The 71,815-nt window shown below is 35.1% G+C and overlaps 7 protein-coding genes and 1 pseudogene across 7 annotated transcripts in view; 4 read left to right on the forward strand and 4 right to left on the reverse strand.

The window, feature by feature from the left end:
- LOC131648257 (beta-fructofuranosidase, cell wall isozyme-like) overlaps positions 1 to 2,601 on the forward strand; it is a 3,025-nt gene extending 424 nt beyond the window's left edge. Inside the window, exons 2-6 of the mRNA XM_058918030.1 lie at positions 218 to 1,101; positions 1,197 to 1,355; positions 1,451 to 1,686; positions 1,771 to 1,861; positions 2,201 to 2,601. Of these exons, the coding sequence (XP_058774013.1) occupies positions 223 to 1,101; positions 1,197 to 1,355; positions 1,451 to 1,686; positions 1,771 to 1,861; positions 2,201 to 2,380 (1,545 nt within the window). The 5' untranslated portion in view covers positions 218 to 222 and the 3' untranslated portion in view covers positions 2,381 to 2,601. The remainder of the gene's footprint in view (positions 1 to 217; positions 1,102 to 1,196; positions 1,356 to 1,450; positions 1,687 to 1,770; positions 1,862 to 2,200) is intronic.
- A 4,980-nt stretch (positions 2,602 to 7,581) lies between these two features.
- Positions 7,582 to 10,853, reverse strand: LOC131653911 (nucleosome assembly protein 1;4-like). The gene is made up of 11 exons (XM_058924254.1): positions 10,705 to 10,853; positions 10,502 to 10,545; positions 10,077 to 10,172; positions 9,734 to 9,826; positions 9,553 to 9,637; positions 9,399 to 9,460; positions 9,058 to 9,242; positions 8,798 to 8,975; positions 8,671 to 8,714; positions 8,212 to 8,413; positions 7,582 to 8,050 (listed from the first exon to the last, which is right to left on the reverse strand). Exons 1-11 carry the CDS (start codon positions 10,742 to 10,744, stop codon positions 8,003 to 8,005), a joined length of 1,077 nt encoding a protein of 358 aa, XP_058780237.1. The 5' UTR covers positions 10,745 to 10,853; the 3' UTR covers positions 7,582 to 8,002.
- A 2,417-nt stretch (positions 10,854 to 13,270) lies between these two features.
- Positions 13,271 to 14,137, forward strand: LOC131651338 (glutathione S-transferase T3-like). The gene has a single exon (XM_058921002.1). The coding sequence runs from the start codon at positions 13,271 to 13,273 to the stop codon at positions 14,135 to 14,137; it is 867 nt and encodes a 288-aa protein (XP_058776985.1).
- Positions 14,138 to 14,435: 298 nt separating this feature from the next.
- On the forward strand, positions 14,436 to 15,746 carry LOC131651339 (uncharacterized). Its single transcript, XM_058921004.1, is given in 1 exon segment — positions 14,436 to 15,746. A coding segment is annotated over 1 exon segment (1,311 nt).
- Positions 15,747 to 16,015: 269 nt separating this feature from the next.
- On the reverse strand, positions 16,016 to 20,389 carry LOC131653912 (disease resistance-like protein DSC1; annotated as a pseudogene).
- Positions 20,390 to 27,910: 7,521 nt separating this feature from the next.
- LOC131648258 (glyoxylate/succinic semialdehyde reductase 2, chloroplastic-like) lies at positions 27,911 to 30,829 on the reverse strand. Its single transcript, XM_058918031.1, has 12 exons — positions 30,505 to 30,829; positions 30,355 to 30,436; positions 30,088 to 30,153; positions 29,866 to 29,941; positions 29,727 to 29,782; positions 29,485 to 29,569; positions 29,288 to 29,348; positions 28,913 to 28,965; positions 28,743 to 28,813; positions 28,573 to 28,645; positions 28,330 to 28,434; positions 27,911 to 28,259 (listed from the first exon to the last, which is right to left on the reverse strand). The coding sequence occupies exons 1-12, from the start codon at positions 30,644 to 30,646 to the stop codon at positions 28,089 to 28,091; spliced, it is 1,041 nt and encodes a 346-aa protein (XP_058774014.1). The 5' UTR covers positions 30,647 to 30,829; the 3' UTR covers positions 27,911 to 28,088.
- A 3,291-nt stretch (positions 30,830 to 34,120) lies between these two features.
- On the forward strand, positions 34,121 to 35,927 carry LOC131648259 (uncharacterized). Its single transcript, XM_058918032.1, has 2 exons — positions 34,121 to 34,537; positions 34,812 to 35,927. Exons 1-2 carry the CDS (start codon positions 34,153 to 34,155, stop codon positions 34,955 to 34,957), a joined length of 531 nt encoding a protein of 176 aa, XP_058774015.1. The 5' UTR covers positions 34,121 to 34,152; the 3' UTR covers positions 34,958 to 35,927.
- Positions 35,928 to 66,187: 30,260 nt separating this feature from the next.
- Positions 66,188 to 67,348, reverse strand: LOC131648260 (EPIDERMAL PATTERNING FACTOR-like protein 3). Its single transcript, XM_058918034.1, has 3 exons — positions 66,807 to 67,348; positions 66,626 to 66,672; positions 66,188 to 66,532 (listed from the first exon to the last, which is right to left on the reverse strand). Exons 1-3 carry the CDS (start codon positions 66,907 to 66,909, stop codon positions 66,314 to 66,316), a joined length of 369 nt encoding a protein of 122 aa, XP_058774017.1. The 5' UTR covers positions 66,910 to 67,348; the 3' UTR covers positions 66,188 to 66,313.
- Between the last annotated feature and the right edge of the window lie 4,467 nt (positions 67,349 to 71,815).

Below are 71,815 nucleotides of genomic sequence, written 5' to 3' on the forward strand. Positions count from 1 at the left end.
ATATGTGACATGTATTTGTGTTAGACAAAACACTGATATATTTATTTTTAAAAATAATTATTTGTGTTAACGTGTAATATCGGTGTCGTGTCCGATGCAAGTGTATCCGTCCATTATCTTTTCTGACCTGTTTATATTTTTGAGTTTTTTTTCTCTATTTTTGGCTGAAAAAGTTAATAATGTCCTTTTATAATAAAATTTTTTTATTTTTTTTCAGGACCAATGAGATATGGAGGATTTTATCATCTATTTTACCAATATAACCCTAAAGGTGCTGTATGGGGAAATATAGTGTGGGCCCATTCAGTCTCAAAAGATCTTGTTAACTGGACACCATTGGATCATGCAATCCATCCTTCTCAACCGTCAGATATAAAAGGTTGTTGGTCAGGTTCAGCAACAATTCTCCCAGGTGGAAAACCAGCAATTTTATATACAGGAATTGATCCAAATAATCACCAAGTTCAAAACATAGCCATACCTAAAAACATGTCTGACCCATTACTTAGAGAATGGAAAAAATCACCAAAAAATCCATTAATGGAACCAACTTTAGCTAATAAAATTAATTCAAGTTCATTTAGAGACCCAACTACATCTTGGCTAGGAAAAGATGGATTTTGGAGGGTACTGATTGGTAGCAAAATTGATACAAAAGGAATGGCAATTTTGTACAAAAGTAAAAATTTTGTTGATTGGGTTGAAGCAAAACATCCTTTGCATTCAATTGAAGGAACAGGAATGTGGGAGTGTCCTGATTTTTATCCTGTTTTGGATAAGAATTTGGATGAGAATTTGTTAAGAATTGGTGTTGATACTTCTATGAATGGGGATGATGTTAGACATGTTCTTAAGGTTAGTTTGGATGATACAAAACATGATCATTATTTGATTGGGAGTTATGATGTTGTTAAGGATGTTTTTGTTCCGGAAAATGGATTTGATAAGGATAATGGATTTGTTTTGAGATATGATTATGGGAAATATTATGCGTCGAAAACGTTTTTCGATGATGGGAAGAATAGAAGGATTTTGTTGGGTTGGGTTAATGAATCTTCGAGTGTGGCTGATGATGTCAAGAAAGGTTGGTCGGGGATTCATGTAAGTTTTTGCGATAATTTTTTACTTTTTTTTCCTGTGAGTTTTAACGATCTAACGATTATAATTAGTTCATGCTGTAAAAAATGTTTTTGTAGACTATTCCAAGGGAAATTTGGCTTCATAAATCTGGGAAACAATTGGTACAATGGCCGGTGAAGGAACTTGAAAATCTTCGTATAAATCCGATTAATTGGCCTATCAAGGTGATTAAAGGAGGTGAAATCATTCCAATTTCTGGTGTTAACTCAGTACAGGTACGTTAATGAAACACAGACTCTGACGCAGACACGTAACATGACCCAGACACGAATATGTTGATCAATATTATTAATCAACTTTTTTTTCGCAGGCTGATGTTGAAATTTCATTTGAAATAAGTGATTTTGGAAAGGTAGAATCATTGAGCCAAATGATTGATCCTCAAATTCTGTGTAGTCAAAAGGGTGCAGGAGTAAAAGGTGGTGTTGGGCCATTTGGTTTGTTAGTATTTGCTTCTCAAGGTTTTAAAGAATACACAGCAGTGTTTTTTAGAATATTCAAATACCAACATAAGAATTTGGTTCTCATGTGCAGTGACCAAAGCAGGTTTATTCTCTACTAGTAGTTCCTAACTAAACTTAACATGTGCTAAATTTGATATGTTTATCTAATTCTAATACTTTTTGGCAGGTCATCTTTGAATAAGGATAATGATATGACTAGTTATGGCACTTTTGTGGATGTTGACCCTCTTCATGAAAAGTTGTCATTAAGAACTTTGGTAAGTTGAAAAATTTATGTTTAAAAAAAATTTGGGGTGGCTAACTGCCATATCAAAGTAGCTTAGATTCGTTCTTAGAAAAATTAGACGGAACAGACATAATTGATAGTGCAGACTTAAATTTTTTTTCGTCTTATGAAAATATATGGACTAGGCAGAATTGCAGGCATTGTACCCCATAAGATTAAAATTACAAAAATTCTTGTTATTGTCCTTACCGGTAAAAAAACACGGGCAAAATAAACATGTTCTGCGGGCGGTGCCCGTTTTGCCAACTCCTATATATATTTGTGTGTTCATTTTGTCAAACTAATAAATGTGAGTTTGTGATTTGGACAGATTGATCATTCAGTGGTGGAAAGTTTTGGGGGTGAAGGAAGGGCATGCATCACAGCAAGAGTTTATCCTACATTAGCAATTCATGATAAGGCTATGTTATATGCTTTCAACAATGGAACTTCTGCAGTCAAAATCACAAGTTTGAGTGCATGGACTATGAAGAAAGCAAAGATCAACTGAAATTAGGAAGTGAATACTAATTAAAGAGGAGAGTGATACAAAATGTTCATGATAGTGTTCTTTTATTAACACCAGATGTTTTATTAATTAGTGGATACAATAGTGTGTTTTGTTTTATATATACAAAATTTGATTTGATTAAGAGATGTAAGAAAAAGATATGTTTTGTGAACAATAATAACATAGTCAGGGAGGTTGTTGACTTATTTTATAGTTTTTTTTTTTCAATGCCGTATGTGATTTGAAGAAAGAGACAGATAACAAAAAAAAATTAGACTCAACTACATCATGAGCTTCTATAGATTCTAACAACAATATTTAAAAATTTAACTATAATAAGTAAGACAAAAACACAATAACTAATTAAATGAACTCAGGTTACAAAATAGCTATTTGCTTTTTAAACAAATCCATAACAAATAAAATTTGTTTATTAATTCAATTAAAGTGAACTATTCTAAGAAAGTAATTCTTTAATTTATTATACTAATAAAAATTATCATAAAAGATTACAAATGAGTTATAAAAAATAATTGTTTAAGTTGTCAAGAACAAATTTTATTTTCTATTTCAAGTGTTTCTCAATCTCTTCAACTCTCTATATATGAATCACATAAATTCAAATATTTTAAAAGTGTATTTAAATTCCATTAGACACTTTCAAAGATCATCCGAATTTCAAGAACTCGAGAGAATTTCTACTTTTGTCTCTTTAACTAAAATTACTACTTCTTCCTTTTGTCTTCTTCTCTTACTAACAAAAGAGATATATAATCATATTTATAATATTCTAAGACTTTAAAGAGTCACATATCCAAAATCAATCCACAAATCATCTCAAGTCACCCGTGGACCAACTGAACTATTGACCAGTCAACCTTAGAGAAAAAAGTTCTCCCACACATCGCTTGAGCTTTTGAGACATACTTCCGCAAATCTCCACATTGACTCAAAATTGACGGTAATATCAATTTAACCATCAACCACCTTGTTGCTCTTTCTAATATTAGAGTTATTATTCAACAACTTTGATCAAGTTCATACCACGTTTGAACCTTGATCTTGTCACTTGGTCCCAACCACCTTTTCATGCTTAAGTAGTCTAGCAAAAACACAAGCTTGGTTATTCAATCATCTTTGACTATCTTTTCTTTTGAATGCCTTCCTAAAGGTCTCTATTTCTAAGTCTTGCAACCCTTCAGCGATAATCAAAGCATAATAACCATGGTTGCCATAATTGTATCCTTAAGATGGTATTATCTCTTTGTTTATCTTATCACAGGTCAAATGATAATCAAAGGTCACTGCAAAATTTCTCTCGCTAGAACTAGTATCCCTAATAGGAACTCCCACCTCAAAATGGGTCTTTTGCGACATAGTTTCTAATGTCTTCATCTCCAAATCTTTATCTTGTAAGACTTGGTAAGGGTATTGGTTTTGGTGTTCGGAGGTCTGATGGAGTTGGTACTGAGTTTGGTATGAGCTATGTTGGCTTGGTTGACTTTGTTGACTTTGTTGGCGTTGTTGACTTTGTTGGCGTTGTTAACTTTGTTGGCTTTGTTGGTTGTATTGTTGTTGGCGGGGGTCGTGCAATTAGTACGGGTCAGACACATACATTTTAGGGGTTGTGACTGATCTATACCAATTTACATAATCTTCAGTTGGATACATTGGGAATGGGGCAACGGGGAACCGGAGAACATGGCGGAGACGTTCCTTCCACAGGTGGCAATATTCGGGTGAGAATGATTTCCAATCTTGGACATCCCATTGGTGATTCACTCTTTTCATATCCCAGTTTCCCAAATCAGTTGGGGGAGTCGGGATCTCTTGACGCATGCCAAATTGGAGTTTGGCACGGTCAGCTTGGTGCATCTCCATAATGTTGAACCTTATGATAGGTGTTGTCGCAGACCAAACTTCTTGGTCATTAGGGTTCGGCTCATGTTCGAGATCCATGTATGGTCTCCAATAAAACTGCATAGGAAAAAAGAATACAATATATTATTTGGAAGATGGTTGGTAATACATATATGATTCATAAAAAATTGATGGTAATACATCTTGAGGCTGGAGGTGATCCAAAAATTATCGATACAAAATTTCCCCCCTCGGGTTCTTGCTGTATTTCAACCCAGTACCACAAAACCTTAAACAAAAAAGAGGGAACATGTATTTCCATTTTTTTCTAGAAGAGAGTGAGAAATTTGAAACAAAGTTATAAACTTACCTTGTTGCATAAGGGAACGTGAAGTTGCCGTCGTTTGCAAGGGCTAGCAGGGGCGGATGCACATTATGTGGTAAGGGGGCTCAAGCCCCCACAAAGAAAAAAATGTTGGGTTAAAAATATCTAAAGTTTTGTAATTTGTCCCCATTAAAAAAATATTTGTTACAAATATAAACATGTTATTTAATAAAATAATATATATTAATACTAATTTTAAGTTTTTAACTATTATTGTTTGATTAAATGCACTTATTTAACATTAAATATATACTACAGTATAAAATAGAAATTAATTGTGATACCTTTTATGTAAAATTGTATATTCGAATTTGAGTTCTTACATTATTTTATTTTGATGAATACTATAACTAAAATTTGCCCCCACCACTAAATATTCCTGGATCCGCCACTGAGGGCTAGTGTGGTCATTCTCCACCAACCCCATACTTGCAAGGGCTAGTTTTATGCATTAACTCAACCAACATTCCAACATTACCAACGTGAAATCGTATTGTCAAATCTGAATGCAGGCAGATGGATAGATAATCTAGACAGAGAGAAATGGACTAGGGATTACGACAACGGGCAACGATGGGGGTACATGACTACAAATCTTGTGGAGTCAATGAACGGTATTTTTAAGAGCATCAGACACCTTCCAATTACTGCCTTGGTGAGATCAACCTACTTTAGGATGGCTTCCCTTTTCGCAAGAAGAGGTGAACGGTGAAGTGCAGTTTCAGAATCGGGACAACTGTTCAGCAAAAGTTGCATGAAATTTATGAAAGAACAATCTGCCAAAGCCAACACCCATCATGTTACAGCTTTTGACCGATTCAACCGCACCTTCGGTGTCAAAGAAACAATTGACCATAATGAGGGCCTACCGAGACAAGAGTACAGGGTTCTGCTGGAAGAAGGGTGGTTCGACTGCGAAAAGTTTCAAGTCTTTCGCATGTCTTGCTCCCGTGTCATAGCAGCATGTTCATATGCGCACCGAGATGTCTTCTCTTATCTCCCATTTACAAGACCGACACCTTGCTCGGAGTATACAATAATGCATTTCCAATGATGGCAAAGAAGGATTACTGGCATGCGTATGAGGGGAGGTAGTTTGGCATAATGACAACATGCGACGAAAGAAAAAAGATCGACCTAACAGCACGCATATCAGAACCGGAATGGATGATCATGAAAAAATGTTAAGAAAGTGTAGCATTTGTCGTCAAGTAGGGCACAATAAAAATAATTGTCCTAATCGTGGATCAACCTCCACCAACCAATAATTGTATGTCATGTATTTGTAATATCTTTTATGCAATCAACTAGACTTTCGATCTCTCCTTGAAAATAATAGATTGATTTTGTACTACAGATAAACAGTACATGAGCTCAAAATTTTCGAAAATATATTTCCAGAGTCTGAAAATATATTTTTAAACTATTTTATTTACAAAATGGAAGTGTTATTCATTTACGCATGTATTTGATATAATTTATAAAGCTTCCAGAGATGCATCTCCAAAATTTAGGGAAAATTTTCCAATTTTCATAAGGTCTTTTTCCACTATATAAGATGCATTAAAAAATTCCCTAAACTACCGTCTTGTAAAGTCTAACTCGACTCAATCTATTCGCACTTTATTTCACCCAACGTCTAATGAAGAATGCAAAATGAAGAGCTTAAAAATTCGTGTCTCTATCGAGTACTTTTAGCTTGGCCCCCAACACTCAAGTTAGAATGTTACGAATAAATCTAAGGTTCGATTTGGATAATCTAAGGGGGTGTTTAGAAGTTGGTTTTTGAAAAGTTTTGAAAGGGAAGACTTTAGAGGAATGCGCATATATTCAAAAATATGTTTGATATTTTTAAAAAAATTTAAACACAATATGATCTTATATGCTAATGTAGTATACTATTTCTTAAATTTTGTAAAAATATCAAACATATTTCTAGATATAGATGCAACTCTCCAAAGTCTTTCAATCCAAAAACCAACTCCCAATCAGCCCTAAAAGTTTAATTGCAAAGTAAATTGATATATACTAAAAGTCTAGCAAACATAACAAAATAGCTAAAGATAAAGAAATTTTGGAGAACACAAGATTTGGTTTATGAATTTTTTGTTATGGACTTTGAAGAGTTTATTGCTATATACTCCCTCCGGTCCTATTTATAATAAAAAATTCTCTTTTTAGATACATTGAATAAATAATATATCTGGACAATTTATTGTCCAAATACATTATTTATTCAATCTATCTAAAAAGATAATATTTTCTTATAAATGGGACCAGAGGTAGTATTAAAGATAGAGATAGGAACTTGAATACAATGAATAACTTTTGTTTGCATTATCTGTAATGTCTTATTATGTGGTGTTTCTACTTGCTCAATTTTCCAAGCTTATATTATATCTGCCCATTGAAGTGGGAAATACTTGTCAATGTTTCTACTAAGCAGATATGTATGTGTACTGCAGTTGTAGTCTACATTTTTACAAAGACAAACACTATACAATCTACCTAGACTCTACTCATAGCAAGCACAAATAAGTTGTTTCTACTAAGCAGATATGTATGTGTACTGCAGTTGTAGTCTACATATTTACAAATACAGACACTATACAATCTACCTAGACTCTACTCATAGCAAGCACAAATAAGAAGATTACTATCCACAGTTACACATCAGTGATATCCAATTGATATCCACAAAAAATATGCAGGGAAAATTCTTCTTGAAGCATTTGTTCAGCTATATGATTCGCTACATTAGTTTAGCTCTATAATATCTTTCATGACTAACCTCCCCTCCCTATAACTAAGTAACTAACTAACTGAAGTTAGTTGGTATCTTCAAAATGCTGGTAAATCTATAAATAGATTGCACCCAGTGAAAGGTTTGAATAGAAGAATATTTTCGGAAAACAGAACCTTACATTTCTCTCAAATTCTCTCTAGATAGTTAACATTTTCAATAAGTTCAATAGAATAATCATAGTAATGGAAGTAGATCTGTACAGATTCTTATAGTAATAGGTAAATATGGACAATGACACAGATCCTCATCACTTACTTTTAAAACCCAAGAAAAATGATATAAAATAAATATCAATGGGCAACACACAAAGAACCCCGAGAATCCTAAGCAGAAACCACAAGACTACCCCCAAAAAAATGGCAACAAAAGGACTGACAATAGTAATGTAAAATAAATATCGAAACCCAAGAATTCTAAGCAGAGACCAAAAGATTAACCCAAAAAAAAGGCAAGAAAAGGACGGACAATAGTAATGTAAAATCGCAGCTTTTGACTAAAATAACCCAAACTCTACAGTAATTGTACCAATGACACGAAATATATCCAGGACTCTGCTGCACACGATCAAACACTACTGCTGCTTGCAATCAGGAGGGTGCTCTGTGCTAGTGCTAAGATTCTGCAGTTAAGACAAACAAAACATTATATAGTAAGAATGCCAGTTACCCATAAGTTACCCATAGTTTAACAGATAGTTACGATAAAAGAACAGAATCAATAATCAGTAATCTGATATGAGAATGCAGCAGAATATGCCAAATTAAGAAATCTGTGCCATACCTTGCTCTTTCTTTTCCCCTTCCCTTCATCTTCTTCCTCCTCATCATCGTCATCGTCATCCTCCTCATCATCGTCGTCCTCATCATCATCCTCACCCTCTTCATCACCATCACCATCTTCATCTGTGTCAAAATCACTCTCAACAGCCTCTCCCGTGAACCAAGACACAGCATGAGGAATAATTTTGTCTCTTATTGTAGAACTGCAAATGCACACCAACATAAATTCATCTCAGAGTACAAGATAGTAGTAGAGGGGGGAGGGGGAATTTGTTTTCCAGAGACACCTACTCTTTCCAGTTTTATAGATGTCAATTTTTTCTTCTCCAAATAAAAAGAGTAAGTCTAAATTCACTAAACTCAAATGTCATCAAGACCAACAGATACACCAAGAGACTTCACGAGTCAGATCAGAGATGTAAAATATATATATATCACGAAGTATTCACTAGTGACTTACCCAATGTCATAATCATGTTCCATCAAATTCTGAAGCTCTTCAACCTATCAATGTAAGCAACAAAGGCAATGATTAATAACAATCATTTTAAAAACTTTTAGTGGATAGATATAAAGTAAAGACGTACAATATCATCATCAATTTCATCATCATCCTCAGGAATCTGAGGAGGGCTGAAAATGTTGAAAAAACTTTCACATTTTTCAGTTTTTATGATCGGTTTGTCATTTTTTGATCCTTTCTTTGGCTTCTTCTTCAGAACCTTTAGTACCAAACACTTTCCTGGATTCCACTCAATTACCGTTCTACAATGTTCAAAAAATAATTAACATAAAGCAAACAGAAATGTGAATATTAAACCTAAGAAATTAAAGAGATATTGCTTACCCAATTGATTTCTCTAATATAGGGTCATCATCTTCAATCATGTGATATGTCTTTGTCAGCACAGAATTTTGGAAATAAGGATTAGAATCAAAATAAAAGTCCAGCTTGAAACCCTTGGGATTGTTAATTTTACACCACTTGATATCTTTGAGATACTTGAGGGCCTCCTCATCACGTTCAGTAATCTATCACAGAAAAAGAAAAAGCAGACGTAACTAAATCTGCAATCATTAACAAATGGAAGCTATACAATATATATATATATATATATATATATATATATATATATATATATATATATATATATATATATATATATATATATACAGAAATTCCGTTACCTCTTCAGCCAGTATTTCATGAGTCTTCAATGCAGTTAACCAAAAGTTAGGCACTCCTTTCTCTGAATTTAAAGGAAGATGAAAAGTAGTATCAAAAGAGAACGTATACATATAGCTACAACCTACACAGGTGAACAAAACTAAAATAGCATACCTTCAGCTCCTTTGTTTTCTTCTCCCAGGACTGTTTCATCTGTTATTCCTTCAACCTCAATAACACCATTGACAATCTCATACCTCTATAACCATTATAAAAAAAACTTGTAACCATTGTGAAACAAGTAATTCTGGCAGAAAGTTAGATATTATAATCATAACCAATAAGTAACACACACCTTAGTATAAAGTGGTTCATAAAGCTTCTGGTATTTAGCTTCCAACTGAGCTCGCTCCTCTAAAAACTTAGTCTCCAGTTCATCATGTTCGCTCTGCAAGTTAAAAAAACCAAATCATACTGTCATTTCGCCTCACTAATATAAAATTGGAACTTCTAACACAAATTAAAAACAAATGCAACTCATTATCAAACTCAAGGAAATAAGTATTCTAGTAGCACAAGTAGATTGAATTCAAGATCAATTGTTAAAACTAAACAACCCTAGTATACCTATGACAGTATTAAAGAAAAGTAATTACAACTACTATGTAAAACACGAGAAAATAGCAAGATCATCAAACCTGCAAAACTTTAAGAACCTCAACGCGTTGCTTGACTTTTGGTGACAGCGTTTCCAGGATATCCACATGCTCCCCAGCCAAGAGCTGAAGCTTATCCTACATAAAAAGTAGACATTGCAGAAATAATTACACAATGAACAAGAAAATCTCACATTGCAAACTCATGAAATTAATACTTCCATTATAGCTATGAAGCTGTGACGCGGTGTCTGATTCCCGCCGACAGGTGTAAAAAAAATCAGATAAGTGTCGGAAAAGTCAGATAAGTGTGGTCGCCGTATCATGTCCTAATACTATAGTTTTGCAATGTCATGGTTGATTGAGAAACAATGGATTCCAATTCGATACGACGAAAAAATACTACTGTAATTAAAATTCTGATTACTGAGGATAATTCAACATGATATGCAGCGTTTAAAACTTACTTTGAGTGCATTGACGAGACCAGCACGATCTTCAGCGCTAAGAGCTATATGAAAAAACAAACACAAGATTTTAGAGCTAGGTTTTTCTCAAAGTTAGTTACTAGGATTTAAAAATTCGAAGTGATGAAAAGATAGTTAACAATAAGTTGTTGAGAAATGGATAATCGGCGTGATTATGATTAAGAGATTGTGATTGAAATTACCGGCGGCAGCGGCAGGAAGATCGGCGGAGTGATCGGACATGATGAAGAGAAGGCGAGAAAAATGAAGAAGGAAAATGGAGAAAGAAAAGAATGAATAGATATAGGGAGGAGGAGTTATTTCCGCTGAAAAACAGTGAATGTGTATCTTTTTCTGTTGAGTTTGTTTAGACGTGCGGGTTGAGAGCGTGAGAAACACTCTGGTGACAGCTCAGTTGGACCTAACAGAAACCCTGGGCCTGGCCTTTTTATGAGGCCACTATTTTTGAACACTTTCCCAATCTCTCATGTTTTTTAAAATGGGAAATGCTGTTTCCAACCTAAAAGTGTGTCTCAAACTTAAAAATACTTTATGCATCTTTAGAGGCATTTTAAGCATCTCTAGTATTTTTTTTTTAATTTTTTTTGGTCAAAATTTAATTCGGAGATTGAGAGTGTTTACCGAAATAAATATTTAAAATATTTTAAAATTATTTAAAGATTTGTCTAGGAAAACTTCGAAAACATATGTGAGCAAATCCTCTTTTAAAGCAACATCTTCTCAGCATTGACTATGTGTAATATTAACTAACATTATCATTATTATTATTATTATTATTATTATTATTATTATTATTATTATTATTATTATTATTATTATTATTATTATTATATATATATATATATATATATATATATATATATATATATGGTTTTATAAATGAAAATAGAAAAACTAATTTTTAATTTTAAATAGGACACAAGTTAAATATATTATAATTAAAAAATTAAAATTGAATAAAATTTTTAAAATGTTAAAATTGAATACATAGTTTTACAAAAATATTTCTACAAATAATTCACTAACATGTGTCTTTTGACTTTGAGGATATGTTAACCTTTAGTTATGAATATGTATTTGTTTTTTTTAATTATAGTGTGAAGACCCATTTTGGACAGTTGGATGTCATAGTTTTTGGATATGGCGCGATAGGGAGGAACATAAAGAGTAATACCAAATACCTCCAAGTTAGGGAATCTATGTTCAAAAAAGAGTATATGATTATGATGATATCAAGAAGAATAATGAAGTAGTGAGGTGTTGAGAGAAGACTGTTATAATGGTAGGCTGAAGACCCCTAGAGATGATTGGGTGAAACTTCATACGTATGGGGTGTTGTCGTAAACATGGCTTATGGATGCGAAGTTATCATTCGTAACATGTGTGGCGAGTGTAAGGGTGGGTTTTCAAAGAATATTGGGAAGTGTAGTGCTTTTCGGGTCGAGTTATGGGACATATTTGAAGGGTTAACCGTCACCAAAAATTTAGGTATGTTGAAATTGGGGCTGAATGTGGACTCCTTAGCCGTTGTCAAATTTTTATAGTTGGATAAAGTAACAGATATATATGGATACTCGTTGGTCAAGCAAATTTATAAGCTCATGGATATGCATGAGAAAGTGAGATTGTGCACTATGTTGAGAACGTAACAAGTGTGAGTAGTGTGGGGAAATAGTCTCATATTAGATAGGAATATAGTGACTTGAGCATTTATAAGTGGGAGAATTCACCCACTTATCACCTTAGGATTTTAGGTGGACAAGTGGTGTGTCTCCCATAAAAATGTGTTGCTTAAAAGAAAGTCCCACAAAATAAAAATGTTCATCGCTAGTCCCCCTGATTGTTGCACCAACACTCTTATAGAGAAGCAAACATTTGTGCGGATACAATAGCAAAAGCTAATATTGATATTGAAGAGGATGTAGTTTTCTTAAAAGACGCTCCAACTTTTATTAAGCATATATTAGATGTTGATGTAATGGATTTTTTTTTTTTTTTGAAATTTGCTTTTGTTGTAGCTTTCTTCTTGCTGGCATGAGGACTTTTTTATTTACCAAAAAAATAATTACAACAGTTAAATTTATTTAATAATAATATTTAATTTGAGGGTTTAGTTGGTAAAATTGAATGTGAATAACATATATTGCAGAAATAATTCAAGAAACCACTTAGGTCATCTCCAACGGCTAACAATTGCTGTTTCGTACGCCAGCTGGAAGCAAATGGTAAAATGAATGTTCCGCCACGCATGCCAACGTTCAAATGCATTGCAACGGTAAGTTTAAATAAAATATTAATATAAGTTGGAAGTTGTGCTATGCAACGGCTCTTTTGTTTTTTTATTTTATTTTAATAATTTATTTGGTTATAAATAGAAGTAAATGTTAGTCAAATTTTATCACACAAATTTATTCCTTACTCCTAGTATTTTAAATTTTTCTCTCACAATTTCATTTTATTAGCCTTCAATTGATCATATATTTTACCAAATTTTTCATCTTGTTAGTTCAAATTATTATTGTTAAGGGCAAATGGACCCTAATCAATATAATTTTCAACAATCCATGTTCCATCTCATGCAAAATCAGCAAAATTCTAATCCGCAAAATTCTCAATTTCCCCCCACCGCCAATAAACTCTACCGTATTTTTTCCGCCACCAAACAACCCAAATATTTATTTTAGACCACAGATAAATACTCATGGGGTGAATTTTTCTCATCATGAACCCGAAACACAATATGGGTTTATGTCTGAACGCCAAGTTCCACAATTTTCAACTCAAGTTGGTATTGAAAATACTACAATTGAAAAAGAACAAAGGCGTTCTGTTAAAAAAAAACCTAGAGAGGTATTCACAAGGGAAGAGGATACACTTCTTATGCAATCATGGCTCAATGTTTCAAAGGATCCAATTGTGGGAGTTGATCAAAAAGTTGATAGCTTTTGGTTAAGAATCACCGATAATTATAACCAATATCGTGGGCAGTCACGAGAAAAGCTACAAGGCCAATTAAAATCTCGATGGCATCGAATAAATGGTTGTGTTCAAAAATTTGCTGGGTGTTACAAACAAGCTGTTCATGGAAAAAAAAGTGGGGCATCAGAGAAAGATATCTTAATCAATGCGCATGCTTTTTATGAACAAGATGAAGGTGCACCATTCAATCTTGAGTATGCATGGCGGCTTTTAAAAGATGAACCTAAATGGATGGGAGCATCCACCGAAAATTCTTCAAAGAGAACAAAGAATTCTGTTAGCGGTTCATACACGGCATCGCTAAACTCAGAGACACCTTCAAGTTATGAGTTAAACTCATCATCTCCAATGGAGCGTCCAATGGGACAAAAGGCGACAAAACGAAAAGGTAAGGCAAAGGAAAATGCAAATGCAACTGAACCTCCTTCTAGTGTTATTTCCGATACAAGGAATAAAAGAATGGAAGTAATGGAAAATCTAGCACGACTTAAGGGGGAAGAAAACAAATTAGTCAAGGAAAATATGGAGTTTGAAGCAATGCAATTCATAATGTCAGATACTTCTAAGATGAATGATAGTCAACGTGAATTTCATGAAAAACGTTGTAATAACCTAAAAGAAAAATATGGATGGTAATAATATGCAATGTTCTAGTATTTATTATATTTAAATATTATGTAGTACTTGTTATGTATCAACGACTATTGTAATAAGACGCAATGTTCTAGTATTTTTTAAATTTAAATATTATTCAAACTAGCCGTTATTCAAACTAGCCGTTATTCAAACTAGCTGTTATTCAAACTAGCCGTTATTCAAACTAGCCGTATATATACTCTCATTCTTTTCACACTCTTCTATCATTTTTCTATCACACTTCTATCATCATTCTCTCACTCTTCTATCATTTTTCTATCACCATTCTCTCACTTCAATGGATTCAAACAATTCAAACAACCTCAACAAACTTTTTTGGGAGGTGATTGAAGAAGAACTTATGGACAACACAGATGAAGAACTATTGTTGTCAATGCTCGAGAAGGAACGTCAATCTAGAAGTTCATCAAGGCGAAAAAGAAGATCAGTGATAGATCGGAATCGTGAAGAAGGGCATATACGATTATTCAACGACTACTTCTCAGAAAATCCAGTATACACGGATGCCCAATTCCGTAGAAGGTTCAGAATGCATAGGCATTTGTTTCTTCGAATTGTAGAAACCCTTGGAAATCATGATGAATATTTTCAAATGAGGGTCGATGCAACTGGTAAAATGGGTCTTTCACCATTGCAGAAGTGTACTTCTGCTATTCGTATGTTGGCATATGGATCTTCCGCTGACATTGTAGACGAATATGTTCGAATTGGTGAAAGCACTGCAATTGAGTGCTTAGAGAGATTCGTAAGGGGCGTGAATGAGGTATTTGGGGCTGAGTATTTGAGAAGGCCTAATAACAATGATGTCGAGCATCTTTTACAAATGGGGGAGTCACGTGGATTTCCAGGCATGCTAGGTTCCATTGATTGTATGCATTAGGAATGGAAGAATTGTCCTGTTGCATGAAAAGGACAATTTTGTCGAGGTGATCATGGTAAACCCACGATCATGCTTGAAGCAGTGGCATCACAAGACTTATGGATTTGGCATGCATTTTTTGGTATTGCAGGTTCAAACAATGACATTAATGTGCTAAACCAATCTAATGTGTTTAACGATATTTTGGAAGGACGTGCTGCTACTGTGCAATATACAATCAATGGGAATCCATATAATATGGGGTATTATTTAGCGGATGGTATATATCCTGAGTGGGCTACATTTGTCAAGACCATTTCAATGCCGCAAGGAGAAAAGAGAAAACTATTTGCACAACACCAAGAATCAGCTAGAAAGGATGTGGAACGTGCATTTGGAGTGCTTCAATCTCGATTTGCAATAGTACATGGTCCAGCGCATGCTTGGCACATGGAAACCCTCAAGCATACCATATATGCTTGCATCATATTGCACAACATGATTGTCGAAGACGAACGACACACATATGGAGGTGATTTTGATTACTGTTACGATAATGCAGGTAACAACAACTCAACGACTGAAACATTTAGCGGTCCTCATCCGAATCTTGCAACAAGACTACAAAGAAGAACAACTCTTCGTGAAAAACAAGTTCATCGCCAACTTCAAGGAGATCTAGTCGAGCATATTTGGGAACGTTTTGGACATGAGGACGATGAAAATTAAATTTGAGTAATTATGTTATGTAATTTATTTTTATTGTTTTTAATTATATTTTTATTGTTTTTAATTATATGTCATGCATTTGAGATTAATTTAAATTATAATTTTAAATTTTATGTTTAATTTTATTTATTTTATATTAATTAAAATTTAAATAATTTAAATTATTATTTTAAATCAAATAAAATTTAGTATGAATAAAATATTATTATACAAAGTAAAATTGTGAGACCAATATGAGTTCTTTAGAATTATACCATTGGAGTGAAAATTGGAGTGAGTTGCTTCAAGATGATGTGGACTAATGGATCCCACAATTGAACCAAATAATAGGTTGTATCATTGAAGATGCTCTTATGTCCTTCAAATCGTTGGTGTCTACTTTATAGTGCTACCTATTCATTTGTGTTGTGTCACTGTGTGTATAAACACAAAGGAACACGGGAGAACATTTTCACCAACAAAAAGAATACTATCACACTATATCCATTAGTTGTCTATCCATAGTTGTCAAGACATCGCAAGCTTAACATCTTATCTATTTTTTCAGATATGTGGATGTATCAACTGTTGATGTGGACATGTCTTTAAAAAGGAACATGTTGTTGCATCATCTGAAGCATAATACATTTTTGCTGTAATGGGTGTTTACTGTTAAGCTTGATACACTATTGTAGGATTGATTTGTAAATATCAAAACATCATGTTATGTTAAGGCTTTTGAAGTACTATTACATTCTAAAATCACAAGAACAATATATCTTTCAACCCTTGTGGTGCACTCTTCCAAATTCCAGTTTGAAAAGGTGGAAACAATTTTTTGCATGATTGTTTTGGATCTACTGTTTCTTTATTATTAATGCATTGAACTAACCTTTCGTTTGATATAAACTGCAATGACAATTCCAACTTCGATTCCATTTGTTTAACGAAATCATAATATTCTGTATCGTATATTGGACACACTCCGCACCCTCTTATCATATTACTCTCCTTCTTTTTCCAAGTACCTCCACTTTGAGCAAAGAATTCAAACGAAACCTTTGGATTATAACCAGCCATGAGCTCTTCCATGTTTTCCTTTACGGATTCACTGTTTTGCAGACAACACATTTCATCATACCATATAAAAACATGGTCAGAAAAAACTCGGGGGAATGTATACTAGTCCATGCATCCGTGTTCCCGAGTGTGACCCTTTCGCCACTACCAGTTTCCAGGTTACAATCACATCCAATGAAGTTTTTATCGTCCGACGCAAGCTGACTAGCAACAGCGCAAAAGATAAAACCCATTGACTTGAATTTCGGAGCAGAAGAGAGATCAACAGTCACCGAAGCCTGCGTTGTTCTGTACATGAACCACTCTGGAACTTTACTTCCAGGGTAGATCACGTCAACCGGACCATCAAGAAATTTGCTTCCTAATGTCGAGAGATGATTATATGCCAGTTTCTTCATGTTTACTTGAGCATTTATTTCAATAGCTCTGAGTGAAAGTTCATCCAAGTTAACACAGTTTTGGAATTCTGTGTGTAACTTATATACTTGTAGCTGTATCGGATCAGCAACATTCCAATTGAACATTACAGTCTCTAAAGATGAACAGTTAGTTGCATATAACTCTTTCAGTGATGGCGGAAGCTCTGGAAGATAACGGAGCCTCCTGCAATCCTTTATATCCAGTTTTTCCAGCTTAGAGAGATGCTTGATGCTTGCAGGAAATCTCTCAATATCAGTTCCTTTTAGTAACAATTCACGCAATGACGATAGAGAGCTTACGTTGTCTGGAATTTCGTATAAGTTACGACATTCTTCCAGCTTAAGCGTTTCCAAAGAAGCTAAACCATTAATTAGGATATGAAGATTTGATGCATCAAGTTGTGTGCAACCGTGAATAAGAAGAGCACGAAGTGACCTCAGGTCAGTTACTTTTTCTGGAAGGATGTTTAGGCTTTTGCAAAAATCAAGACTCAACGATTCAAGTTTTACGAGACTACCAATTGACGATGGCAATTCGTTGATATCTGTTGAAGATAAATTTAACTCTTTCATATTATCTGATGTCACTGAAAACTCCTTGAGTCTATAGCAACCACCGAGGAAAAGATCGCGGAGGGATCTTAAATGAGTGTCACTTCGAAGACTGGTAAGCGCTTTGCAGTAAAATAGGTTCAGTCGCACTAGCTTGTTGAGACGTAAAATTGAAGGATGAACACTAAGCAAACTTTTGCAACCATAGAGTTCTACTTCTTCAAGATTCGAGGCCTTTGAAAAATCAGGGAGCTCTACCAGACATTTGGAATAACTGAGATCGATTTTCTTCAAATGTCGAACATTCTATGACAGATAAAAGAAAGACATCAAATGAGTAGAAGAGCCTCAATTCTAGAATTTTAATCACAACAAAAACTATACTAATACCTGGATTCCATCCCAAAGTTTTTCGACTCGGCTCCAAGTTAACTTTAGCTCAACAAGATTTTCTGCACAAAAAGACTGAGGCAAGGATTTCAAAGGATAACTAACCCATTGAAAAAGAAGTAGATCATTTGGCAAAGACTCAAGGCCCTGAGGAAGAAACAAGATTTTCTCATCGCCGTAATGTTGTGTAAATTTAAGAAATTTTAACTGTTGCATCCTGCCGAAGACTTGAGGACTTAAGTGCAGCTCATCAAATTTTGAGACATTCAGAGTTATGCTTTCAATGGCTTTAGTTCCCTGCATAGATAAAAAGACAAAGTAAGATACTATGTGAAATATTATTCAAATTATCGAATTGTAAGGTGTATTGAATACGATTATTAGTCTTTGTTTACCGTGTTATTTGTCAATACTTGATGAACATCGTTAGGATCCCATAACCTACTGCGTTTCCCAGGGTCTTCAATACATTCTTCTCGAACAATCTCCCAACCCATTTCTTTTATCAAGTCATGCATCAATACAACTGATTTTCCAGCGCCCTTGACTTCGATTATAAGTGCTTTATCTTTAAGGACTTTCAATCCAATAATTGTCGAGAAACCACAAGCATCAAGCAAAGCTATTATTTGTTGAACTTCATATCCTTTCAAAAGACACGCAATATATAAAAATATACTCTTTTCTTCTCGGTCGAGTCTATCATAACTCAGTCTTAATACATTTTGCATTTTTGCATGAGGCATTTTCTTAAGTTTCTGCAATTGACTTTCCCATTCTATTTTGCTTTTACCATAAAGAAAAGAACCTAACACTTTCAAAACTAAAGGGTTTCCATTAGCGTAACGAATCACGCTTTTTGATAGCTCAATCCACTCCATGTCAAGACAACCATGTTTGAAAGCATTCATGATGAAAAGCTTAATAGCATCATCAGACTCTAATGCCTTGGCCTCGTATATACGATTGACTCTTTTACCAAGCACTTGCTTATCTCTTGTTGTTACAATGATTCTACTGCCAGATCCAAACCAATCAAGTCCTCCAACTAAATTCTCGAGGTGCTCTAAGTCATTGATATCATCGAGAACGAGAAGAACCTTTTTACGTGCGAGCCTTCTCTTAACATAAGGCGGAACTCCATTAGGTGTACCGATATGTAGATCGTTTTCCTTAAGCAATATAGAGAGAATTTTATTCTTCACGTAAATCATTCCATGCTTCTCTGATTCTTCGGTTATGTTTGCCATAAAGCAACACCCTTCATATTCAAAACATAGACGGTTATACACTGCAGCTGCAAGAGTTGTCTTGCCAATACCGCCCATACCCCAAATGCCAATGACAAGAACATTTACAGTTGAAGCTAGGCACAAAAGTGACTCCAAATCTGCAATCCGTTCTTCAATTCCGACAAGATCGGTTAACTCACTTTGGTACATTACATTCAACTTGGAGGACAAACATTTGACAATTTCTTCTATAAGCTCTACTTCATCCCTACACAACAATAAAAAAGAAAATCTTCATCATCTTTAAGAGCTTGTTTGTTTCCATTACTATATAAAAGTTGAAATGTAAGTAAATAGTACTAGGGTTTACCCAAAATTTGATGAATGAAATCCAGAAAGATTAGCAGCTATAGTCAAAGCGGATCTCCAATTTTGCACCTTATTGCCTAACCTTGTTCCATTAACTTTTTCATGCATAGCTAATGAATCTCCATAACTCCCTTTATGGTGCCTTACATCAGTTGGATTTACATTGTAAAAAACAGGAATCACAACTTGTTTATTTCTGGCCATACATTCAATTATCTTGACAAGTTCTTCCAAGCACCATTTTGAAGAAGCATAGTCCTTTGAAAAAATGACCAAAGACATAAGTGATCCTTCAATGGCTTTAACAAGTGAGTTTGATATATTATCTCCTCCTTCTAGTCTGTCATCCACGTATGCATCAACTTGCTTCTGGCGAAGTTCTTTTCTTAAATGGCTTAGAAAACCATGTCGTATGTCTGTGCCTCTAAAGCTTATGAATACATCGTATTTGATTGGAAGAACATGGGAAGAAAATGATGATGATGATGATGATGATGATGATGATGATGATGATGATGATGATGATGATGATGATGATGATGATGCCATTCAATAGTTAATACAATAGCTAGCATAGCAACCAATGCAAAAGAAAAATGCTAGTAATAAAAGAGAATGCTTAGGTCTTAATTAGTTTGTGAGATTATCTAAAGCATGTTCTAGGAAATGTTAGATCTTTGTGTGTGGTCTGAATTTAGTATTAGTCCTGTCATGTCAAGTAGACTTATCTGTATTAAAGAGAATCAATTTTCACATAAGTCATCTTCATAAATTTAATCAAACACTAAAAAAATTGAATTTGAATAGTACACTAATGTGTTAAAATGGGATTTGGATCCTCTCCTTCATTTTTCTCTCCTTCCCTCTCCATCATCTCTATCTCTCTCTTAATCTCACTCTCACTCATCAATAAAAAAACAAAATTTAATCAAGAGAGAGAATGCAATTAAGAGAGAGATAGAGAGGATGGAGAGGGAAGGAGAGAAAAATGAAGGAGAGGATCCAAAGTGTACTATTTTACTAATATAGTTTTTTTTGACATATATCTTCATGAGAATAACATTCATTAATGTATAAATATTGATGGTATAATTTAATGATTTTTTAATAAATAATCCAATTTTTTTTTTAAAAATAACCAATAGCTCACATTTCACATTAATTTTTAACGGGAAATGCTCACGAGTGTCCTTAGGCCTTGGGGCACTCTTTAAGTGATTAAAGTAGTATGTTTTTTTAAAAATGCATGTATTTAATGCATTGAAATTAAAATATTAATTTATGTAAAAAATATTTTCTTTATTTAATATTTTTAAAGAGTATCCCAAGGGCACTCATTCATATTAATTTCGGTATGCATGCGTCACGAGTGAAGGCGTCTGCTCTTATATTTACAAAAGCATCAACAGAATTGGCATGACAACATTTCATAAATTAGAGGTCATAGCATTTTAGTGTAAGATTAATGTATGTGCTAACAACATTGACGCCTTTATTTTGAGTCAAATTTTTTTTATTTAAAACATGATTAGTTTAGAAATTAATGTGAAATGTAGATTATTAGATTTTTTTTAAAAGAAAACTTTATTATTTTTTAAAAAAATATAATTTAATAGTTTATCAAATACATATAAGAATGTTTTTTTAAATAGTAAATTGAAAAAAGAAAAAAAAAACTATGTAAAATAGTCTAAAGGAAAAACTTAGAAATAAGACCTCCAAATAATTAGAGTATGGACAAGAAAAATAAGACCTCCAAATTAGATAAGCAAAAACTTAGAAATAATATTTACAATATCATATTTATTTACTAAATATTCTAACATGCATATAAACCCATCTTTTTTATACTTATAATGGTTTTTAAACTGTGTAAAGTAATTGTTTATACTTACAATGTAATTATTTTAGAATACATGAATAAAGTAGGTTTATATGTTGATAATTTTTTATATTTTAAAATAGGGTTAATGAACTTTTTGGTCCCTCTAAATATTGCAGATTTTGTTTTTAGTCCCTTTAAAATTTTCCTTTAAGAAATCGTCCCTTCAAAATTTTTCATCTCAACTATTGGTCCCTAACGTCAAATTTGCTAGAGATTAGCTACGACTTTAGCCACTGATTAGCTACGAAATTTGACGTTAGGGACCAATAGTTCGGAAGAAAAATTTTGAAGGGACGATTTCTTAAAGGAAAATTTTGGAGGGACTAAAAACGAAATCTATAATATTTAAAGGGACGAAAAAGTTCATTAACCCTTTAAAATACATGAATAAAGTAGATACTATAGATTTATAAAATTAAATTAACGGTGAATTTCTATTAAATTATAAAATAAATGATTACTTTTACTACAAATATTGAAATATTATTTGCACCGACAGGTTTGTGAGCATTCTTCTCCAACAAAGCAAACTTTATGTACCTTTTGATTCTTGAGTATACATACATAAAGTTAAAAAATGCTATTCCTACACCAACTTCATACACTACACCGTATGTCCGTACCGTACGGACGTACTATTCACAGTACATGAATAGTAAAATATTAAATTAATATTTTCTTTTTTAAAAAAAATCATTTTTTAAAATTTTTTTTTTACGTTTTTAAAAAAATATTTAACAATACCTGCGGATTTACCTACGGATTTGACAATACCTGCGGATTTACCTACAGATTTGACAGTACCTGCAGATTTACTTGCGGATTTACCTACGAATTTGACAATACATGCGGATTTACTTACGAATTTAGGCAAATCCGCAGGTAATGTCAAATGCAGGTAAATCCGAAAGTAAATCTGAAGGTATTATCAATTTTTTTTTAAAAAACGTAAAAAAATATTTTAAAAAAAATATTTTACTATTCATGTACGGACGGTGAATAGTGTGGTCCGTACATACGGTTTAGGTGTAGTACGGCGGTGTAAGCATAGCACTCCTGTAAAGTTAAAGAGTAATGCTATTCTTACACCCAAAACTTACACCAATACTTACACCAAACATTGTTCACCGTATCTATACGGTGAACAGTGTTTTTTAAAATAAAATAATAATATTTATAAAAAATATTTTTTATTTTTAAAACTACAGACGATACTGTTCATGTATGAACGTGCATTAACCTACTGCATTAACCAAGTTTTTACACTGCATTAACCAAGTTTGATGACTGCTAAAAATTATTTTTAATACCTGAATGTTGCATTAACCAACTTCATTACTGCATTAACCAAGTTTGGTGACTGCTAAAAATCATTTTTAATACCTGGATGTTGCAGTAACCAACTTCACTACTGCATTAACCAAGTTTTTACACTGCATTAACCAAATTTGAGTAATGCTATTCTTACACCCATGAACAGTACTTTATAGTAGTCATTAAATTTGGTTAATGCAATGTAAAAACTTGGTTAATGCAGTAATGAAGTTGGTTAATGGAATATCCAGGTATTAAAAATAATTTTTAGCAGTCATCAAACTTGGTTAATGCAGTGTAAAAACTTGGTTAATGCAGTAATGAAGTTGGTTATTGCACGTCCGTACATGAAGAGTGTCGTCCTTAATTTTAAAATTAAAAATAAATAATATTATTTTATTTTAAAAAACACTGTTCACCGTATAAATACGGTGAATAGTGTTTAGTGTAAGTATTGGTGTAAGTGTTGGGTGTAAGAATAGCATTACTCAAAATTAAAAATGAAACTACAGTAAAGTGAATGAAGCGTGTGTGTGTGAATTGTGATGTTAAAGAGAAACAGAACAGAAGCGCGTATCTGATCGTATCAAAATGCAATAATTACTCCAGAAGTGGAAATCGGGGTTCCGTTGTTGGACTCCAATTTGACAGATGAAAAACATCGTTTCTTTTTGAACAGTTAATCTTTTTAGGGGTCTCTGATAGAAATTTTAAATTTATTTTATGGATTTCAAAATTTATATCTGAACGCATCATATTTTAACTTTTTTATGTGTATTTTCAAAAATACATCTCTAAAGTATTTTATTATTAAAGTTTAAATTTTTTGGAGATTTATCTCCAAATTATGATTTATATATTAAACTCATCACAACAACCCTTCATTCTCTTTTCTTTTCAAACTCAAACACTCAAAAACCAAAAACCCCTAAAATCTCTACTTTCAAAACTCACATCAATTGATTTCTATTCATTTCATCAAATTGCAACTCATTTTGACTCCTAATATCAACACATTTCAACAACTCTCAAAATTCCAAATTAAGTTTCTCAAAACTTCTTTTTCTACTTTGCATGTGTATAATAAGTTGTTTAGAATTACTTAAAGTTAATAGGTTGAAGTATAACTTGTAAAATGTGGTTGTTTGGTGTAAAATTTATGGAAAAATTACATTTTTGGGTGATTGAGGTTAAAGCTTTAAAAATGGCAGTTGCATGTGTTTTCGGAAGTGCATTTTTCGAAAACACCTATGAGGAGTTTCGGATATGCATTTTCGAAATTATGTCTGAGTTGTTTTTTTTTTAATTTTTTCAAACCTGTTTATGTTTATTCTCTTTGAGTACTGATTATTCTTTTTCCAGGAAAAATGGTTGAGATCCCGAACAGAATGAGACTCGGCAGGCCAAGCCAAACTGCTTTTGCTCAGCATGAGAGAGTTGAGCAGTCTATGAAGGTTCGAGGATGCGTCCGGGTACTGCGGGAGGAAGTTGAGGGGATATCCCCTTCTTTTCCGAGGAGTCACCTATCATGTGCGTCCTCATATATGATTAATGAGGAGGAACCCGAGAAGATTCAAGTTCCAGAACCCAAGGAGGTTCATGTTCCGGAATCCGTACGGGTTAACCTGACATATCTAGGAGGGCCCTCTGACACCTCCATCTTGATCTATTACTCTGATCATGTCGCTCGACATGTTTCCACTGTACAAGTATATTATTTATTACACTTTTTATTTAAATGTTTTACGGTCAAATATTTTAAAATTGATATTAATTTTTATGTTTGTAGGAACGGCTGCCACTAAAGTTCATGAACCACGTGCAGAAAATATTTGATTTGTATCATCCTGATGCGGATTGGTTCATGGAGGCCATTCTTGGCTTCAGACTTGTCAGACTTTATAGTTCCGGATACAACACTATCATCCACGGCATGCAAGGGGCATTTGTCGAGAAATGTCATAAGGAGACATCATATTTCTATTTTTCTATTGGGGAAATGACGACCACACTTGATTATATCGCTTGCCAGCTACACCTTCCTATCAGAGGGAGGTTAATTAATCACTCCCGGATCACCTGTATGTCACCACTGATTGGATGGTTGACTATTTGGGAGCTCAACCTGAAAAGACATCTGAGTAGTGTTCCTCGACTAACGGGGCCCATGCCAAGTTCTGATTCTTAAAGGACCTTTTATCACGACAACCTTGTTGCGGAAGCTAATTTCGAGACTGAGGGAAATGACTTATTTGTTCAGTATCATCGTCAGTGTGCTTTGAGGTGTTACTTCATGTGATTGGTCGACACGTCCATTTTTGTGGACAAAAGTGCAAACTACATGGATGTAACATACCTCTGGTACTTCATAGATTTGAATACATTGAGGGAGTGGAACTGGGGGGCGGATATTTGATATACCTATACCAAAAGTTAAATGAAGCCTCTAACTAGAGGACCAGGCAGCTGACAGACTCTGCTACACTACTGACGGTACCTTTCATTCTAATTATTGAATTTATTTTACTATTAATATTTTCTTCTTACATGACTCTTATTCGTTTTTCAGGAATGGATCATTTCTCATTTCCACTGCATTCATGGTTTTGATCTTGATCCGACGTATAGGGAGGAGATGTCGAGGACTGACGTGTATCTCCCTCATTGAAGGAATGATTTATGTGAAGAATAAAATTCTCTCTATTGCTTAAAAGAAGTCTGGCACGTAAAAAGGTTCTTCTTGTTCTCGATGATTTCAATGACTTAGAGCACCTTGAGAATTTACTTGGAGGACTTAATTGGTTTGGATCTGGCAGCAGAATCATTGTAACAACTAGGGGTGTTCAAAACCGAACCGGTCTAATAGAAAACCGCTAAACAAACCAATCTAAATCTCAAAAAACCGCATTTGGTTTGAATGTGTTCAGGTCACTTTTTGACAAAATCGCGCGGTTCGGTTCGATTTGTGGTTTGTATTTTACAAACCGAACAAAATAGAACCAAACCGCATTATGTTACAATCCAAACTTCACTTAACTCACTTCCAACCCAAACCCAAACCTATTATACCTTAGTATTGTGATTACGTTTTTAATGCACTTTTTTCTCTAATCTCTCATCTCTTTTACTCTTTTTTTTTTCATCTTCTCTAATATTTCATCTCATCTATTTTTTTCTATTTCATTATAGTTTTTTGATATTATTTTATATTATTATTTTATGTTTTTAATTTCACTTTACTCTAACCTTATTTTTGTTTATATCAAACTGAAATTGTTTTCCAATTATGATGAATTTTGCCGTAATTTGATAACACATAAATGACTAAATACAAAACAATATTGTCATCATATGTGTATGTATGACTTAATATATTTTTTTTATAAAAAAACAAAACCAACCAAACCAACTCAAACCGCATTGGTTTGATTTGGTTTGATTTTATTTCTAAAAGTCAGCGGAACTAAATCAAACCGGACACTTTTTTCTCTTCGTGCAAACGCAAAATAGAATGGGAATGTCAATTGGAGAAACTGAAGAAAATGCCTCGTCAATTGTTAGTCTCGTAAAACTTGAATAGTTGAGTCTTGATTTTTGCAAGAGCCTAAACATTCTTCCAAACAAAGTTACTGACCTGAGATCACTTCGTGTTCTTCATATTCATTGTTGCACACAATTGATGCATCAAATCTTCATATCCTAATTAATGGTTTAGCTTCTTTGGAAACGCTAAAGCTTGAAGAATTTCGTAACTTGTACGAAATTCCAGACAACGTAAGCTTGAAGAATTGCATGAATTGTTACTAAAAGGAACGTAAGCTTGAAAGATTTCCTGCATGCATCAAGCATCTTTCTAAGCTGGAAAAACTGGACATTAAGGATTGCAGGAGGCTCCGTTATCTTCCAGAGCTTCCGCCATCACTGAAAGAGTTATATGCAACTAACTGTTCATCTTTAGAGACTGTAATGTTCAATTGGAATGTTTCTAATCCAATACAGCTACAAGCCTGCAAGTATATAAGTTACACAGAGAATTCCAAAACTGTGTTAACTTGGATGAACTTTCACTCTGGGCTATTGAAATAAATGCTCAAGTAAACATGAAGAAATTGGCATATAATCATCTCTCAACATTAGGAAGCAAATTTCTTGAGGGTCCGGTTGACGTGATCTACCCTGGAAGTAAAGTTCCAGAGTGGTTCATGTACAAAACAACACAGGCTTCAGTGACTGTTGATCTCTCTTCCGCTCCGAATTTCAAGTCTATGGGTTTTATCTTTTGCGCTGTTGCTAGTCAGCTCTTGCGTCGGACGATAAAAACTTCAATGGAAGTGATTGTAACCTGGAAACTGGTAATGGCGAAAGGGTCACCCTTGGGAACACGGATGCATGGACTAGTATACATTCCCCCAAGTTTTTTTCCGACCATGTTTTTATATGGTATGATGAAAAGGAAAACATAGAAGAGCTCATGGTCGGTTATAGTCCAAAGGTTTCGTTTGAATTCTTTGCGCAAAGTGGAAGTACTTGGAAAAAGAGGGAGAGTAATATGATAAGAGGGTGCGGAGTGTGTCCGATATACGATACAAAATATTTTGATTTCATTAAATAAATGGAATCGGAGTTGGAATTGTTGTTGCAATTTATAGCAAATGAAAGGTTAGTTCAATGCATTGATAAGAAAGAAACAGTAGATCCAAAACAACCATGCAAATCAATCCTATCGTGATGTTTGATATCTACAAATCAATCCTACAAATGAAACTTAGTTTCAATGTCTTACTTTTTCCATGTGAAATGAGACGTTTGATATCTACCAATCACCTTCTTACTTCCAAGGTCCTTTGACTTTTTTATCGCCATCACCATATGATCAAATATTAGATTGAGACTTTCAAAATATTTTCAACTACTGTTTGACCATATAAATCAAGGAAAAAATGGTTGAGAGGAGGACATACATGAATATGTGTTGAAAATAATGTTTTTTCAAAAAAAATTATGCCCTTTGAAAGTACTATATATTCTAATTTTTGGGAATTGCATTTAAGTTGAGAAGTGTCACAACCTGTCTATACTTGATGTCAGGTCAGGTCAACTAAACCTGTTTCTCATAAGAACATTACTGGTTTTCCGAGTTCTGAAATTTGGTTTTTAATGCTTCAATGACAGCTGAAAAGTCCTCATCACTATAGCCATGTGATTTTGCAACTTTGTATAACTCGTTAGCAGCTGCTGCAATCGGAATAGATTGGGAAACAGACTCCGCTAACCCCAGGGCAAGTCTTAGATCCTGTCACCATTCATTATGATGTGAGAATGCAAAGTTAAATCTGATGTTTGAGAATTGCTTATTTACTTGCCTTCTGCTGATGCTTTAGGGGAAATGCAGTTGGATAATGTGACTTTATCATGGACGGGCCTTTGGTTGTGTACATTGGAGCATTGATCGCACCTTGTGAAATTACCTGCAAAATTTTCATTTCGTAAAGGGACCGATATAATAGAATGATTATTTCAGTACTCGCAACCTACGAAACATTGACTCCGACATGGACACTTAGCACTATAGATTTTATGTCGTGGACTAGTGAATAACTGAATACCTCGACTAGTACTTTTGGATCCAGCCCAACTTTCTCGCTGAGAAGTAAACCTTCAGAAAAGGATGCCATCATACTATATACACCAATGAAAAGGAGAGAAATAATGTCACCTTAAACATCAACACAAGGTCAAATAGAAGCAAAAAAATAGGAGACAAATTTTAAAGGACCTGCCCATGATCATATTGACAACCAGCTTCATTGCAGCTCCATTTCCAACATCACCGAGGTAAAATTTAGACTACATTGAAGCATAAACCATAAATATAATATGAATTAATTGTTTGCTTCAAAAGAAAGATCGGAGATTTTCTTTTAATGAAGGACTCAATATATATACTTTCCCCATGATGTCCAAGAGAGGAGCAGCCGTTTCGTAAAGATTTATGTCCCCTGAAATATTATATAATATACATTGTCTCAGTTTCCGTAAGTTTCCAATACTGTTCTAACTAAAATCCGAACGACTATACGCGCTGCTATGTCTTCAAACGAGAGCTATATAGGAAGAAATTCTTTACGGGAAAACACATTTGGAAAGACTTCATAAGTTTATAATCTCGAATATCTGTAGCTATTGGAATGAATCAGTGATGCAACTTTCATGACACATCCTAGCTGAATTTTCTACTTGTAAGAAAAATCGTACGCCAACTCCTTTCTCGTGCCAAGTTTAATACTGCTAAGTTATTAGTACTTGAAGAAGAATCTTCACCTGCCGTAAGAAATATCAATTGTCCATCTTCTGCAGGCTTTTTGGAACCTGAAACTGGAGCCTGTTTCACAAAAGTTACAGCTCACATATTCATGTAATCATCCAACTAAAACATGCAAGGAATAATGCATATCCTAATTAAACGGCACCCTGTATGTTCCATAGAGAATACATAAGGAAATTATAGAAAACCACACCTCCAAAAATAGCGCTCCAGTGGATTTTATGTGGCCGTTAATCAATTTAGACGTCTCCACATCAACAGTTGATACATCCACATATCTGAAAAAATATATAACATGTTAAGCTTGCGATGTCTTGACAACTATGGATAGACAACTAACGGACATACAGAGGTATCAATATTCATTTGAATTTCTATTATCTGTGAAATTGACGCAATATATCAAAAATACTTAGAATGTAAATAGAGTAGTACCCTTTTCCAGGACCAATTCCATTTGCTACTCCATACTTCCCACAAGCAACATCCATCTGATATATATAGAATAGAACAAAAATAACTAACTCTCATAACTTATATATAATCTTTAAAAACTAAACAGAAATATACACACGGCACTTTGAGGATCAGCCAGCATAGCAAATGTGAGATCACAAGACGCTGCTACTTCCTCGGGAGATGATTTATATCTGCAGAAACAAAACGCACAGTTTTCAAACACAGAATTTGAAATTTATAGAATATCTTTTGTTCATATCACGAGTTCTTTAAAATGTAGTTATTTAAGTAAAATGTAGTTATTTAAAGTGCAAGTAACGGAAAGGTGAATTCTTACTTGGCTCCCAAGTTGATTAGAGCATCACACTTGGTCTTAGTCCTATTCCAAACCGTCAGATCAACACTAAACAGCATGAAGAATAAATTAGAAAAAATTCTCCCATGGTCACATAATTCGCAATTTGTTTCTGTAAGTGGTACGAATTCGGGTACAAGGTGTATTTGGCAAGCACAAAAAGCTAAGTTTATAAGTTTGTATGAGTAAGTTAAAACATTTAAATTTAATACACTTTAAATTCAATTGGTTAGGATGGAAAACACGTACCCAGCTTTGATGAGATTTTGTGCCATTGGAGTGCCCATAATTCCGAGGCCCAAAAAGCCAATCTTTGGAGGGGTCTCAGTCCCTGAAAACAAACGAAAATAGAGATGAATTGCAGAGTTGAATTTAAAGGGAAAAGTAAAGTAATAGTACCTTGTTGAGGTACTGAGGAAGCAGAGACATTGAAAATGTGGCGAGAGAAGCGTGGTGAGTTGAAATGAATTGCGATGGCAGAAGAAAATGAAGATGGGAGACGATGAATGGCGAAGTGATTGCAGTTCACCAAGCTACTCATAATTCTTATGTTAGTTATGTTATCCTCCCTTCCTTATTTTATTTTTTCTTTCTTTCTATTCAAATTTACAAGTGGAAGGTGATGTTATCTTGGTTGAAAATGGTGGTCCTCAATTGATAGGTTGATAGCTTTTGATAATGGTTATTTTTATCTTCAAACAATTAGGTTGAAGAAGAAACATTGTTCTTTGTCTTATCAAAAAAAAAAAAAGAAACATTGTTCTTTAATTACTGGGGTTTTAACTTTTTTTTTAAAGAGTGTTAAATAAAAATGTGTAAAGGCCTTGCTTAAAAAAATCATAAAAATAAACCAATTTAACTCAAGTCATTAATGAGCTCCCCTAAAATGAATTGGACGAGTGAATTCGGGTTCAATTTCTGGTGAAAATAATTTTTAATCGGATTTTACTTACTTTGCAGCCGAAGTCTGAATTACTAGGGCTAATTTTTCCTAGGAACCGGATGGTTAACAAAAAAAAAATCATAAAAATAAATATAAAGGATAAATATATAAAATAGTTTGATTGATTGAGTGTTATAATTGATTAACAATGTGTAGTATTGCAACTAATAGCAAATGTTGTCTCATTAAGCTATTTATGTCAATAGTGGAGAAGTGTTTTCTCCATTTTTAGATACGTGACGACCCTCATTTGACTATATATTGTATGCTTCTTAGTGTGTTATGTTAACTCGGTTCATGTGTGCTTAACTTTGCCAGTCGGTGCCTCGATAAATTTTATCATATTTGGTTAGTGGTGCTACAAAATTGAAATGTGACCATAAAATTCATTTATTCAATCTTACTGTGTTTCAACTTAGTTTAGAGTCTTGAAAACCGCTATCATAAATCCCCGATAGACCACAGAAAGACCAAGCTGGCTTACATTCAGCTGTATTTACTTCCGCATGACTTTGTCTTGGCTAAGGAACCTTTAGTTAACCTTCAAATTACTTGTCTCTCGGTTCTAGTTGACACTTTAACTATTGACTATAAACTTCAAATTACTTGTCTCTCGGTTCTAATTGTTATAAACTTTGCTTCGGCCTACAAAAAGACAACGACAAGATATAATTGATTTCTCCCAACAACCACCTACCTCACAGGGGTTTCTCAAGATTAATCTTCCTATTTATTTGAACCCCCTTACAAATAGTTCCAATTGATATATCTCTTTATATTTCTCTTCTTTCTTCCTGCATTCCCTTCATCAAAATAAAAATTCCCCATGTAACAATGTCTTCATATGATTCCTAGAATCATGACCACATCATGGTGGTGGAGATTCCTTGGGCTATACTTCTCTTGCTTCTTCTATTCCCTTGGTTGGTCCATTCTTCGTAATAGAAACACTTGCTCACTCTCGCGTTTTCATCCCAATCTATGATCATTTCACCTTGAGCTCTTCCATTTTCATTATTAATGACCATGCAATATTTTTGGGGTTCTATTTGTGCCATATTTAGGATTACAACCTATTGATTATGGAGATATGGTTTTTCATTGAAGGGAGACCAAGTAACTTTGTAATCTTTCCCCATCTAACAATTGTTGTAAATGGCTTAAATGGGGATATTTGAAGGCCAAAATCAGAATACGTGAGGAATATTCAACATAATCTAGCTTTCTAATGAAAACAATAACTTTGACATGGAGAACATTTTCAAGATGCTTGTTTGGTCATTGGTCTGTGAGCTCTAATGCTTTTGTTTTCTCATAGGGTATGATTAAGCTCACCATTTTAATCTTGGCACGCGGATTCCCTTAATTGAAGTACCATCAACCCAAGATGCTCCTATTTCTCGATTGAGCATCTTTATTTTCAAAATTACCATAGGGTGCTCCAAGTTTTTTTCCTCAATTTCCAAAAATAAGAGCAACATTATTGAGGATGAGCACCACATTTTCTTGTTGCACTGGATCAACAAATTCTTTGTATTGGCTGACTCTTGGAGCCTTGTACATGAGTTGTAATATTATATTTCTCTTCTTGCCGACGAAAAGAGGACTATCTCTTAGAACTCCCTCTTTCTTTCCTCACTCTATTATTCACCCTTCAACATTTTGGAAAGAAAGAGCGAGAGAAATGATATTAAGATCATGAATGGTCTCATTTGGTTCCTCCAATTTTGACTCTGTGTGTACTTCCCCGAGCCTTTAAATAAGAAGTTCAACCCAACCTTCGTCTCCAAATATGGACATGTCTTGCGAGAGTATGTGATTCATCAGCCCTTACAGCCTTGCACCGTTGTCTTGATTGTTGAGAAAATTCATTTACATTGTGGTCCAAGCTCTTGTGCTTTTGTCTTTTATGAGCCTTACATCCCTTCCTAGTTCACCCATATAACATAAGACAACCATTCTCTCTTGGATCAAATTGTTGTAAAAGATAATTAGCTCGTGTGACAAATGTAAATATCCTATGTGGTTTAAGGCTAGATCATGAACAATAAAACATTGGTTGAGAAATACAACCCAACTATGTTTCGAGAAGATACAATTTACTACAACACTTATCACTCGACTACGATACCATGGTCCATAGTTTGAAGAGGTGTTTTAGGATTATCAGGTGTTTCTCATGTTGAATTGTCTGAAATGGTGCATGGCTTGATCTTTTGAAATATTTCAACAACCATCAAGCTAACATTGTACTCAAGCTAACATACTTTGTCATAGAAGAAGAAAATAAGACTACCAAAGAAAGGAAAAACAACCAACAATCAAAGAGTTAGCTTATAGAACAAGTCTCCCAAACTAAACAACAAAATTGAAACTCTTACTAGAATATAAATGTACTTCATCTATTCCTTTTTAATTGTCACTTTTTTTTTTGAAAAAAATTTGTTTCTTTTTAATTGTTGTTTTCAATTTTTAAAATAGTCTTGTGATAGTTTTGTCAATATTTCCCTTAATTATTTATTATAGAGAAAAAAGTAAGTTAAAATAATACTAAGTTAGGAATAATATAGGTACAAAGAAAATTATTGTTTAAAAAGTAACAACAATCATTAGCTTTATTGATGTGTGTAAAAACTCAAAAAAAAAAAAATGAAGTAACAATTAAAAAAGAATAGAGAGAGTATAGTGCATGCTTCCTTTGGATTCCATAGAATAATGTTGATATATTAACACTTGTCTAAATTAACTCTTATAATTTATTTATTTTTTCAATTTAACTATTAAAATAATTATAAATAATATTTATGTAAAGTATATACTTCTCACTCTCATAAAAAATTATATGAAATGTTGAAAAAAATTATAGATGTTGATACTAAATTTGCAATTTTTTCATATTTTTTAATAACTAAATTGATATATTTTGATAACTTATAATATTTGTATATTTACAAATTAAATTGAAGAGTTATGAATAATTTAGAATAAATATAGTACTAATACTAGTTTGTTATATATAAATAAAAAAAGGAGAATAAAATTAAATTGATAATTAGAGAGTATTTACTTTTTACCGCCAGCAACCGGAACCAAAAGATGGTTGTATGGAGCTCGAAGGCGAAGATGGTTCCAAATTCCCGTTGGAAAGTGGCGACAAAGCATTGTTCGGACGAGGTTCTGGTTTCAATACCGACGACCATACTGTTTCCCGTCGTCACGTTTCATTCCAACTCAATGAGTCCGAGTCCGAGTCAGAGGCTTCTAGGGTTTCATTCCAAGTCATCGGCACAAACCCCATTTGGGTTTTGAAGAACAGCGACAAAACGCTTAACCTCTTCAAGAAGTTCGATATGGGTCAATTGGAACTCGGAGACCGTTTCTGCTTGTCCGGGAAAACACCCATTTGGTTCAAATTGAACAAAGCTCAAGTTTCTGAAACTCAGATTGAGTTTGACCAACTTGATATTTCACAAATTGATCCTGTTAAAGGTAGTATTGCATTTTCAATGTTACCAATTTTTGTTTCTTTACTTGCATGATGATGATAATGATGGTGCTTTTTTGGTAGTTTGTGGTGAATGTCTTTGGTTATTTATTGTATGTATATGTGAAACCTTCTGAGGAGATTGTAGTTCATGTCACTTTAGCAGTTGTTCAAGTGATGATTATTTTTTGTGGCCATTTTCGCACGAGTTTGTTTTTTTGAATTCATGGGGATAGCTTGTTGAATACTTTTGAAGATATTGTAGTTTTGAAAATGCAGAGTTTGGCTTTCTTGTGATGAGACATGAGTTTGACAGATATCCGAAGGGAATGATCCGGAATGTGGAGAATTGGAACTGGTTTCTTGATGAGCCTAGCAAAGAAAGTGAGGATGAGGATGAAGATGATTTTGAGGGGATGAAGTAAAAGAGGGGAAAGCGGAAAGTATTTAAAGACGATGAGGACGACGAGTGGACTGGTGATAGTGAAGATGATGAAGACCTTGTTGCTAAGACGGGGAAAGGTAAGAAACCTGTGTACTCCACAAGGTCTAGAGACAAAGGAGAAGCTAAAAGAAAGAAAACATCTAGTGTCAACAAAACCGTTGAAGAAGAAGAAGATGATAATGATAATGATAATGATGATGATGAAGATGATGATGATGATGATGAGACACTAGGAGGTTTCATTGTTACCGATGAAGAAGATGATGAGGAGGAACAGGACAATGACGAAGATGCGGAGGAAGAGGAAGAGTTTGAAGAAGATGACGATGATTGATGCTGTGGCGGGTTATAAATTCATGGGAGAAAATCGACATCCTTCTGGAAACCGAGTGTTGTGGCCTTATGATGTTAATATGCAGTCATCTAGTGACACAAGTAGTTTTCACTTTTCAACATGATAACATCAATTTGGTTGTTTTTTTGTGATGTTCTGATGGATTGTTGTATGTTTAGGACTATATTCAATGTATGAAGCTGGTTATGAACTCTAAACATCTTCTTTTCTCTTCATTTTCAACCCATCAAAGAACACATAAATTATTGTCCAAAAAAAAAGAACACATAATGACAACTTAGATATTCTGAGCAAAATTATTTGTCAAGGGACCATTTAAAACCCAAATCTTGGTTGTGATTTCTATAAAAACAGCAACAAAACTTTAGATACATTTTGGTCTCTTTAATTTTGGGCGGATTCAGTATTTCAACCACATAAAAAGAACCTAGTCCTTCCAAAATTAGTGGGAAACTAAAATCATATTGTGAGTGTTGTGAGGGAGAAAATGAGAAAAATTTTGAGTATAAAGAAATTTGTTTAGACTATATTTAATATATTTATAGCATGTTTGGTTTACCTTCTGTAGCAACCTGCCTAAAAATTTAGCTTTTAGAGTCGCCACCTATTCTGAAGGGCGAATAGGAAACCCGACGCAGTATAGAGATCAGGGTAAGATACTATATTCAGGTCGAGGGAAGGTGTTAGGCACCCTCAACCCTTTCCTAAAGGCTAACATTCATAGATAAAGGTTTATGGCTAAGGAATTGAATAGGGGAAAAATTGAGATTTTAGGGAGGGGGACTCGCCTTGTTGCCAAGTGCCTACGTATCTCCTTAGGGAGAATCAGAGTCAACGTAGTTCGGGGGACGGGTTGTACGCCCTTAAGGTTTGAAATTTGATTTGAAGGTTTGAAGGCTTTGAATAGCCTGTCGTAGATAAAAATCTGTGTTTGAACTTGAAGTTTGAAAGATGTTTGAAAAGTGTTTTGAAGTTGTTTTAGATGTTCTGGGCGTACAACCCTGATTTGGCACAATTAACCGCAATGATCAATAGGTTCGATCACCATAGTCAAAAGATTAGAGGTTTTGCACCATTACCAATTCAAATCGATTGATTCGATTATCACTAATAATGAATTAACGTATTTTACTATTTTATGAATTTGTATTTTTATACTGTTACCTCTCATAACCGATTAACACGATTACAAATAATAACAAATTAAATTTAGAACAAGGGAGGATTAATCATCACAATCAATAAGATAATTGCAACCATTTAATCAAATATAATTGAATTGCATTTTAATTAAATAATCATTTTAATTAAAATTATCATTGACCATAGCGATTAATTGATTTAATCGGAACGAACAACGAATTAAAATTTTAATATAAATATTATATCCTAATTCATTTAAAAAAATGATTATTATATAATAAATAATATATTAAAAGATATTTTAATTTAAATAAACAAATAATCAAAATTATTTAAAGTTATTAGAGGTTATGATTATGTGTGGTTGTTAGTAAGGTATATGGTATAGGTATTAATCCTAGGCTGTTGGATCTAAGCTGAGTGGTGGATAAGAGGTCAGATCTGAGGGTGTATGGTGCCTGGCTTATATGGAGGCGCATAGGATCACGTTTAGAAAATCAGAAAAAATTATGAAAGGGCCAGGGATCGAACCCTGGACCCCTAAGACAGACACACGCGCCCCCCACCATTCCAACTATGCAAACTATTTGTTCAGTTGATGCAAGCAATATATAATATATAATATTAACAGACCCATATGAAAACAGGCGCGAAAATTCAAATGAACCGGTCACGTTTTGACACCTCATCATCTTCCCCAATGATCCTGCAAACAAACCTGTAAAATTAGCTACGAATCTGTTGCGATTCTGTTCGTAGCGAAAGCCCCTGGAAAATAGCTAATCGATCCCTCCTTCACATAAACATTTCGCGACCTCCTAGATCTACTCGTTTTCATCACGCAAACTTAACCATACTATTATATTGCCTTGATTTTACCCCTACGAAAAAGCCCCAATTAAAAGCTTCTAAAACCCTAAGCGGCCAACAATGGTGATTCTTGATTAAACCACGCAAACCCCAAATTACCAACCCAGAAACGTTCGCAGCGTTGAGGACAATCAAAATATACCATCAATTTGCAATAGATATGCATAAATTACCCTAACCGATCAAATCTTTGAAGCAACATACCTTGGCTCGATGGAGAGTAATCTGGGGTTGTTGATGACGCGTAATGATCCTAACACGTTCCAAATCCTTTTAGGAAGCTTTTGCAATCTTTAGTTTTTGTTAAAACTCCTTAAATCTCTAAAACCGAATTCACTTTTTGAAGGATTTTTGAGTTCTTGCTCTTTGCCTCTAACCCGAGTTCTTCCAACCCCTAGTCCACTGTTCTGACTTGTATACTTATAGGAGGATCAAATTAGGTTAAAAAGATAGCCCAAACCTCAATGAATCCAATTTTGCCATATTTGAGAAATTTGATTCTTCCTTGAATCCCAAGCTACTATTTTGGTCCAAATATTGTGTCAATCTTTTTCATACCACTTTGTCACGAAAATAAATTATGTTTAGGTATTAATGCTGATTGGAAATCAACCAAATATAATTTTTGACAAAATATTTGATTTTTAATCTTTATTAAATCATTAAAATGAAATAAAAATCATATTAATTCAAACATAATGCTAATTTTCGTGGCAAATGACTTTGGGCATGCTAATGGCTTGTGGACCAAGCTTGCATAAGAAAACCATAGGCCCATTTGCAAAATTCCTCAATTTGAACCCTCCTTTTTCACATTTAGTCCTCCAAAATCACCCAACTTTGATCAATCATATCTCACTCAATTTTTAGGCTATGAGGGAGTTCTAATACTTTTTGGAAACCTCAAGAGGTCCTCTACAAGCCACTTTGGAATATATTTTCCATTTGGAGCTTTTATCTTGATCATATCCTTCTTGGGAAAAAACTGCTTTTGAAGGATGCCTGAAAAGGACCTGTAATCTTTTGCACTGTATCTCTCAAATGAATCATTTCTAGCCTTGGCTTGTGAGAGACAAAGTTGTAGAGAATCCAATTTCCTTCAAAATAGGCTTTGAGTGGGGAATTTTTGATGTTCCATGTGAAAGTTATGCCCGGTCAAAGTTGGGTTGACTTTCTCCTAAGAAACCCTAATTTGAACCTTTGTGTATTTGTTCATCTCTGAGTTTCTATTAATGGAATCATGACCAATCTTTGCTTAAATGATGGTTGTACTTAACATACTTGATGTTGACCAAAATTGGGAGGCTTTGACTATGCTCTGATTATGGTTGACTTTTAGGTCAAACCAGTTGACTATGGACCATCTGGACTTTTGAGTAAGTGATCTTTGGAACTTGAACCTTGAACTCTGCATCATTGTAAATGGAAATATGGAAGGCAAATTTTGGGGTATGACAGCTGCCCCTGTTCAATCTTCTTGAACCTGAAGAGGTAGAAGATGATTGGACACTAAAATGCCCTGAAATTTGCTTGCGTAGGGAAGGAGTTCCGCAGGAGATGGGCTTATAGATGCCACCCATTTGTTTGACAAGATGCTTGTCCAGAGCATATGCTCTCCATACCAGGATCATATTAATTGTATCTGAAGATACGGAGTAATGTCTTACATAAGACTACTTGAAGAGGTTTCTGGAATGGATACGAAAATTTGTCTTGAAGAAGACTACCTAAAAAAGGTACTTAAAACAAGAATGCCTCGAAGAAGGCTACCTAAAAAGGGGTCTTAGAAAAAAGATGTCTTGGAGAAGACTACCTAGAGAGGTAAGAAGGGATTGGATACATGTTTCGAAAAGATTACCTAAAAAGGTAAGATACATCTTAAGCAAGACTAACCTATAAAAATATTTGGAAAGGGTGTGATATGTCTTAGACAAGACTGACCTGGAGAGGCTCTTAGACAGGATATGATACGTTTTAAACAAAACTCACCTAAACAAATTCCTATAAAGGACATGAAACGTTTTAAACAAAACTACCTATAGAGGTTCCTACAAAGGGAATGATATGTTTTAAACAAAACTACCTATAAAGGTTCCTATAAAGGATATGACATGTTTTAAACAAAACTACCTATAAAGGTTCCTATAAAGGACGCGACATGTTTTAAAGAAAACTACCTAGAAAGGTTCCTATAAAGGATATGATATATTTTAAACAAAACTATCTAAAAAGATTCCTATAAAGGATATGAAATGTTTTAAACAAAATATCTAAAAGGATTCCTATAGAGGATATGAAACGTTTTAAACAAAACCATCTAAAAAGATTCCTATAAAGGATGCGAAACGTTTTAAACAAAACTATCTAAAAAGATTCCTATAAAGGATATGAAACGTTTTAAACAAAACTATCTAAAAAGATTCCTATAAAGGATATGAAACGTTTTAAACAAAACTATCTAAAAAGATTCCTATAAAGGATATGAAATGTTTTAAACAAAACTATCTAAAAAGATTTCTATAAAGGATGCGAGCGTTTTAAACGGAATTACCTAGAAAGGTCTGGGATATGTCTTAAATAAGACTGCTTGGGAAGGTTAGGATAGTTATCTTGGACAAGACTACCTGGACAGGTAAGAAACTGTTTGATTGCTTCTGGATTTCCTTTGAAGAAAGACTTGGAATGAAGTATTGGAATTGTATCTGTTAAGATTGAATCGTTGATACGATCATGTTTGCGTGGTAATTTGATGATAACATCTTTTTGAAGTGAAGTGACCTGAAAAGGTAGCGTTAGTTTTATGCAATGTCATGATGCATGTGTCATGTAATGAGATTCTCGATGAGAATTATGCATGTATGCCTATCCCACACTGCGGGATGTGAATGGTACAGGCGTGAGAAGATCAAATTGTTAGAACAAGATTTGTTCTGATCAATTATCTTAGTTTTGATGATAACAATAATATGAATTTTGCTTAAGATAATATGGTACTCTAATCCAATGCAATTTCCTTTTCAGGAAATATATAAAGAGTACGCATAATTCAGCGCTCAGAAGCTTTGTCTCAAAGGGTTCAGCATGCAACATCAGAACATGGTCTGGCAAGACATCAGAAGATGGTCGAAGCAGAATCAGAACATGGGTCTATGAAAGCATCAGAAGAACAAGAGAACAGAAGCACTGAAGTACTGATGGTATCACGCTCAGAAGCACTTCTAGGTCAGAAGATCAGAAGATGCTATGCATCAAGCTGTTTGACTCTGATGATATTCAAACGTTGTATTCACAAACATCAGATCAGAAGGAAGTACAAGTGGCAAGCTACGCTGACTGACAAAAGGAACGTTAAAAGCTACTAAAGGCTACGTCAGTAGACACAGCGTGAACAAGGCTCGAGGTAGTTGACAAAAGCGTATACCATTAAATGCGATGCTGTACGGAACACGCAAAGCATTAAATGCACTCAACGGTCATCTTCTCCAACGCCTATAAATATGAAGTTCTGATGAGAAGCAAGGTTAACGATCCTGAACAAAACAACTCATACTAACTTGCTGAAACTCTGTTCAAATTCAAAGCTCAGAATCTTCATCTTCATCAAAGCTCACTACATTGTTGTTGTAATATATTAGTGAGATTAAGCTTAAACGTTAAGAGAAATATCACAGTTTGTGATTATCGCTTTTAAGAAGCAATTGTAATACTCTTAGAATTGATTACATTAAGTTGTAAGGAACTAGAGTGATCGTGTGGATCAGAATACTCTAGGAAGTCTTAGAGGTTATCTAAGCAGGTTGTAACTAGAGTGATCGTGTGGATCAGTAGACTCTAGAAAAGTCTTAGAGGGTATCTAAGCAGTTGTTCCTGGAGTGATCAGTGTGTGATCAGAAGACTCTGGAAGACTTAGTTGCTGACTAAGTGGAGAACCATTGTAATCCGTGCGATTAGTGGATTAAATCCTCAGTTGAGGTAAATCATCTCTGCGGGGGTGGACTGGAGTAGTTTAGTTAACAACGAACCAGGATAAAAATAACTGTGCAATTTATTTTTATCTGTCAAGTTTTTAAAGCTACACTTATTCAAACCCCCCCCCCCCCCTTTCTAAGTGTTTTTCTATCCTTCAATTGGCATCAGAGCGCCGGTTCTAAGGTGCAAGCACTTAACCGTGTTTAGAAAAGATTCAGGAAGAGAAAAACGCTTCAGTAAAAGATGGTTGATGAAAGTGAAAAGTCTACACCTGCATCTACATCTGGCTCTGCTGAGCAATACAACGGTAACAATGGTTATACTAGACCGCCGATATTTGATGGTGAAAACTTTGAATACTGGAAAGATAAACTGGAAAGTTACTTTCTTGGTCTAGATGGTGATCTATGGGATCTTCTGATGGATGGTTACAAACATCCAGTAAATGCCAGAGGCGTAAAGCTGACAAGGCAAGAAATGAATGATGATCAGAAGAAGCTCTTCAGGAATCATCATAAATGCAGAACTGTTTTGCTGAATGCTATCTCTCATGCTGAGTATGAGAAGATATCTAACAGGGAAACGGCCTATGACATATATGAGTCCTTGAAAATGACTCATGAAGGAAATGCTCAAGTCAAGGAGACTAAAGCTCTAGCTTTAATCCAGAAGTATGAAGCCTTCAAGATGGAGGATGATGAAGACATTGAAAAGATGTTTTCAAGATTTCAAACTCTTACTGCTGGATTGAGAGTTCTTGACAAGGGATACACCAAGGCTGATCATGTAAAGAAGATCATCAGAAGCTTACCCAGAAGATGGGGTCCTATGGTGACTGCATTCAAGATTGCAAAGAATCTGAATGAAGTTTCTCTGGAAGAGCTTATCAGTGCCTTGAGGAGTCATGAAATAGAGCTGGACGCAAATGAGCCTCAAAAGAAAGGTAAGTCTATTGCATTAAAATCCAATATCAAGAAATGCACTAACGCTTTTCAGGCTAGAGAAGAAGATCCTGAAGAATCAGAATCTGAAGAAGAAGATGAACTGTCCTTGATCTCCAGAAGGCTAAATCAACTCTGGAAGACCAAGCAAAGGAAGTTCAGAGGCTTCAGAAGTTCAAAGAAATTTGAACGTGGAGAATCTTCTGATGACAGAAGATTTGACAAGAAGAAGGTCATGTGCTATGAATGCAATGAGCCTGGACACTTCAAGAATGAATGTCCAAATCTTCAGAAGGAAAATCCCAAGAAGAAGTTTCATAAGAAGAAAGGTCTTATGGCAACCTGGGATGAGTCAGAAGATGATTCAGACTCTGAAAATGAGCAGGCTAACTGTGCGCTGATGGCGACAGAAGATGACGGATCAGAATCTACATCAGAATCAGATTCTGAAGAGGTATTTTCTGAACTTACTAGAGATGAGTTAGTTTCCGGTCTAACTGAACTTCTGGAACTCAAGTCTCAGATTAGTCTCAAATACAAAAAGCTGAAAAAGCTATTTGAATTTGAAACAAAGAAGCTTGAGTTGGAGAATTCTGAATTAAAAGAAAAACTTTTAAAATTATCCAATAATGTTGGATCTCCTTCTGACTCAGAAAAATCCACTCCCAGTCTAAACCATATTCTGAAAGAATATGATTTAAGTTTCAGGAAGTTCTTATCTCGAAGTATTGGCAGAAGTCAGCTAGCTTCTATGATATATGCTGTGTCTGGAAACAAAAGAGTCGGCATTGGTTTTGAGGGTGAAACCCCATACAAACTTGAACCTGTTGATGAAATGAAATTCACATACAAGCCATTGTATGATCAGTTCAAGTATGGCCACTCCCATGATATTAGGCACACTTCACATGCTCAAAGTTTTCACATAACACACACCAAAAAGCATGTGACACAACCTAGGAAATATCATGAAACTCACATTAAAAATTATCATGCTGTTCCTTCTTCTGCTTACAATGTTAAACCTAAGTTCAATCAGAACTTGAGGAGAACTAACAAGAAAGGACCCAAGAAAATGTGGGTACCAAAGAAAAAGACTATCTCTTTTGCAGATTCTCTTGGTGACAAAGAAGATAAAAGTCAACATGACATGTCTCCTGGACTCAAGTTGGTCTCAACACTTGAAGGGAAGAAGGACTGTCTTCCAAGTTCGGGTACTTAAAGCTGTTGAAGAAACTTTGTCTGAAGGAGATCAGAAAAGATAGTTTATCAGTCTTGAAATCATTTGTCTTGTTTGTTTCTCAAGCAATGGTGTTTCGTTCTTGAGTATTCTAAATGCTCTAAATGCTACAGAATATACAATATTGAAACATTAATTGTGGACGAATCAATAAATATCTGGTTTGATGATAAACTTGTTTCTGATGAAACAAAGCAGCTTAAGAATTTCTGCAGATACAATTTTGTCGTATCAGAAGCTGCAGAACAAAGAAGTGAACCTCCAGAAGCTGTGTATATCAGAAGTAATGGATCAGAAGATCATTCAGATTTATATCAGCACACTTCAGAAGGAGTGTTTCCAGAAGAGAAAGTTGATCAGATCAGAAGCAGTGATCAGAATCTGAAGGCGTAAAGTCTATTCTGAAATTTACAGCTGTCATCTATTATCTGATGGTGAACACGTGTCTGTACGGTTAGTACAAAGCGTGCAGTTGAAAAGACGCCGACCTAGGTAACTGTATTAAATCATTTCATTTACTGTGATTCTCTCTCCTAATGTCATTTCTCATTAAATGCATAATGATTTCTTTTTAAATCCTTTAAATAACTCGCTTCATTTTCATTCCCTCTTTTTCTCTCTCTCTCTCTCTTTTGTGCATTCACTTCGTTGCATTTCTCTTCAAACCCTAGTTTTTGATTTGATCTCAAAGCATTATCATCATGAACTCATCTTCTTGTTCATCAAATTCAAAAGAAAGGCTCACTTCTACACAGTTCCTTTTAAACAAATATGAGCATGCTCCATTGAAAACATGCTTAATACCCACGAAAGAACTGGAAGTTCTATGTGAATCTGCTGTGGACATCAACAACCTTAAAGCTAATGGCTTTCAGTGTGATGCAAGAATCTTTGAGCAAGGATGGTCTAAATATCTTGATAGATTGGTTGGTCCAATTTATCCTGAACTTGTGAAGGATTTTTGGGTACATGCAACGGTTACTCCAACTGCCATCATTTCATTTGTGCTAGGGCATGAAGTGGTTATCACTGAGAAGCTCATCAGGAAGTTGTACAATCTTGATGATGAAGAAGGTTGGTCTGGTCTTCAACCCAATACAGTTGACTGGACTCCAGTTGAAAAACAAATCTCTACGGTTTTTGGAATTGATTCTCATAACACGGGCACCTTAAGGCCTTTCTATAAAGTATGGGCTGAGATTATTCTGGGTTCTCTTCACCATAGAAAAAGGATGCTCTCCTCCTCCTACATCAGTCCGACTCACAAGTACACTCTTTTCTGCATTGGCAAAAAGATAGAGATCAACATCTCTCATATTCTGTTTGAGAATCTGAAAACATCTATCTTTGAGTCAAGAGAAGATGAAAGGGCGAAGTACCCTCATATTCCAAGAACAACCATTCCATTCGGAAGGATGATTTCAGACATTCTGATTGAAAGCAAAGTTGTGGACTCTATCAGAAATCGCAATGCATCGCATTTTCTTGGAGTAATTCAAGGTCCCATCTTCAATGGTGTTGATTTGTTCAGACTGGAACTCATTAAGAATGTACCTTTTGTGTGCACAAGCTTTCCTGACATTCTGTCAAGAAGAATTGCTGTTGAAGGATTCATCTCCTTGTTTCATAAAGAACTTGATCATGTTGTCAAGCTTTACTTGGAAGATTGTGTTAGGAAGCAATCAGATGTTGATCCTGCTTGGATCCGTGGCAGAGTACTCCCGTCCAAAGATGATATTCTGAAGAAGGATAAGAAGGAACGACAGGCAAGGCTAAAAAGAAAGGCACAAGAAGATGAGGCTGAGAGAGCCAAGAAGTTGAGGATCACCTATGATCCTGACAAGGTCGGCTCTTCTGAACGAAGGAATAAAAGGATCAGAGACTCCTTTCACAAAACCAGATCTTCACATGCTTCTTCTGAACACTCCTCCAGGCAGGTTTTTACTCCACCTCCTTCTGTCCCTAAACCTTCTCGCAAATCACCTCCTTCTGAACCAAAAGTAAACTTCACCTTACCAAATCCTTCTCCATCATCCTTCTCCTCTCCCATTCTAAACCCCACACCTTTAAGTATTCTTCCCCCAACTCCTTCTGATAAATCTTTCTCACCAATTCCCTTTACAAACACTCCATCCTCGTCTCAATCTATCATTTCTGATATTCCATCCTCATCAATCATTCTCTCAGATATCCCTTCTTCCTCATCCACCGCACCTCCACCTTCTATATCCCATCCCTTACCTACCAGAAAATCCAAACCTTACTGTCTTCTCTACCCTGACTACAAATTCACCTTCAATCCGCCTGAACCTGAACCCTATACCTACCTGGAACTTTTCAGACATGAGGTGATTAGCAGTCTAGACCTTCTGAAGGATGCATTTCTAAATGGTCTGGATGATGTTTCTACAAGAAATCTCTGGAGAAGATTTCGCAAGGATTTTCAAGTAGAAGCAATGGGAGTACAGAAAAGACTAGTGGCTGCTGCCCCTGGTTACCCTGGTTACCTTCTGGAGGAAGATAATGGTATATACTACCATCCTCTCAGAAATTGTGTTGCTGCTAAGGAGAAACCCTTTGTGGATGAATTGGAAGTAGTAAGACTGGCTGCTGAAATGGAAGCAAATCCATGCAGGGATATTGTTATCTTTGTTCCTGATTATCCTATTCTGCTCGGAGATTTCAAGACTCTTTTTGACTATCTGAGGGAAAACCCGTCTGCGAAAGACCCAAGCTTGGTCATTCCAGAAGTTGTTGACCCACCAGAAGTTGAAGGTCCTTCTGCTCCCAGGAATCTAGCTGCCATTCTTCAGGCACTTGAGAATGGAGAATCGGAAATTCCTGCTGCAGAATATGGAGATGCTTCTATGCAAGAAGCAGATGCTGAAGATCATGTTGCTAAAACTGTTCCTGTTGAGGAAATCCCTGCAAATGATCTATCTATGGAAGCTGCAGATCAACATGTCATCCCTGTGGACAGAAGCTGTGAAGCTTCTTCTGATGAATCTTCTCGTCTTGCAAGGACTCTGGAAGAAATTCAGAAGAGACAGGATGAGCAAAGCTCACTCAATGATAAGTATAACGCTTTCATGGTGAGGCAAGAAGGACACAACAATAAGGTTCAAGAGATGCTGACCAAGATCTTGTCAAGACTAGGGCCATCTTAGATTGAGTCTGTGCTGTTTCTTTCTTTTCGTTGCATCTGTTTTGTTTCGTGCATCTGATCTTTCTTATCTTCATGTACTTCTGTACCTGCTGTTTGAACTTCAATGAAATCATCTTCTTCCTCCGTGTGTTTCGTTTTGTTTATCTCTGAATCTTTTTTGCTTTTTGATGATATGACAAAAAGGGGGAGAAATATGTGATAAATGATTTGATTTAATCAGTTACTTTTTTCTAACAAGAACTGCAAGTTCTATATGGTTTAAGTGTTTTGCAGGTATAAAGAAGTGAAGAGAATCTTCAAAGCAAACACAAGAAGCTAAACCATGGAAACTGAAGCAAGCCGAGTGCTGTCAAGCTTCAGAAATCAGAAGCAAGAAAGAAGAATGAATCAGAAGCACTGATAATAGAATTTGATCCATATTTGTCTATTTGATCTGACAAAATTCTATTTGCTCTGATACATTATTTTAGCCTATATGGCTCTGATACATATCATGTGTTCTAATATACATTTTATGTTCTGACTCGTTCATGCTAACTTTTGTTGTTTAGTTTTTGTTCTGTAACATTTCAGGATGTAGAGATGCTCAGATGATGCTCTGGTACATTCAACAATGTTCTGATACAAATCTAGCATGAAGTGATGTTGGTAGAAATTCAAGCTCTGAAGCTATCCGAGGGAAGCAGAAATCAGAAGCTGTAAATGTTCTAAAGATCCAGAAAACTCAAGTTCTGAAGCTGTCCTAAATGGAAGCAGAAATCAGAAGCTGTGAATGTTCAGAAGATCAAAGAAATTCAAGTTCTGAAGCTGTCCTAGATGGAAGCAGAAATCAGAAGCTGTGAATGTTCAGAAGATCAAAGAAATTCAAGTTCTGAAGCTGTCCTAGATGGAAGCAGGAATCAGAAGCTGTGAGTGTTCTAGGGATCTAAAGAAATTCTAGTTCTGAAGCTGTCCAATGGAAGCAGAAGTCAGAAGCTATGAATTCTCTGAAGACAGAAGCTCATATGATCGTCTCTACCGAAATAATCAGGGAAGTCTTTTATTAAAGTTCTTCGAGTATTTATTTCAGGGGGAGATTATTTATCTCAGGGGGAGATTGTTAATCTCAGGGGGAGACATATTCGTATGCTTATGCTATAGCTGTGTAATTTGTCTTTTGCCGTCTGTTTCTTTCTGATCGCAAATTCATATCATTTATATATGTTTTTGTCATCATCAAAAAGGGGGAGATTGTTAGAACAAGATTTGTTCTGATCAATTATCTTAGTTTTGATGATAACAATAATATGAATTTTGCTTAAGATAATATGGTACTCTAATCCAATGCAATTTCCTTTTCAGGAAATATATAAAGAGTACGCATAATTCAGCGCTCAGAAGCTTTGTCTCAAAGGGTTCAGCATGCAACATCAGAACATGGTCTGGCAAGACATCAGAAGATGGTCGAAGCAGAATCAGAACATGGGTCTATGAAAGCATCAGAAGAACAAGAGAACAGAAGCACTGAAGTACTGATGGTATCACGCTCAGAAGCACTTCTAGGTCAGAAGATCGGAAGATGCTATGCACCAAGCTGTTTGACTCTGATGATATTCAAACGTTGTATTCACAAACATCAGATCAGAAGGAAGTACAAGTGGCAAGCTACGCTGACTGACAAAAGGAACGTTAAAAGCTACTAAAGGCTACGTCAGTAGACACAGCGTGAACAAGGCTCGAGGTAGTTGACAAAAGCGTATAACATTAAATGCGATGCTGTACGGAACACGCAAAGCATTAAATGCACTCAACGGTCATCTTCTCCAACGCCTATAAATATGAAGTTCTGATGAGAAGCAAGGTTAACGATCCTGAACAAAACAACTCATACTAACTTGCTGAAACTCTGTTCAAATTCAAAGCTCAGAATCTTCATCTTCATCAAAGCTCACTACATTGCTGTTGTAATATATTAGTGAGATTAAGCTTAAACGTTAAGAGAAATATCACAGTTTGTGATTATCGCTTTTAAGAAGCAATTGTAATACTCTTAGAATTGATTACATTAAGTTGTAAGGAACTAGAGTGATCGTGTGGATCAGAATACTCTAGGAAGTCTTAGAGGTTATCTAAGCAGGTTGTAACTAGAGTGATCGTGTGGATCAGTAGACTCTAGAAAAGTCTTAGAGGGTATCTAAGCAGTTGTTCCTGGAGTGATCAGTGTGTGATCAGAAGACTCTGGAAGACTTAGTTGCTGACTAAGTGGAGAACCATTGTAATCCGTGCGATTAGTGGATTAAATCCTCAGTTGAGGTAAATCATCTCTGCGGGGGTGGACTGGAGTAGTTTAGTTAACAACGAACCAGGATAAAAATAACTGTGCAATTTATTTTTATCTGTCAAGTTTTTAAAGCTACACTTATTCAACCCCCCCCCCCTTTCTAAGTGTTTTTCTATCCTTCACAAATATGCAACAATGCTCTTTGTATGATGCCAATGTGACTTCCCGAATATTGGAAGTTTTGAGAGACGTGCCCCTTAATCTGAAGGAGGGACCTTTCGAGGGAACTCGAATTTCACCATGTCTTGCCTGATATGCATTGCCCCAGTGTTTGAATTCTTGAAAGATATGCCCCCCAGTCAATAGGATTCTGGATTGTATGCCCCTGTTCTAGGAAAACCCTCTGAACGTGGTTTCCCCATCTAAGGGTTTTTACCAGGAATGATCGTCTTTGATTAGACCAATTTAGAGGTCTCCTTGATGCTAAGTGTTGGTTTGAATATGAAGCAGATGCTGAGTCATGCGTTTCGGTCGCGCCTGACGGATAGTGATTTGCTGAGTACTCATGAATGAGATGATGTCTGCTATAAGATTACCTGAAGAGGTCCTTGGAAAGAATGAGAAATTGTCTTAAACAAGACTGCGCTTTAAACAAAGCTCAAAGGGATATGTTTGTGCAAAGGGTCAAAAAGATTCCTATAGAGGATGGAGACTGTTTTTGTGGCGTTTTAAACAAAACTTAGGAAAAAATATTTTGAAGAAGATCACCCTAGAAAGGATGGTGAACTGTCTTATAAAAGACTCTGTACCTTAAACAAAGTTTGACAAGGTTCTTGAAAGCATAAGAGAAGTTTGAATATGTCTTAAAAGACTAACTAAAAAAAGTTAAGAGATGTCTTACAGAAGACTACCTAGAAAAGGTTCTTGGAAATGAATATGTCTTAGAGAAGACTGTCTGAAAGGGTTTGCAAATAGAAAGGATGAGAAGGTGGGTCTTTTTAAAAGACTGTCTGAAAAAGGCTCCTAGAAAGGGTAAAAAGCATTTGAACAGTCTTAAAGAAGACTATATGGACAGATTGAGAAATATCCTATACAGGTTCCTGGAAAGGATGTGAGAGTGGCATTGACCCCATCTGATACTAAGCGATCTTTGCAACGTGCCCCCAGGTGATGGGCTTGCCCCATGGGCTATTCAGCATCCTTGAGAGATTCCATGGATCTTGATTAGATTGCCCCATGTAAATGGGATAATGACGGGTTATGCCCCGTGTACACATTAGCCATCCCAGTCATGCGTAAGGGATGTTTCTTCTTTTGACGAGTTTTTAAAGCTACTTCGTCAGTCAGTAGAATTTTTAGCCGTTAGCCATGCCCCATGCAACTTCTCCCTGATGTTAACATTTAAATCTATATAGACAAGTGTACTTTGTAATGAAATTCATAAGATGCGAATGCATATGTCTGTCTTGAAAGTTTAAAAACATTTTTGAGTAAAACGAAGTTTTTTTTTGTAAGAAAGTGATATTAACTCAAGAGTTATAGTAGACCTTAAGGAGTCGGGATACCTTTGGTAACGGTATGCTTTCGAACTAACCATGCTTCAGTTAGGACTTTTAAGGGTTGTAACGTGGCCTGGTTCACGGTTTAAAGAAACAAAAGATAGAGGCTCAAAGTTTATTTGTACCCATCCCCATCTTCGTGATGTTCTCCAGTCCTATGCTCAGTTGGCTATGCATTTAGTCTCCAAAAGAATTTGGGAATTGTGACATTGACATTTGTGATGGTTCAAAAGCTAAAGGTTTATCTGCAAAGGCAGTCATTATCCTTTTTTGTAATTTTTCTTTTGTCGAAGGTACATAGTAACCTTTTTTCGACCTTGTTATCCCTAACTTTTGCCTGAACTGTTTGTTTTAAAACTGCAGTCAGCGGGATGCCCCAATGTTGCCTAAGTCTCCTTAATAGGTTTTGACTTAGCAGGCCCTTGTATTGCTTTTTTCTTTGCGGACATTGACTGCCGGACTTAATGATGACTGGGAACCATCGGTGATTATGTTCAACTTGGAAGAATTAAGTTAACTGAGCAGCTACCCTACCCCAGGTTATGTATTAAGGGTTTTATTTTATATGAAGGAAAACTCCTACTTCTTTAGGCTCAAAGGGGTTGACAAGGGATTAACATCCTTATATCTCCGTTATTTAGGAATTGAAACAATGCCTGTACATCGTCAACACGGTCTGTTCGAAAGCGTAGTGTATGAAATTGTGGTATCGTTTTCGTCATTCTCCCTCAAAAGGTGTAAAACTTTCAGCGAGAGTTGAATATCACAAAGAAGAAAACCGAGTAAAAATACAGTTTTAAATATAGTGAGAACACTAGGAGTGAATCAAGACAAACGTAAGCAATGCATTAATGATTTTTGAAAAGTACATAGCATATGTCATAAGACTAATGTTTAAACAAACGGAAAGAAATTGCGAATGGAAACAAAACTAATGATCTAAGAAATCCTCCTTCTAGCCACCTATGGTGTTAGACTTGCTAGGATCTTCGAACTCAATGAGCCCTTCATCAATCAAATCTTGGATCTTATGCTTCAACGGCCCGCAATCCTCTGTATCATGACCAAGACTATCTGAATGATAAGCGCACCTAGCATGATGCTTGTACCCGGGAGCGGGGTTAGCCGGAGCTGAGTATGGAGGTAGCAGAGTTATCAGGTTCTGACTGAGCAGACGTTGCAAAGCTTGAGCCAATGGCATGTACAACGGAGTGAATGATCGTTTTGGCTTGGACCTCCAGGTGCGTTGGCCACCCTGGTGCTTTTGCTGATCCCTTTGCTGTGATACTGGGGTCTGGTTACCCATGATTGCCCCCACAGTGTTGGATTCCTTCTTTGCGTCATATGACTTCTTTGGAGGGTAGGAACCTGAGGGTGCCCCTTGTATCTTCCCATTCTTGATTCCATTTTCAATTCTCTCACCAATGACTACCAGGTCCGAGAACCCTGAAGATATGCTTCCGACCATCTTGTCGTAGTATGGTCCCTGCAAGGTGCTCATAAATATGTCCACCAGTTCTTTTTCCATTAGGGGAGGTTGGACTCGAGAAGCCATTTCCCTCCACCTTTGGGCATACTCCTTGAATGATTCATCCTTCTTCTGTGACATGTTTTGTAATTGCATCCGGTTGGGTGCCATGTCTAGGTTGTACCTGTAATGCCTTAAGAAGGTGTTGGCCAGATCATTCCAGCTTCGGACAGAAGACTTCTCTAATTGCATGTACCAGTCAATAGACGCTCCGCTTAAGCTTTCTTGAAAGAAATGTATCATTAGCTTTGGATCGTGGGCGTAGGCAGCCATTTTTCGCACATACATGCGCAAGTGATTCCTCGGACATGTGAGTCCTTTATATTTCTCGAAGTCGGGAATCTTGAATTTGCGAGGGATAGTCAAGTCTGAGACCAAACTCATTTCGAAGGCATCCACATCGAAGACATCGTATCCTTCTACCACTTTTAGTCTCTCTTCCAGCGCCTTGATTTGTTCACTATCCTTGGAGTCTTCCCTAGAGTCGGGATTGGACTGTTGCGTCTGAGGTGCTTGGTCTGTATTGTCCACCTCTTGCACTCCGTATTGTAGATCCAGATAATCTTTGTCCTTAGGGACATTGTCAGCAGGAATGCGAACTGTGCGGGTTGTCCCTTTCGTTTGTAAAGTGGGGACAAATCCTTCTTGGGAGGCCTCTCCTTTCTCTTGGAATTGGATAGCTCTCCTAACAGATCGGGCCTGAGATTTGTCCTTAGCAGGGCCAAGGCCTGGAACAAATCCTAGCAGCGGGTTTTCGTCATTAGGGATCTCATCCTGAACCAGGGTATCCCCAGACTGAACCTCTTTTGCCTTGTCTTGTTTGTCTAGGAGGGCCTTCATGAATTCTAGCATCTGAGCCATACCTCCTTTAACCTCTTCCACGCTGACCTTCAGTTGATCTACTTCCTCACGAAGGGCGGCTTGATTCTGTTCCAACTGATCCATTGATTTCTTCTGCTGAAACCTTGTTTGATAATATGGTCGGGATGTTAGATTATCCTTCCCAATGGTCCTTTATTCTGGAGATAGAAGAGGAATCTTCTCTTAATGTCATGAAGATGATGTGTATGCCATGCATGATATGTATGATATCCATTTTTCTTTCTTTCTTTTTTTGAATAAAATATGATGCAAGAATGCCCATGATGTATGATGCATGAAAACACAAAGATGTAGCAACAAACAAAAAACCAAAAACAAATCATATAAGGCAAAGATGCAAATCATATCATAATATTTCAAGAAATCCAGGTTCATAGGTTCGACGTAGCGGCTCTTGGGAGCCAACCTTTTTATAGGGGGTTCTAGAAGGTCTCATGGGGTCGTTCGTAGCCTCCGAGACTTTTTTTGTCTCTTCAGATTTTGGAACAACTCATTTTATCCATGAGGTTCGGATTTTTGGGGTAGGTTCCCGGAGAGATCAGCTAAGTATCCGGTCCAGCCCTCCACAAAGTCAAGCTTCGTTTCGGACCTTTCCAAATACCTAACCCACTCCGAGTGGAGTTATCAGTGAGACTCGTAAGGCGATTCATGTCCCCTTTTGGTCTCAAAGTTAACTCCCACACTTAGGGTTTTAACACTACATAATATATCCAGCAGTATATAAAAATATAATAGTCAATAAAAAATATAAATATATTCGCATAAGTGATCAGATATAAACATATCCTGAATAATTAAATATTTTTAAATAAAAATAAATAAATAAACAAATTTAAAAAAAAAAAGAAATAAAAAATAATTACAAACCCTGAAAAAGGCGCGCTAGCCAAACCCTAAAAAGTTGCCAAACCTAAACCCTGCCAAAGCCTAAAGCCTATAGGAGCATAGTAATTCACCGTTATAGTCTCCCCAGCAGAGTCGCCAGCTGTAGCAACCTGCCTAAAAATTTAGCTTTTAGAGTCGCCACCTATTCTGAAGGGCGAATAGGAAACCCTACGCAGTATAGAGATCAGGGTAAGATACTATATTCAGGTCGAGGGAAGGTGTTAGGCACCCTCAACCCTTTCCTAAAGGCTAACATTCATAGATAAAGGTTTATGGCTAAGGAATTGAATAGGGGAAAAATTGAGATTTTAGGGAGGGGGACTCGCCTTGTTGCCAAGTGCCTACGTATCTCCTTAGGGAGAATCAGAGTCAACGTAGTTCGGGGGACGGGTTGTACGCCCTTAAGGTTTGAAATTTGATTTGAAGGTTTGAAGGCTTTGAATAGCCTGTCGTAGATAAAAATCTGTGTTTGAACTTGAAGTTTGAAAGATGTTTGAAAAGTGTTTTGAAGTTGTTTTAGATGTTCTGGGCGTACAACCCTGATTTGGCACAATTAACCGCAATGATCAATAGGTTCGATCACCATAGTCAAAAGATTAGAGGTTTTGCACCATTACCAATTCAAATCGATTGATTCGATTATCACTAATAATGAATTAACGTATTTTACTATTTTATGAATTTGTATTTTTATACTGTTACCTCTCATAACCGATTAACACGATTACAAATAATAACAAATTAAATTTAGAACAAGGGAGGATTAATCATCACAATCAATAAGATAATTGCAACCATTTAATCAAATATAATTGAATTGCATTTTAATTAAATAATCATTTTAATTAAAATTATCATTGACCATAGCGATTAATTGATTTAATCGGAACGAACAACGAATTAAAATTTTAATATAAATATTTGTGGTGTCGTTTTCTTTTACCTCCCCGTTTCACTTGGGAGGACGGCACGCTAGACCCTTCACGCGAAATTTGGAAGGAGAATGCGCCCGTGGCGGGATGAATTTTATTTCAGTTCTTCCTACGATATCACACGAACTTTCTTATTGTCCTACGAGTAGGAAAGGGAAAAAAAGATCTCAACTAAACCCTAGGAGTTTGCTAAGTGTGGGGATTTCACCTAGACTAGAAATTCTGGAGTCCGGGAGGTCGGTTATACATAGGGAAGTGTTTAAACACCCTACATATCTGTAGTACTCTACAGGAACCTTCTCTGTGTCATTGTGATTGTGTTTGCTGCTAATGATTGGGAAAGTTTCTCCTTTGTGTTAGGAGAAGGAATTGATTTGATTTGAAAAGACAGACAGACAGACAGACTGACTATTTTTGGTATTTTATTAGCTCGCTGAGATTCCTTGTGAACCTCATGCCTACATATCCCTAGTGGAAGTCAGAGCTTAATGTAGTTCGGGGAACTAACTAGGGAAAATAATTGTTTTTTTGGTGCCTTGCTTGAAGCTCAAGGTTGAAGCTTGGAATTAAATCTCTGTTTACAGTAAAGAGACATGAAATCATCTCTACAGAGAGGTATTTGTACTATTCTACCACAAACATTTTGAAAGAGTGACAGAATAACTGAATTCATTTCATTCAAGAGGGGGACCTTACTTGTGTGTGTGCAAGTATGCCAGTCAGATGCCTCTTAAATGAAAGAAAGATGCTCGTCCAAATTAGGGAAAGTGTACAAGTCTGGGGATGTGCCAGAGCATGTCTTTCAGAGTCCTAAATGGGAGACTTTGATTGAAATTGAAATTGAAATGTTTGTTTGTTTGAATGTGGTAGAGCAGTAAAAATATCTCTCTATAGAGATAAGCTATGTCTATCTACTGTATAAAAGATTTGAATTTTAGCTGGCTTGTATGAGGCCCAAGCTTGAGGCTTTTTGATTGATTAATTAATATTATTGACTCTGGGAGATGACTCCATTGAGGATTAATTACAGGGTATTTTAGTGTTCTGTACAAAGCCCAGAATTGAGGCTGACTCTATTTGGAGAGTGTTTATTTGATGGATTTTATTTGGTGTTCTGTACAAAGCCCAGAATTGAGGCTGACTCTACTGAGGGAGACTCTATTTATGTGCCTTGTACAAAGCCCAAGGTTGTGGCTGACTCTAGCTATGGAAAACATTATTTTCTGCCTTGTACAAAGCCCAAGGTTGTGGCGGACTCTTAAATAAATGAATTGAGTATGGATGACTATATGGGGAAAGATCCTAAGTGTTAGGAATCTTTGACACATGAAAGTATGGTTTATCTGCCTTGTACAAAGCCCAAGGTTGTGGCTACTGAATGATGAAGAACTCACTGGGGAGACTCTATTATCTGCCTTGTACAATGCCCAAGGTTGAGGCTGACTCTTGACAGGGGAGTTTTATTGTTTGGTGCCTTGTATGAAGCCCAAGGTTGAGGCTAACTGTTTTTGTTGGTTTTAACTCTACTGGAGATTAAAAAGACTGTTTTTCTTTGGAAGCTAACCCTTTCCAGGGATTTTGACTCAGCTGGTGAATTTGTCTATTAAAAGACTGACTTTTATCATGTTTTTGGAGGCTGACCCTTTCCAGGGGTTTTGACTCTTTTGGGGAAATTATCTCCTAAGAGAAATGAATCTTTATTTTTTTGACTTTTTATTAATTGACTTTGGAGGCTAACCCTTTCCAGGGGTTTGACATTTTAGACAGATGTTGGAGGCTAACCCTTTCCAGGGGATTTTATTAAAATGAAGGAATGTGTGGAAGCTAACCCTTTCCAGGGATTTTATTTTAGACAGATGTTGGAGGCTAACCCTTTCCAGGGGATTTTGTTTTAGACAGATGTTGGAGGCTAACCCTTTCCAGGGGATTAAAATGAATGGCAGAAAGATTATCTAGTGGAGACTTCTTGTTTAAAGCCCAAGATGAAGGCTGACTCAATGCTGAGGATGATCAAACATGGATCCTAGACTCTGCTAAGGAAGATTGATGAAGATAAGGGTGACAGAGACTGTCCATGTCTCTCATTCCAAAAGGTGTACTCAATGCAAAATTGAGACAAAACTTAGCTTGTTTAAAGTCTGGTTTAAATTGGAAGAAACTCACCAGGGTAGGCTAAAAGGTGACTAAAGACCTGTTCCTATGTTTATAAGAAACCTGATGGGTCCTTGTATACAAGCTCAAGAGGAAGCTGGAAATGCTTTTAAGAAGCCTGTGGGTCCTTGTACAAAGCCCAAGAGGAGGCTAGTCGAGGGTCCTTGTTATAGCACAAGAGAAAGCTATGTAGTTTTGAACTTATTTTGGCTCTAAGCAAATGGGTAAGAGGTTTCACCGGGAATAATTCCTCTTTGGGTGGATGTGTCCTATTATTTGGATTCTAAGGTTTTTACCAAGATGTTTCACCGGGAATAATTCATCTTGGGGGTTTGAACTACAGATCTCTAATTAGGAAAGAGCCTTCACCGGGAAGACATTCTCAATCCTAGGCCATATTCCTATAATATATATATAGTTTAACTGTCCTAAGGTTTATACTCAAACGTAGTTCTAAACAAATATATGTACAGTTTATATTTGACAGTAATTTAAATAAAGACTGTAAATTGAAAGCTTGTAAAGCCTAACCTGGATGGAGTGGAGGCCATTGAAGAAGTATGTACAGAGCCTTACCAGTAATTTTTGTTGTTTTGTTGATGACAGTTGAATATATGATAAACAGTTAATGGTTTTTGAAAACAGAAGAAGTGAAGATGGACAAAGGTCACATAGGTATCTGAAGAGTTTCACCGGGAATAATGCCCTTCAAATACCAGAAGAATGTTTTGAAAACAGAAAGAAGATTTTGAAAATACAGTTTTGAAAACAAGCTAAGAAGAGAAGGTTTTTGGGACTTACACTCTATTAGAGGCCCAGTACTTTACAGTACTGGTGTAAAAGCAATTGAAAATGATTTTGAATGATACAAGGTTTTGTTGTTTGAAAACCTTAATCGTCCGTTTAATTAGAGATTGAAAACAGTTTTGAGAATTGACAAAAGTCAACTTAATCAAAGTAAAAATAAAGATTTTTACTTAATTAAGACCTAAACAATTAGGGTTTTATCATAAACTTTATTTACAAAATGATTAGGTTGAAACAAAGTGAATATATGTATTTAAAGTATTTAAGAAAACACTTAAAACATACTATTTTAAACCTAATTAAAATTCAAGAAATACATAATATTTTTATGATTTTTTTGTTTATTCACAAAATAAGTATATTAAATGATAAGTGTGTGAAAAATGAAGTGAAAATAAATTAATTTGATAGGTTAAATAAATATGTGAAGTTTTGTGAGAAAATGAAAGAAATTGTGTGTAAAAAATAGTTTTGGCCCTTGGAGGGTTTGAACCCACGCCCTCTAGGCCACACACTCAAAACAAACACCACCGAGCCAACGCGCGTGTGGTAATAGTGACTTGCCTTCATTTGGTTATGTTTCAAAACAAGTTGCAAATCCTTGAAAAATAAAAGAATCAAAAAGTCTGGGGCGAGGGGGATTCGAACCCCAGACTTGAGGCATGATGATACTAAGGGCGTATGGGAGGCCACTAGGGCAAGTTTGTTCAGTCGTTAAGGGAATGCCTATCATTAAAAATAAAACAAACTTTGCTCAGAGATTTGAAAAATGGCGCCACCCTCCATCTTCGTCTTCAACCTCAAGCTCCATCAATTCAAATTTCTGAACTCTCTCAACTCTCAACCATTTGCAATGATGTAAACATGAAACTTGCTCTAAATTCACTCACGATTCTAAATATGTAACTAACATGAATTAATATTAACTACATCTAACTAATTTACCAGAAATCGTGAAGAACCCTAAAATTTCAAAATCAAATTAAATGACTATACTGCAAGATAAATGGATGATGATAGAGGGTTTTCAATCCTCTGATGATGCTGAACAAGATAGAATCGAGCTATTTCACAAAGAGTACTTAAATTAGAGAAGTGAGGTTCAGGAACTTACCTCTGAAAATGGAGGTCGTGAGGATGATTGAGAGCACCTGGGCTTGAATGAATGATCTCAATAGCTTCCCTGAGGCTCAATGATGCTAACTGAATGCTTGTTGGAGCTTGAATCCTCCTGAATTGCTCTATGGTCCTCCCTCGATTTCAGCTTCAAGTGAACATGGAGGGTGTTGATTCTTGAGTTACAGATGAGCTGCAGCCATCTGGTTAGCTTCACTATGACCTGAGGAATGTGCCTGGATGATTGGCTTGGCTCAGAACCTCCTGAATTACTCCATGGACCTCCAACTGCAAATGCTCCAAAGTGAGAGCAACAATGGTGTTCCTCCACTTACAGAAGTGATCCAGGTGCTTGGATCACCTCAAATGACCTCCCTTGAGATGTTAGAATGCTTACTTTCCAAAGATGAGCTCTGGTTTGAAGAAAACGATTCTTCTTGCCAAAGAACTTTGAAAAACAATAAGCATGAGAAGAGAAAGAGAAAGCAAGGAATTGAGTTGCTTTGGTGTGTTTTCTGAATGAGAATGAGGCCTCTATTTATAGGGAATTGGTTCAGAGTAATTGATCATAGTAAGCTTGCTTAATGAGGTGAGTTTGGTTTCTTAGCCATGAAGAAAGTTTGAAAATATCCCAAATGCAATGATGCATTTTCGGGCTAGCTTCCCCAACCATTGATCTTGCATGATCTTAGGGAACATTTCTGATTCAGAGGAGAGTTCTAATTGGCTTAGAGCAAGATTCCTTGATGATTCACCATTTGCCATAAATTCAAAAATGCAATCATTACATAATCACATGCCTTTGTTTTTGGGAATCTTCTCTAATCCTTATGCAATGATGAATTTGAATGTATGGCATGTCTTCAGATGTATTAGAGGTCGTGTAGCATCATTTAGTGAAGCAAAATGCACAAAATTGCAAAGTTTCAAATTGTACATGACCTATAATTTCACTTCATGAGGCCAACTTTGAACAAGCATAACTCCTAGCTCAAATTGAATTTGGAGAAGGTTGAACACAATTTGGAAAGCCCTAAACATCTACTTCAAATCATTAGTTTATGTCTTCTTCAGAATCATTTGGGAAATTTGTGAAAAATGAGCCCAAAGTTGGATGAAAACTAGGTTAAAACACTTAGAAAAATTTCTAAGTGTTTATGACCTAAACTTCAAAATTTCCAAAACTTCATAAATGGTTGATCTTTTGAAAAAAGTTCCTTTGTAAGATGTTGTTTTATTTTGCAAGATCTACAACTTTCATGTTGGAAGTTTTTTGAGTTGTGTAGGTGAAATTTTGAGTTCTCACCATGCCTTCAAAAACCCTAATTCCCGACTTTTCGCTCCTTGATGAATTTCTTTGAATTTCTTTGGTCAAATGACTTTGACATCCATATATTGATGATATTGATCTTTGAAAGTCATTTTTTGACCAAAAACCTTAAAAGTCAATGATGATCCTTCACAGTTGACTTTTTCCTGACAAAGTGAATTTTTGGGCTTTTGTGTAGAAACAAGATCTTTTCCTCAAATGAATGATGTAAATGGATTATATTGAGGTAGTAGAGATTCTTGAATCATGTCTTGAGTTTTGGATTCATGCCCTGATTAAAAGTCAACTATCTTGGTGAATTAGGTCAAAACCCTAATTTGTCGACCATGTGAAAATAATGACTGTAGACTTTGAATTGAAGTGTGATGTCCAGTAGATCTTGTAATATGAGTTATTTGAAGATGATTGATGTCTTTGAATGGTTCCCTGAGGCTTTTTAGGGTTTCCCAAAAGTGATCCCTGATTTTAGTCCTTGATAGGCTCAAAACCCTAGTCTGGTGACCTGAGTAAACCTGTACTCATATGACTGGATGTCTAATCAATCATAGATGAGAAAAGTGAAGTCTTTGAGCCTCATGATTGTATTAGGGACTAATCCTTGTATTGATTGATCCTTTGCCTGAGCTTTCTTGTCTTTGAGCATCCTCGATTGGATACCAGATGGAGAAGTGACTGCTCTGGGAACTTGTCTTGACCTGATGAAAAATCCTGAAGATATGCCATCTCAGGGGGGTCAAAAATTAGGGTATGACAATATTATATCCTAATTCATTTAAAAAAATGATTATTATATAATAAATAATATATTAAAAGATATTTTAATTTAAATAAACAAATAATCAAAATTATTTAAAGTTATTAGAGGTTATGATTATGTGTGGTTGTTAGTAAGGTATATGGTATAGGTATTAATCCTAGGCTGTTGGATCTAAGCTGAGTGGTGGATAAGAGGTCAGATCTGAGGGTGTATGGTGCCTGGCTTATATGGAGGCGCATAGGATCACGTTTAGAAAATCAGAAAAAATTATGAAAGGGCCAGGGATCGAACCCTGGACCCCTAAGACAGACACACGCGCCCCCCACCATTCCAACTATGCAAACTATTTGTTCAGTTGATGCAAGCAATATATAATATATAATATTAACAAACCCATATGGAAACAGGCGCGAAAATTCAAATGAACCGGTCACGTTTTGACACCTCATCATCTTCCCCAATGATCCTGCAAACAAACCTGTAAAATTAGCTACGAATCTGTTGCGATTCTGTTCGTAGCGAAAGCCCTTGGAAAATAGCTAATCGATCCCTCCTTCACATAAACATTTCGCGACCTCCTAGATCTACTCGTTTTCATCACGCAAACTTAACCATACTATTATATTGCCTTGATTTTACCCCTACGAAAAAGCCCCAATTAAAAGCTTCTAAAACCCTAAGCGGCCAACAATGGTGATTCTTGATTAAACCACGCAAACCCCAAATTACCAACCCAGAAACGTTCGCAGCGTTGAGGACAATCAAAATATACCATCAATTTGCAATAGATATGCATAAATTACCCTAACCGATCAAATCTTTGAAGCAACATACCTTGGCTCGATGGAGAGTAATCTGGGGTTGTTGATGACGCGTAATGATCCTAACACGTTCCAAATCCTTTTAGGAAGCTTTTGCAATCTTTAGTTTTTGTTAAAACTCCTTAAATCTCTAAAACCGAATTCACTTTTTGAAGGATTTTTGAGTTCTTGCTCTTTGCCTCTAACCCGAGTTCTTCCAACCCCTAGTCCACTGTTCTGACTTGTATACTTATAGGAGGATCAAATTAGGTTAAAAAGATAGCCCAAACCTCAATGAATCCAATTTTGCCATATTTGAGAAATTTGATTCTTTCTTGAATCCCAAGCTACTATTTTGGTCCAAATATTGTGTCAATCTTTTTCATACCACTTTGTCACGAAAATAAATTATGTTTAGGTATTAATGCTGATTGGAAATCAACCAAATATAATTTTTGACAAAATATTTGATTTTTAATCTTTATTAAATCATTAAAATGAAATAAAAATCATATTAATTCAAACATAATGCTAATTTTCGTGGCAAATGACTTTGGGCATGCTAATGGCTTGTGGACCAAGCTTGCATAAGAAAACCATAGGCCCATTTGCAAAATTCCTCAATTTGAACCCTCCTTTTTCACATTTAGTCCTCCAAAATCACCCAACTTTGATCAATCATATCTCACTCAATTTTTAGGCTATGAGGGAGTTCTAATACTTTTTGGAAACCTCAAGAGGTCCTCTACAAGCCACTTTGGAATATATTTTCCATTTGGAGCTTTTATCTTGATCATATCCTTCTTGGGAAAAAACTGCTTTTGAAGGATGCCTGAAAAGGACCTGTAATCTTTTGCACTGTATCTCTCAAATGAATCATTTCTAGCCTTGGCTTGTGAGAGACAAAGTTGTAGAGAATCCAATTTCCTTCAAAATAGGCTTTGAGTGGGGAATTTTTGATGTTCCATGTGAAAGTTATGCCCGGTCAAAGTTGGGTTGACTTTCTCCTAAGAAACCCTAATTTGAACCTTTGTGTATTTGTTCATCTCTGAGTTTCTATTAATGGAATCATGACCAATCTTTGCTTAAATGATGGTTGTACTTAACATACTTGATGTTGACCAAAATTGGGAGGCTTTGACTATGCTCTGATTATGGTTGACTTTTAGGTCAAACCAGTTGACTATGGACCATCTGGACTTTTGAGTAAGTGATCTTTGGAACTTGAACCTTGAACTCTGCATCATTGTAAATGGAAATATGGAAGGCAAATTTTGGGGTATGACACCTTCTCACCAACCAAAATCACTTTCAAGTGCCACTTTACCGAGATTTTTTAGAAACTCCAAAAGGTAGCTTTTGTCTAAACGTGAACAACTACCGTGATTTTGTAAAATCCAACGCTAAATCAAACATACCATTAGACGTTATGTTATGTTTGTAATAAGTTAGTTATTTAAGTTTTTAATATAATACATTAATCTTAAAATCTCTAAAAGTATATGTTAACTTTTTTGAATTTATGCAGGAGGGGATAATACATGAGATAATACCATCTTATACCCTGCAACAAAAACTGTGTTGTCGAAAGGAAGAATTAACCGATTATGAACACGGTGAGAAGCATGTTGAAGGAGGAAAAATTGCCAAAAGAGTTATGAGGAGAAGCGGCATCCACAACTGCTTATTTGTTGAATAGGTGTCCAACAAAGAAGCTTGAGAAGATAACACCAGAGGAAGCATGACCCAGATTCAAACTGAATCTGAATCATTTTGAGAGTTTTTGGTTACGTGGCGCAAGAACATGTTCCAGTGCAACTTAGGAAAATGATAAGGGAGAATTAATGATACTGGTAGGATATCACTCCACTAGAAGTTACAAGTTGTATGATGCAGCAAACAGAAGGATTGTGATCAGTCGAGACGCCGTTTTTGATGAAATAAAGGAGTTGCAGCAGCCTCTAACCGATTACCAGAAAGCTGTAACCGGTTACCGTGGTGAAAATTTAGTTTTTGCAGAGTTTGATAGGGCATAAACGCCCCTTTTTGAAGCCTGAATTAAAGAGAATGTGAGAAGATCAACTAGGTAAATAGGTTTGCCTCAAAGACTCCAAGATTGTGAGTTGTTATGAGACAACGAAGTCAATGATGATGGTGATTTCGTCCATTTTGCACTTATTACCGAATTTGAATTTATTAAAATGGAAGAGACCTTGAGTGATCCAAAATGGATTTGTGCTATGAAGAATGAGCTGAAATCTATTGAGATGAACAAGACTGAGGAGTTGGTTGATCTATCGGAAAGAAATGAGTCAATTGGTGTAAGGTGGGTGTTCAAAGTGAAGGAAAATCCCAAGGGTGAAATAATCAAGCATAAAGATCGATTAGTTGCAAATGGATTTTCGCAAAGAGAATGCATGCACTTTGAAGAGGTATTTTCAGTGGTTGCTAGAATTGAAACTTATTGGTATTGCGAATAACAACAATTGGTCCATCTATCAAATTGATATGAAATTTGCGTTTTTGAATGGACTGCTTGAAAAGTAGGTATATGTAGAACAATCCCATGATTTTGTTGTGAAAAACCAAGAGTCAAAGTTCTACAAAATTGAAGAAAGCATTGTACCAAGAGGATAAATGGTTTCTTAAAGGAGATTGACTTCAATAAGTGTGTATTCTAACAAGGTGTGTATGTGATTATGGATACAAGTGAAGAGGTGATAATCCTTTGTCTATACATATACGATTTGTTGATCACGGACAACGAGAAAAATTGCACTTCTAAGTTCAAGGGTGAGCTTGTGAAGGAGTTTGAGATGATCGTTCTTAGCCTCATGATATACTTCATTGGCATTGGGTTCCACAGGTCCAAGAAAGGACTGGTCATGCACCAAAGAAGGTATTGCTTGAGATTTTAATGAAGTTCAAAATGGAGCATTACAATGGGGTTGTTACTCCTGCTGAACTGAGGCAACAGTTGTAGAAGAATGAGGATGAGCAAGATGTTAATCCAACTCAGTATAGGAGGCTGATTGGATCCTTGCGTTACCTGTGCAATATGCGATCAGATTTGACATTTAGTGTCTGTATTGTGAGCAGATTCATAGAGACTTAATGTGACTCACTTGAAAGAAGTCAAGAGGATTCTAAGATACGTCAAAGGATCAATTGGCTGCGAAGCTCTCTTTCTCGCAACGAACAAGGGCAGGAAATGAAATTTACTCAGTTTTATCGATTCCAAATTGTGCGGAGGTAAATATGATAGAAAGTCTATGGCTGAATACATCTTTATGTTCATTGAAACACCAATCTCACGGTGTTCGAAGAAGAAATCGATAGTAGCGCTTTCGTCTTGTGAGGCCGAGTACATTGTCGTTTCGTCGTGTGCATGCCGAGCCGTGTGGTAAATGAATATATTGAAGGAGTTGGGCAGCGATGAGGGTGACATTGTAACACTCGTGGTTGATGATGTTTCTGCTATAAACCTTGCTAAGAATCCAATTTCACATCATGCATATTGAGATGAGGTTTCACTACTTGAGAAAATTTGTAAGCGAAGGAAAATTGAGATTGGAATATTGTAGAAATGAAGGCCAAATGGCTGATTTGTTGATCAACGAAGTCACAATTGAAGTGTTCAAGAGATTGAAGACGAACATGGGCATCGAAGACATGAAGCACTTGAATTAAGGTGGCGTGTTAAGTGAAAAACATTAATTCAAGTGTTGTAACTGGTTATTGCGGGTGCAGGGCTGTAAGCAGTTTCAACTATGCAAAAAAGTCAAATAAGCTGAAATAAGTTATTTTTTCGAAGGTGTAACCGGTAACACATTCGCCGTAGCCAGTTATCACTATTATATTTTTGTTTTTAGAAACATCTGTAATCGATTACAGTTTTAGCTTTGTTACTTGTATCCCAAGCTATTGTAACTTTTAGTTTATATACCCAACGGATATCACAATCAATGGTTAATGCAAATGATAATTCTCACCTTCAATTATACTCTCTAATTTTCTCTCTTCATGTTCAATTTCTTCATTTTTACCAACTTTGTAATTCCAAATTTAAAAAAAAAAAAAAGCTTGCAAATAATGTAAATAATAAAATGATGAACTTGTATCTTTAGTTTTTTCTCCATTTCTCAAATTCTCTAAATTTAATTTTCCTCTACTTTATTATTACTCGTATTTTAATTAATTTTATAACATCATTTCAATTTTTATTACTATAACTTCATTGTTTTTTCGTCAACAAAATAACTTCATCTTTTCTTATTAGGTTGGCATCAACAACAATTAAAATAATTCTACTCATGAGTCTTTTCTTTATATATATATATATATATATATATATATATATATATATATATATATATATATATATATATATATATATATATATATATATATATATATATATATATATATATATATATATATATATATATATATATATATATGTAAAAGTCATCCAACAATTACCAATATTGCCATTCATTGCAATCACAAACTCACAATGACTAACTTAACTAATAGTCATAATAATAAAATCCTTTAAACTTTGAGATTTGTACAAAGGAACAAAATATATATATATAATATGAACCTAAGAGATAAACTATATACTATACATATAATTCAATGATCATGGACTGTAGAAGGAAGGGCCACATTTGCATTTCCAGCTCTCAGGTTCATAATTTGCATACTCAAGTCTCAAATGACTTCTCCTACTACTTTTACTTGGAACTTGAATTGCTTCACATGGTTTGCATCCATAACATTTATGCTCACAGCTTGGTGGACTTGACCCTATCTTGATGTTACTCATCCCTACATTCTCTGACTTAGTATTTTCTCTTACCTTCATTTGCATAAACCATGTTAATTAATTAGGATTATGACTATAGTATTTAAATAGAATGCATAAAAATTTACATAATGTTTGAAAACTCACCTTTTTGGACTCTATGGTTTGGTATGGTACTGGTGCATCTTTTGGGTCTGAAATATGAATGAATCATATATATAAATAGTGTACTTCAAAAGATAGTAATTAAGATCTATGTACTACTATAATTAAGATCTAAGTTGAAAAGAGAAATAAAAATTATTGGTGTGAGGGTTAAATAACTAACCTGGATGGGACATTGCATCAGTTGAAAGAAATGGTCTTTTAGCAACAGAAACACAGCTTAGTAGATTCATAGCTAGCATAAAACAGAATAATCTCCCTTTCATGATGAATCAAATGATGAATGTAATTAAGATGTAACAATATGTGATGATTATTGCTGAATCCTTGAATATATACTACTAGTGGTATGAGAAGAGAGAGGAAAAAGACTACTACTGTATAAGAGAGGAGAAACTTGTTATTCCCAAAAAGATGGCACTCTTTGAGATTTTGCTTTAGAAACACACAAGTGATGATTCTGGTAGTTTCTTGTTACACACTGATCAACACAAAATTCACCTATTTATTTGACAGCTCCTAAGACTAGTCTGTTCAGTTTTTCCACTGCCTATAACCTTACATTACTTGCTTACCTTTCAATACTCTCTATCTCAAATCAACCCAAAAGGGTGCTGCTATATATGGTTCTCTATTTGTTCAGAATAACGCACCCATTTTCAGTCTACACATACCTATAATTATTATCTACTATTTCTTTTTCAAATTTATTGAATAACTAATATATCTGGTCTTAGTCTCATATCAGATATATAGACGGGATCATATACATTTTTTTTTAAAAAATAATTGATGTATCTGATCTCAGTGTTAGATCAGATATATAGATTGAATCAGATACATTATTTTATTTTATTTTTAGAATAATTGATGTATCTGATCTCAGATCAAATATATAGACCGGACCGGATACATCGGGACTAAATACTTGACAGGGCCGGTCCTGACTTTTTAGAGGCCCAGGGCAAATAAAAAAATAGACCCCTAATAAAAAACTGAACAAGTAATCTTAAATTTTAATTATCTTTTTTTATCCTATTTTTAAATTAAAATTTAATAATTATATGTAAATATAAAAACGTGTACGAATTTGATTAGCTACCAATCGTTAGTTGTTCAGTGGTGATTGGCGCTGAACTTGGTAGGGAGGACCACGATTCGATCTTCCGCAACTACGATCAGGAGGGGGCTGGAAGCCTGTAATCACTTATGCCAGAACTTAAGGATTAGATCAAGTTTCTGACTCTAATTCTTAACTTTTAGATATTTGTCAGACACAAAAGTTCTAACAATATCTTAAAATATTACATGATTTTATGAGATTTATTTTTTTAATATTAGAAATTATTTTAATTATTTTTTATAAATTAAAAAAATAATTTTGACATCTAATTATATAAATCTTTATCATTAAAGATTATAATATAACTAAAATCAAATAGTTTTCTAAAACGATATGTCTAAACATTAATTTTTAAAAAAATACTTTTATATTTAAGTGATGTTTTAAAATTTTAAAAATAATACTATAAGTTCAATTTTAATAAATAAATAATTTTAAGTGTTTATAAAAATCCATAGGTTAAATAGTTGTAGTTTTAAAATGAAATTAAGTTTGAAATTAAAGGCCAAATTTGTTGTGAGATTTTAAGGTTAAAATAATTGGATTGCCAAAATGTCAAAGGCAAGGATTGATCCCACGACTCAGTATTCCAAAATCCATGAACCTTAATGAGAATATCACCCGCTAAGACATCTTATGTTCTTTACAATTTTATTTAAATATAATATATTTAATATATCATGTTTAAATTTTCAAAGCCCATTAATTAAAATTTTGAGGCCCTATTTTTTGTGAGGCCCTGGGCTATGGGCCTGCTTGCCCTGGCCCAGGGCCGGCCCTGATACTTGATATGTTAAATAAATAATAATATAATACAGAATTTTTTGGAGACCTAGACTGGAGAGCCTTTGTCTTATAGTTACTGTCAATACCATATAAGGAAGAAAGAAATCAAATCGATATGGCACAGCTAGGGTGTCAGTTTGATGAAAATGAAAGCAAATAAAGAGCATCATCTTCTGAGAAATGTAATGAATGAGTTTGTTATTATTAGTAGTGGATTATTAAATGTTTTTTGTACTACTAGGGTCAACTTTTTATGAGTTGGTTGTTGTTGGGAAACAGGTAAGTTATTTACCAGTATCAGATTTGAGCCATTCATTTTTTTATGGAATTTAATTGGGGTGTGTACTATGAGCAGATAGTCTGGTGCATGATATTCTCACATTCAATGAGTAGCTGATTCTTTATTATGGTGTACTATGTTTGGAGTGTTTTACACTGCTTGTATGGAAAGTGACAAGAAAATGAGAGAAAATATGTAGATATTATGAATTGGGATGTTGATAAAAGAGAGAGTGATGATTAATTTTTGTCTATCATAAAAATAGGAGTGCAATTTAGTTTCTCAAAAACAATTCATTTTTAACACCTTACAAAAATAAATCTTGTTAATATAACAAACACAAATTGAAGATATTTTTACAAAGGTGAATTCTTATTTACCCAACTCAAAAAGTTGGGTAAGGTTAACTTTAGTGTAAAATACATTGAAAACATCAAACAATTATTTTATATAATAAATAATTAAATACATAAAAATTAAATGGTGTCATCTGATTGGTGGAAGGTACACTACCCATCTTTTTGTGATGGGTAGAGAAATCGTCCCCTTTTACAAAACTATTAAAGATTGAACTATTTTATAAGTAGAAGAAAATGTCTGGAATGATGCGAATTTGATTAAAGAGAGGCAATGTTGAATAATTAAAACAAGTGGACTATAGAAAATATATGGCGCTATTCTTCATGATTAAGAAAGGTTAGAGAATTAAATGAGGAAGTCGCTTATGCTTAAGAGATAAGATTAAACTCATATTTAGTTAGTAAGACATAAAACTAGAATCCAACAAGCAATTTTAACACCGCCACATCACCACTATTTACTCCGGATGACACTTTCACAAATTTATCAAAGAGTTGATTACTCATTATTTGAAAAAACAATAAATGTCAAGACTGTGAAAGAAGCGCGAGACATATTAAAGTTGTCACATGAAAGAGTAGAAAAGGCTCCAAAGTCTAAATTATAATCGTTGCAAAGAGAATATGAAAGGTACGAGATGTCTAATTCTGAAATGGTAGAACAATACTTTTCTCGTGTTATAAATCTTGTCAATAAGATGAGAGTATATGGAGAAGATATTTCAGATAAAAAATGGTATAAATTTTTTTACGTATGATGCCGATGAAGTTTAACCATGTGGTGACTATAATAATTGAGTCCCATGACACATACATTTTGTCTATAGTAGAGTTAAGAGGAAACATTGAAAGTCATGTCAACAGAATATTAGAAAAGACTGCGAAAGTAGTAAAAGAAGAAGCTCTTAGGAGTCAGGTAAATTTCAACAATACTATTGAATCACGTCGTACTGGAGAAGAAAGAGTTAAAAATAATTACAACAATAAAGAAAGAAGAAATTATTGAGGTAGAGGCCGAGGAAATTATGGAGGAAGAGGACTTGACAATTTTGACCAATAGAGAAACAACAACTTCAGCAATTTGAAACCAGCGAATCAAGGAATAGGAAGAAATAATTTTGGGTTTAACAATTTTGGTCGAGGAAGCGGTAACTATAATCAAGAAAGTACATATTATAGTTGTTATCATTATGGAAAGTTTGGGCACAAAGTAGCTGATTACGGATACAAACATCAGGCATATGTGACAGAAAGTTCGTATCAAAATACCGCCGAGTACTGTAAAAATCCACAAAATTTATCTTTGGAAAGTAATACATTTTTTCAGAAGAAGAAAATATTTGGTATTTGGACACTGGATGTAGTAAACATATGTGTGGATAAAGGGAGTTCTTTTTTCTCTAGATGAAACAACAAAATCAGTGGTAAATTTTAGAAACAATTCAAATATTCCAATTTTCGAGAAAGGACGAATTACTATCAGGTTGAAAGATGGATCACACAATTTTATTGGTGATGTTTTCTATGCTCTTGGCCTTCATCAGAATTTATTAATTATGCGACAACTGTTAGAGAAAGGTTACAACATGCAGACTCACAATGGTTTCTGCACGTTGATTGACAAAAATGGCAGATTTATCACCAAGGTAAGAATAAAACTCAACCGTTATTCTCTTTGAAAATTCAACATGGAAAATTTCCTTGCTTGAATTCTATTATTTCAAATGATGATTGGTTATGGCACATGAGATTTGGTCACGTTTGTTTTTCTAGCTTGAATTACCTATCACAGAAAGAATATGTTTATGGTTTGCATGTTGTGAGTATTTCAAATTGAGTATGTGAGACTTGTCAAATTGGAAACAAACAAGCATAGAGACTCGTTTCCAACTGAAATATCTTGGAGAGCAAAGAAACTGCTGCATATAATTCATTCAGACTTGTGTTCAGTGGAAATACTAACAGCCGGTGATTGTAAGTACTTTATTACTTTTATTGATGGTTTTAGCATAAACGCTTGAGTGTGTATTTCTTGAAACAAGAATCAGAGGCATGTGATGCTTTTAAGACATTCAAGACATTTATAGAAAAACAAAGTGTTTGTAGAATCAAAGCATTGAGAACAAACAGAGGCCAAGAATACCTCATTGGTACAAGTTTTTTTGAGAAACAAGTAATTGAGCATCGATTAACAACAAGATACACACCTCCACAAAACAGAGTTGCTGAAAGTAGTGGCTACTGTAGGTTATATTTTGAATAGGTGTTCAACAAGCTAGAAACATAATCCAACACTTAATGAGCTAGAAACATCCAACAGACAACAAAGGTCGTATAGATTACTAGCCAGACTGCGAGAATGTGTTTTGGGTAACTATGATGACCAATCTGATGAGGAGATTATCAAGTTTGATTTATTTGCAGATTGTGAGCCATTAAATTTTGAAGAAGCTCCAAGTGATGAAAATTGGAGAAAAGTTATGAATGAATAAATCAATGAAATTAAGAAGAATAAAACATGGGAGCTGATAGAGTTCATGACAAAAAGAAACCTATAGGAGTGAAGTAGATGTAAAAGATAAAGTATAAACCCAACACTGATATTGATCGCTTTAAAGCAAGGT

This window comes from Vicia villosa, linkage group LG2 (assembly GCF_029867415.1).
Source record: "Vicia villosa cultivar HV-30 ecotype Madison, WI linkage group LG2, Vvil1.0, whole genome shotgun sequence".
Taxonomy (NCBI): Eukaryota; Viridiplantae; Streptophyta; class Magnoliopsida; order Fabales; family Fabaceae; genus Vicia; species Vicia villosa.

Excerpts from the sequence above, each read along its gene's own strand:
- LOC131653911 (XM_058924254.1), bottom strand. The coding sequence starts at position 10,744 with ATGTCCGATCACTCCGCCGATCTTCCTGCCGCTGCCGCCG. Across the intron at positions 10,546-10,704 it reads TCTTCCTGCCGCTGCCGCCG|CTCTTAGCGCTGAAGATCGT; the intron begins GTAATTTCAATC and ends TTTTTCATATAG. Across the intron at positions 8,051-8,211 it reads AGGGGAAAAGAAAGAGCAAG|AATCTTAGCACTAGCACAGA; the intron begins GTATGGCACAGA and ends TCTTAACTGCAG.
- LOC131651338 (XM_058921002.1), top strand. The coding sequence starts at position 13,271 with ATGTCTGAACGCCAAGTTCCACAATTTTCAACTCAAGTTGGTATTGAA.
- LOC131648258 (XM_058918031.1), bottom strand. The coding sequence starts at position 30,646 with ATGAGTAGCTTGGTGAACTGCAATCACTTCGCCATTCATCGTCTCCCA. Across the intron at positions 29,783-29,865 it reads TGGCTGATCCTCAAAGTGCC|ATGGATGTTGCTTGTGGGAA; the intron begins GTGTGTATATTT and ends TATATATATCAG. Across the intron at positions 28,260-28,329 it reads CCCTAAAGCATCAGCAGAAG|GATCTAAGACTTGCCCTGGG; the intron begins GCAAGTAAATAA and ends GAATGGTGACAG.
- LOC131648259 (XM_058918032.1), top strand. The coding sequence starts at position 34,153 with ATGGAGCTCGAAGGCGAAGATGGTTCCAAATTCCCGTTGGAAAGTGGC. Across the intron at positions 34,538-34,811 it reads ACAAATTGATCCTGTTAAAG|AGTTTGGCTTTCTTGTGATG; the intron begins GTAGTATTGCAT and ends TTGAAAATGCAG.
- LOC131648260 (XM_058918034.1), bottom strand. The coding sequence starts at position 66,909 with ATGAAAGGGAGATTATTCTGTTTTATGCTAGCTATGAATCTACTAAGC. Across the intron at positions 66,673-66,806 it reads TGATGCAATGTCCCATCCAG|ACCCAAAAGATGCACCAGTA; the intron begins GTTAGTTATTTA and ends TTCATATTTCAG. Across the intron at positions 66,533-66,625 it reads AAACCATAGAGTCCAAAAAG|GTAAGAGAAAATACTAAGTC; the intron begins GTGAGTTTTCAA and ends ATGCAAATGAAG.